Below are 65,076 nucleotides of genomic sequence, written 5' to 3'. Positions count from 1 at the left end.
AGCCTTTTAGAAATAGATGACGTTTCAAGAGCTTCCCTTTTCAAGCTCTTTTAGCCGCTTTTTGAATTTTCAAAAGCAAAAACACAAAATGAACATTCTTGCTTGGAATCCTTAAACGGAAAATGTTTTTTCATAAATGTTCAAAAGTTGAGACGTCTTTTTTTTTGTAACTTTTAGCCAAAATATTTTGTGTGAAATTATTTTGAAAGTCTCAAAGTTTCCACCAAATGATACGAATTAGATGAATACGCTCCATTGTGCAAGGTTTTTTATATGGATCGATTTGTTCTAAAGGAGTTCGGAAGAGAGTTTACCAGGTCATATTTCTGTTGATTTATTTTGTAATCTGTCCAGCACTTTTCCGCAAGAAGATTCCCAAGGTTCACTACAAGCACAAACTAAAGAGTTTCTTGATCGGAAACTGTTTTCATGTTCTGGCCGATGTGACTTTTACCTTTCTACATGTGACTTAAAATCAATAGGATTCTTTTGCTCTGCATGCCCAATCACCCTTTGAAGTTTCAACATTCTTGGTCAAGTGTGGTTCTCAGCATATTAATCGGAAACGATTTTCCCTGTTTTGGCCATTATAGTTTTGATCTTTGATGGAGTGACCAAAAAAACTATAGGGTTCATCTACTCTATAAGCCTTTAAGTTACCACCCTATGCAGTTTGTAGGTTCTAGATCAAATGGTTCTTCAGTCATTAATAAAAAGTCAAGTTTGACGAACGGGCGGACGCTCTTACAAATGGACTTTTACTGGGTATCTGTTTTGTTAAAAGTACCCAACCAGCGACAGTAAATACCCAATTAACAATACGGAATAGAACTGACCGTTTTTTATTTTTTTGCCATCGGTTAACAATGAATGATATTTCATTTGCTCAGACTGACAGGCGGATGGACAGGATGAAAACAATATATCTCCCTCATGGTGATAGACATAATAAACAAAGTATAAGCGTAGGCTTGTCTACATGCAATATTGTTTTTTTTTAAGTGATTACATGTCTCAATATCATAATAAATAACTCACCTGTGTTTGAACCATTTTAACTCTTTGTGCCCTCATTTTCTTCACGCATTCAAATACATTAATGTAGCCTTCACATTGTCCCTCTTCTATCAGTCTGTCAAGTGCTATTAAAGTTCCTGTGCGACCGATACCAGCACTGAAAATAGAAAAAAAAACATTTACTTTCCCAATTTTTCTGTAAGTCTATGCAATGTATGGTCACATATTTATGTACTAAATGGCCAGAGCGGCTAAAGTTCACAGCTTTCTTTGTATAGTTAGTTGATGGTCGCAAAGGAAAATATCAGTGAAATTATTTTGAAATAGGCTAACGTTTTACTGCAGATGTACTTTAATTAACACAAAATTTGTCCTTTGGTGGCATGGTTTTCATAAGCAGGAACAATGTTAACAAACTTGGTACCATATTTTCTGAACAATACGCCGCGGTCATTACGTAAAAAAGAAACATTTTCAGGGATGAGCCCTATACGTCGTGTGGCCTATACGTCATTTCATTTTTTTCTTAATGGATCTCTTATGTGGCCTATACAACAGTTTTAATTTTTCACTTGCATTTTAAAAGCTGTTAAATTCAACTTACGAATTTATAGCTTCCATCTCTTCTGGACATCGTTTTGAGTGTATCATGAAATCTAAACAACCGTAATAGTGGCAATACAAAAATAAGTACAAAACATTGATGAGCTAGCATATGCATTTTTACAAGTGTAACAGTTTTATTTAAGAATGTTTCTTTGTTTTTATTAATTTGTACATGTATTACACTGTTACGATTTTAACATATACGCTTCGCCCATGCACTACAGTAGCGGTTCATTTACGGTCTTAATATTTTGCTTTTTTCAACGGCCTATAAATCTCAAAAGTTATAAGCATCTTGGTAAAATCTCCACGATTTCGGCGTGCATTTGACAACAAACTACAAACTTTGAAATTAGCCCAGTTCTCTATTGTTCTGTAGACAAAGGATGAATAGACACAAACAGACGGTATTGCGTAATGTGTTATCTGATTACCTTGTTTGTAAAACAATTGTTGCACAGAAGTTTTAAATAAACAATTGGTTTTCATTCTTATAATACTTACAATTGAAACTCGTTAAATTTAAACAGTGTTTACCTGTTCATACCTCAAAGTAGCGACCAGCAGACCAAATTCCATTCTTTTCAGCGTATACAACTACTTTCAGCTTAACCGACTATCTGTTTTCCAGTAAATACAACCGACTTCAATGACTATTTTGGCCGAGGCCAAAATACCTGAGCGATCTATGCCTTAAATCTTATTTCTGATATAGTTACAAAATACGGCTGCGGCCAATACGGTGCAGCGGTCTATTGTCCGGAAAAGTCGGTACATGGTCACGGAAGGAACTTTATTTTCACACTGGACCAGCGGTTTTTAGAGAGAAGTATTTTAAGGCTTCTCCTATATGCATATACGGAAAAAGTGACCAAGCTCTTTAGTGACAATATTTTTGACAATTTAAATCAATTTGAACACTCTTCATAGAATGATGAAAATCAAAATATATAAAATTTCTTTCACCGCTCGGTATCAATTCGTTTTTTTTTTGTTTGTTCGTTTTGTTTTTTTATGGGATTTAACGTCGCACCGACACATGATAGGTCATATGGCAACTTTCCAGCTTTAATGGTGGAGGAAGACCCCAGCTGCCCCTCCGTGCATTATTTCATCACTGGCGGGCACCTGGGTAGAACCACCGACCTTCCGTAAGCCAGCTGGATGACTTCCTTACATGAAGAATTCAACGCCCCGTGTGAGGCTCGAACCCACATCGATGAGGGGCTCAATTCGTTTTTACAAAATGGTATAACCTCAAAGTTTGTACTATAGCTATGTAATTAAAACCTACCCGCCACCTGTCGGCCATGTAACATAGCGCAACATTGCCAAACGATACGAAAATTTGCGTTGAAAAACATAATTCAAAGTACTGGAGGATCGATTGTCTCTGAACAACACAGGTTGTATACACTATGTGTAAATGTTAGGGGAACCTTTTCAAGTGTACATATGTACACAAAATTTTACATTTAACCATATATGTGAACTTTACTTTTGACGTAGGAACTGATGTGCTTGCGTTTTGCATTCAGTAATCATATTTAACCATCCTATGAACTATCACAGCAGTACCTTGAATGGTAATCGAGAAGTAGACTTTTATAACACTACAAATACATTAAATCTATGTACAGCTTTTGACTTTCTTATTTTGGGGGGAGGGGGTGGGGATTTCATTATAATTTTTACATTTCCTTTTTAGTAACTTTTTTTCTGCAGAGCAGGTCTGTTTTTGTCCAGTCTACAATATTTTTATACCCAGTAGTAAAAAACTCTCCACTAGGACTTGAACCCAAACCTCTTCCTACATAGTGTAAGAAGCATTCTTACATTGAAATATGAAGAGGATTTAGCAAACTGTTGTAAAACTTGATAATACAATATCAGAAGATTTCAAAACAAATGTATACAGATTATAATGACAGTCAAAATGTTATACCTACATGTATTTTCCTACATCTATTTCATTTCAAGAAACTGAGACTCATTAAATGAATCCAAAATTAAATTCTTCAACCAAATGCAGGTATAAGAAATAACCTATACCATCTGAAAATTCAAAGGTGAACATTCATGCCAAGTTACATCAAAATCCAACCATGCATTAAGAAGAAATGTTCCGGACAAGCTTCAATCTGACATTTGACCCCAACTGTTACCTTGACCTTTGAGAAAGGAACAAGGAGTTGTATGCATGGCACATCTTCTCCCTTAAGTAAACATTCATGCTAAATGAACCGTGCCATGGGAAAACTAACATAGTGGGTTTGCGACCAGCATGTATCCAGACCAACCTGCACATCCGCGCAGTCTGGTCAGGATCCATGCTGTTCGCTAATGGTTTCTATAATTGCAGTGGGCACTGAAAGCGAACAGCATGGATACAGACCATACTGCCTGGATGCGCAGGCTGGTCTGGATCCATGCTGGTTGCAAACACACTATGTTGATTTTCTTGTGGCACGGCTCAAATATGAACAAGATTGGGTTATGCATATCAAGATTGTGGTCCGGACAAAATTTGATGGACGCACAGATGGACAGATGCACACACATACACCGACCTGCCAAAATGATAACTAAGTCGACCTCATCGCAAGCAAGCTCGGCAGAAACTCATTTCTGTTGTTCAGAGGCTAAGTGTTTATATATATGCTTAATCTGGAATTAACAGCCACCAGGATATCTTCGAAAAAACAGAATATTGGCAATCTTCACTACCATTTCTAAGTGACTTAGAAATTTCTGTTTTAGCTTGGACAGTAGTTTAGGGAGCAATGAGCGATAAATGATGTAGTTTTGCATTATTTTTAATTTTATTATGTACAAAAAGGATGATTAAATAAAATGTCAAATTGGACTTTTCCAATTTCCAAACGGATATATGGCGACCGATTGGAATTTTTGGAAATCCAATCGGACATTTTTCAAATATTTTGGACCTCAAATGACAAAGTTTCTAACTTTTCCTGGAGATCAACTAGATAAATATTCTGTGCAAGTTTGTATCAAAGCAAAAATTTTAATCATAAATGAAAGAGCTTTCGCCGCATTCAGGGGCAGTAACACTAGAAGCCATTACCGAAGCTAACTTGATTTTGAAAGAAGATATTGTAAAAGTTTATACCAAATGAAGCGATTAGTGTCTATATGGCTGCAAATGCAAGAAAAGCTAATTTTGGCCATTGACCCAATAATGGGAAATGGTCAGTTTTCGAAAGGAACTGAGATATTGTGCCAATAAAAATTGTGTGCAAGTTTGATTACAATCAATTAAATCAATTGCAAAATGTGGTCTCTATCGTGTTTACAATCTGAAAATAGCATATTTAAGCTTTTAAAAAGGGCAATAATTCTTGAATCAAATGATAGGATCTGGCCAGTTATCGAAAGAAACCGAGATATTTTACCGATAAAATGTGTCTGCAATTTTTATTTAAATCAATTGCAAATTGTGGTCTCTATCGTGTTCACATACCAAAAATAGCAAATTTTGGCCTTTTAAGGAGCCATAACTCAAGAACACATGATAGGAACCAATATTTTATGCCAATGCAAGTTGTGTACAAGTTTCATTCAAATTGATTGCAAAATGTGGTCTCTATTATGTTCACAAGAAATAGTTGGCAGGCAACGACGGACGGCGGACGAAAGAAAATAAAGGCGTCGTCTTGGAACAGTCTGTATAAAAGGAAACCTAGATGTAAAACGCGTTAAGGTTCGATAAAAAATCATTTTTGAAACCGCGGTCACAGACCTCAGAATGTAAAATCTAACTTCATTAATTGAAAACTTTGAATAAAGTGAAATATAACATTAAATGAATCAAACACATTTTTAGTCTATTTTCATATCGTTCTGCGTTTTGCTATACCGAAAAAAAAACCCGTTTCACTCGTTGTTTAATTTACATAAATGGGAACAGATAATAAATTTTACCTGCAGTGTATTACGATGGGACCTTTAGCAGAAGTTGGTGTTGCTCTCAGTCTCTGTCTGAATTCAAGTAAACTTGTAGCATCTTCTGGTACCTTCTTGTCAGGCCATGCAGTGTAGTGAAGATGTGTTAATAGGCGACGTTCTTCGTTCTGAGAAAAACATCAATGGAGCAATAATGTACTGTTAACTTAAGAAATACCCATTCAGATAGATCATTGATTTATAATAATAGAAACAAGTGATGGAAGTATTGTCATGCAATCCAAATTCCCCTACTGGAAGGTACCTAACTGTCTCTACTGCAGTAAGACATAATAAACTTATATCTATGAATGATGTACACTCAACGAACTTTCTAGTTGGTCACCTATATTTTATTGAAATATCTCAACAATAAAAAGAAACAGTTCAACAGAGAAAATATTATTTCCAACAACAATGTATTGGTTAACGTTCACCAACATTTCAGTTCATTCTCACAAATGTTTAAAATTGACACCAGTTTTATCTAACCAACCCTTCATTTCAAAAGTCACAAAAGATCAATATCCTGTATGACCGCCTTGCGCTGTAATCACTGCCCGACATCGGGAACGCATGGAGATAATGCAGCGTTGAATTTTCCTTTGGGGGATCCCATTCCATGACTGTACGATTAAAGCACCAAGATCAAGTAGGTTAAGGGACTCAGGGAGCTTGCTTACTTTACGTTTTAAAAAGGTCCCAAAATTGCTCAACTGGATTAAGATTTGGGCTTTTTGAGGGCCGTGGCAACACACGAATGTTGTTGTTTTGGAGCATCTGCTGCGTTGTCCTTGCTATGCGACAAGTTGCATTGTCCTGCACCAAGCTCATGCCACGGTTGGCTCTTACATGGAGAATAAATACAGGGGCGATAATCTAGTCCTAGTAGCGCCTGGAATTAAGGCTTCCATGCACAATAACCATATCGGTTTCGGTGTGCATCGAAATGCCAGCGCAAACCATAACTGATCCTCCGCCATAACGCTCTGCTTCAAGCATACAATTAGCCGCATTTCTCTCATCCCGACGACGGTAAACACGGGTACAGTCGTCAGTACCACGTAAACACACACGAGTTTCATCAACAAGCAAAACATAAGCCCAGTCGGCCCTAGTAAGTCTTGAATGTTGCCTTGCCCAACGCAAATGGGCCTGGCGGTGTCTTACAGTTAGTGTAACACTCTTTCTGGGTCGTCTGGAACGCAATCCAACTTCGCGTATGCGGTTTCGGATTGTCTGGGGACTAACAGTAACACCCTGTCGTCCGAGTGTTCGTCTGGCTGTCGTTGTTGCGGGGACAAATCGATTACGTAGATGCGACACAATTATATACCTGTCCTGTCGCATCGTAGTTACATGTCGTTTAGGTTGTCGATGAAGGTCAGCTACACTTCCAGTTTGCCCGCCCGCTTAGCTCAGGAGGTAAGAGCGTTGGTCTACGGATCGCGGGGTCGTGAGTTCGATCCTCGGGCGGGGCGTATGTTCTCCATGACTATTTGGTAAACGACACTGTATGTGAAATCATTAGTCCTCCACCTCTGATTCATGTGCGGAAGTTGGCAGTTACTTGCGGAGAACAGGTTTGTACTGGTACAGAATCCAGGAACACTGGTTAATGTTAACTGCCCGCTGTTACATGACTGAAATACTGTTGAAAAACGGCGTTAAACCCAAAACAGAAAAACAAACAAAAACCATTTCCGGTTTGATTAAACGGTTGCCAGAGGCGCTGTATAGTGTATTAAATGCATTTGCGGCCTGAAATAAATGTATAGATGTTATTTAGAAAATAAAACAATGAAGCGAATGGTAAGTTTATAACATTTGAACAGAAATTATTGATCAGATTACATAACCTCCGAGGTTATGTAATCTGATCAATAATTTCTTGTATGACTGCCTTGTGCTGATCAATATCTTGTATGACGGCCTTGTGCTGCAATCACTGCCCGACATCGGGACCGCATGGAGGTAATGTAGCGTTGAATTTTCCTTTGGGGGATTCCTACCTGCCTTACTGAAGTGCTTGCCTCTGGCATTCCAACTGCTCGCTCTTCTATAGTCATTTTTGCCATACTTTTATGCTTTTTGGCTTTCAATATTGCACCACATTACACATATACACCCGTGTATCGCAAAAAGCTCCAGCACGAGTTTTAGTGGGGATGGTTTTATTGGCGACATGCTATGTTAACTATGAGGAATGATAGGTGGTAAAATAAGAAATAACTGTACATAATTTCATAAATGTTATCCTTTCACGTTTTCTAATTGTTAAAACTATTTGGGTCACCAATCAGAAATTTTGTTAAGTGTATAAACAATATGTTATAACAAAACAGTTTAACTCATTAATACCTACAGCCATATCGCCGCTTAATTACTGATATCAATTTTCCGATACATTCCTGAGCCACTTATCAATTTATCTGCTTTGTATGCCTGTCGATTTTCACTGATAATCGATAATCGATAAGATCTAGGCATCCTTTGATCAAAATTAGGGACAAACATCTGTTTATAAAAGATGAATAAAACTGAAATTTTCACAACTTATACTACAATTGATGATCTAATCAATAATGTAAAATTTACTATTATTTTGATTTGCAAAATTGTTTTACAGTCCAACTGAAGTAACATGAATATGGAAAACTGCAATATTCAAGAAAAATTGGATATAGAAAAACAGCCATTATTTGATTATTTTATATTTATTCAAATATCATCTATTGCTAAACTTTAAAGCAAATGACATTATGAAAGAACTAAATTATACTTTATTTAATAAAATTAAAAATACTGAATAAAAAAGAAAGATTCTGCGGTATAATAGAATGAGAAGATAGAACAGGCAATACCTACAAATAACTTTCTAATTCCGATTTTTAATGATGAGTATATTAAAAAAAAGACATGCTAAAATAATAAATATTTTGATTGGCTCGATCGCTTCCGAGTTTTATAAATCTTTAGAGTAAAATATTTTCATTGGTTGACTTTGACAGCAGTCCAGTCGTTGGTACTCTTACAAACGTAAAATCACGTCACGCGGCATACAGTACTATCAGGCGGATAGCGCATTTATGCGACCCTCGGCATACACGCCTGTTATCTTTTGACGGATAAATACGACATGCGATACTCGATAAGAGTTAAAATGAACGCATAAATGCGATCTGCGTCCTTAATGAGTTAATTAAAATTTGCATATATATAAAACCTACAGTTATTTTCACAAGGATTTTTTTACGTCTGATTATAAAAAGCGTTATTGTATAAGCTATCTACAGAAACAACAAAGGAAAATTAATCCTAAGAAAGAAAAATACATATAAAATAAGTCCAGGACACCACCATAAACTCTTTACCAAATAGAGATAGATTACAAAACCCCCAAAAAATTGGATGTAACATGCATATCGTACCACAAACAATTGGTCTCGATTTTTCGCTACGGCTAGTAATAAAACTGTAACGATATAATCCGTTATCGTTACAAAAAAGGTGAGGGTGCTTCATGGTGGTGAACATTTGTACGTCGTTACATCAAAATCCCTCCATGCATGAAGAAGAAAAACTCCAAACAAAGTAATTAATGAACTTGACCGTTGATCTCTATGTGTGACCTTGACCTTTGAGCTAGGGTTCTTGGTGTTTGGCATGACTCATCATGGGTAATATTTATGCAAAGTAATAATGTAATACCTTGATGCATGACATTGTTCTGAACTGGACATGACAAAAAACCCTATTGACCTTTGACCTCCAGTTGTGACCTTGACCTTTGAGCACGACACGCCGTGTCTTTATGGGGAATATGTGTGCCAAGTATATTAAAATCCCTTTATAAATGACAGAGTTTTGGACCGGACAGGAAAAAGCCTTGTTAACCTTTGACCCCAAAATTTGATCTTGACTTTGAATGACTTTGAGTGAGGGGTCCAGGATTTGCTCCTGACACGTCATCTTATCATGGGGAATGTTTGTGCCAAGTGATATTAAAATCTCTTCCTAAATGACAGGTTTATGGACCGGACACGAAACAGATCCTTTTCATGCCATGTTAACATTTGACTGCCAAGTGTGATCTTGACCTTTGCGCTAGGGGTCTAAAATTTGTGCTTGACACATTGTCTGATTATGAGGTACATTTGTGCCAAGTAATATATAAAATCCCTTCATGGAGGGCAGGGTTTTGGACCGGACAGGAAAAAAAGACCTGTTGACTTTTGACCTCCAATTGTGACCTTTACCTCTGAGCTAGTGGTCGGGTTTTGCACATATCACGTCGTCTCATCATAGGAAAAATGTTTGCCGAGTAATACTGAAATCCCTTCATGTTGAAAAGATATAATGTTACTTACATACCATAAGTTACCGATTTTGTTGTAATTTTTGAACCGGAATGAATCCTAAATGCCACGTGAAAATACTTTGAAAACTTCGTGATTTGATGTCGGTATCTATTCTTCAATTTAATAAGGAAACCACGTGAATATATGGAAAAAAGGCCAAACCTCTGGTGATGTATGACAAAATTGAGAACTTTTGAATAAATTAATAGATAGTCACCAGATGATTGTTTGAATGAATCATATTTCATTTTGCCTGCTGTTTCTGGCGAGAAGTCTTATTTAAGGTTTATTACATAAAATTATGGAAACGTAATAGCGCCATATCGCGTTCTTGTTTCTTTTCTTTTTACAAACGGAAATGATTACGCCTTCCAGTGACTATGTTTCTGACAAATTTGAATATTTGAACAAACCTAGGCAAATGTCATACAAGGAACTTTTGAATTGAAATATTTAAAAAGCAGACAAAAGGATAACGAGACGATGCCGTTAGAAACCTTGCTATTTATTGGTCTTGCAGACGTTCTGTGAAACCGATCATAGCGATTTTGAAGAAAACAAACAAAAACAAATCATCGATTTTGGATAGTTTCTTTTGAGATTAAACTACATAAACTATAAAGCCTTACGTTTGATATAGTGAATGTTCTTATATTATACTCTGCAAAGAATTCGGCTCTTTGGAGGGAAACACATACATCCTCATACCATATATTTCCTCCTTTCTCAGGCCAATATTGTTGACATTTCATACCCTGAAAAACAACAAAACACAGGTACTTCTATAATCAATTTATTTAGATGAATATTTTATACAGCAGTAATTCACAAATTGGTTGCACAGTTATCTACTTATTCGAATGCATACTCTCTGATTTACTCATTACAAACATCAGTCAATCTGTTTCAGTTGCAGTTTTCAGAATCAAGATATGGACGAAAAGTTACGGCAGAATGTATGTATATTTGTTTCAAACAAATATCTGTTTTATGTGTCTAAGCATTGTAAACTGGATATTCTTGAGACAATAAAACATATATATGTAATGTATTGGCACCAGTAAAGTTCCTGTATTAATTATAGTGGAATGACATGGTAACTGTGTTCTCAACAGTTGTTCATTCCTTCAGTCGTATCTTTCTTTTCCAAAATTATTTGAGTAAATTTAGAGAGGTAGTACTTGTTTTGTGCCTTTTACGGTCAAATGCATTTCAAACCTTTTTTTATCAATATTTGTCATTTTTACATAAGTTATTAAGATATTTTAGTTGTTTAAAGCAAACACTGTCTTACTGATGGTTCCTCAAGGTTTGTAAGCATAACAATAATATCCGACTTTTCATGCCAAACCATTTGCCAGAATGTTGTGAAGCGATTGGTAGTTTTTTCGGTTGGGCCTGAAACAAAGCAACGCAATTTATCTTAGTAATATTTGTGTTTAGTACATAATAAATTATAAGTCGTTTTTTATCATTTTGAAGCATAATGACAAAGAAGTGTTACTTCCTACCAGCTAGTGTTTAATTATACAGGCAGGTACAGTGTTTGTTTGCGTGTGTGGTGACCGGGTAAGAGGAAAAAACTTTAATATCTTGTTGAGAATAAACATTAATGGAAGATACTAAGATAAAAGAAATGAGAAACAAAAGTCTTTGTTTGCATGGTGAGGATGTTAGGGGTGACTGGTTCGAGGAGCGAGGGGGAGAATACAATTAATGTTGCATATTGATAAAGACTCACGGAAGAAATAAGAATTAATAATAGAAAGAAAGACAAGAGGACCATCATGGTCCTGAATCGCTCACCTGTCCACACGTAACCCAGTTCATTGTGGCTTAGTTTCATTGAAAACCACCAAGTAGTTTCAGAGCAGATGCCATAACAAAAATTGTTAACAGACTGAAGGACAGACCATGGACAAAAGGCAATTTGACTAGTTCACCATCTATAGATGGCTGGCTAATAAAGAGTAACCTCTCGTGTAATTTTGTTGAACTTAAATTCACACTACTAACGGCTAGGCCTTTTTTCAACCGGCCATTGTAATTTCAACAATATCTGTACAAGGTTCATGTAAATATGACAGTGTCAGTATTACTTTTGCTTTGTCAATTGCCAATATCAGTCCTAGGAAAAAACAAGAAGAGAAATTGTTACAGTTCATAAATATATTTGTATTTAACTAGCATCAAATTGCTGACATAAATCTTGTGAATAATGATATCCACAGAAATTATACATTATAACATACTATAATATTCGTAATACAAGCTGGCATTTTTTACACTTGGCTGTGTTAAAACAATAGATACTCTGCCCACAGTATGTGATATTAAACATGCTAGATTGTTTGATAGACATTACAATATAAGCCTTGTGTATCAAATGCAAATTACAATTTTTCATGTAGACAGCATATGATATGTTTCTGATTTAAAAAGTAACTGATATCTTTTTAGTTGTAGAGAGCTGTTAGTACTGGGTATTTTGCATTGTGATCTTAGTATTTGGTCAAATAGAAGGATCACAGGCATATCTCCACATCCCTGAAAGATCCATACTATAGACAGAGAAATTCCCACTGATACGCCCGCATGTTTTAGATCTCGCTTCATAGAAGCGTTTGTTTATATAAATAAATTCAACTTTATACGGCATATAGTGCCCTCAGTACAGTAATAACTAAACAGCCATATACAAAACTATCTCACAACATCCAACTTACATTCAAAACAGTTCCTCTTCAAAAACAATTATATCATATGCTGTCATTTTCTTCAAAAGCTAATTCTTGACAATAATACATGTACTGATAACAATCGAACATGTTTCATATTTGCAGATACAGGGTTTTGAAAGCTAGGTCAAAGATGAAGATTTTTATTTCTATCCATGTTATATTGTCCATAATTATTCAACACAATAAAAATGTTGTTGCAGTTTGAACGTACGTTATCGCATCGTCGATATTTTTAATCACATGTAGCCAAAATTAAAGTGAGGTAAAACGAGGTAATTTAGCATTATTTAACTTTTGACTGGCAAAAACATTGTGTTGTAAATGTTAAATGCCAAATACAAGGACAATATGTTGATAAAACACAAAATTGAAAACAGTATCAAACAGAAACAGATATAACCACAAGCAAAACTTTAACATGAAAAAGCTGCAATGTGATTTGTGTAGATAGTAACAACATTGCCAAGCACATACATATACATTAATTACATAGTATAATTCTTTTAACAATCCTATTAAATTCAAATCATTTACTTACGTATAAGTTTGGAGACACTAGGTCGATTGTTTTTCATTCTATAAGCAATGTAATATTTGTCTTATTTACATGTATTGGTGACCTTAACCATTGACTGAGAGACAACAGTAACTGTAAAAAGTTTTTGTAAGACACAAATAGCAATTGTTTCTCATACAATAAAATGAAAATACCTTTACAATACACACTGCATGTTGCGTACAATTATTCAAAAATGACTGGTCTATTTGATTATAGCAATTGTTAAGACCTTTGAAACATAGAAAGTGTAACAACTAAATATTTGTTGCATACCGCAATTGACCAAGTTGATAAATGTAAAACATAATGATACATCAAGCTTGTTCATGCAATAAATAACTTAAACTATAAAAAGTGAATTGACCAATAAAAACTTTGCACATCTGTTAAAAAAAATTGATTTGTAAAATGGCAATTTTCCACTGACTGCTTAAACTGAGAAAAAATAAAAGAAAAGTCAATGATGAATATGTGTATATAGGAGATCAAAGAGGGATTTGGTGCCCACTATCGAATGATTTTTTTGAAAAGGTTTTCATGTAATATTTCTATCTACATGCACACATCTGGAGGTCAGGTCAGGTCAGGAATTTTGTTCTAATCCCTATGACATTTACCTTATGACCCCAAAGGTAATGCACATTATCTTCAAAAAGATCACTGAATCTCTACAGTCTCATGTACTCTATGAAAAGAGACTTCAGTTACAGAGAGGATACCAATTCCAATATTTGGCTCCTATGAACTTGACCCCAAGCCCATATACCTTTGACATAAAAAGATCAATAAACCTACAATAAAACCACAGACACATAACATCAAATATGGGCTAAAAGTGCAACTGTGTGTGTTGAAGAAAGAAACCTAAAGAAAAAAAATATATTATGAAAAAATCTGTAGTTAGTGACAAGTGAAATAAAGAATATTTGAATTATCGATGTGAAGATGACTGTGACCTTGACCTTTGACATAATGACCTCATTCTCACTTAGAACCGACTCAAGCGTATTTAGGATCATTGTGGAAATGTTACATTGAAATCTGCCAAGTAGTTTCTGACTAGAGGCAATAACAGGAATTGTTAACAGACAGATTGATGGACCAAATAGGAAATGCAATTTGACAAACCCTCCATTCGAAAAGATGGTGAGCTAATAAGCCACTTCAAATGTTGGCTACAGTCCCTTGTTATATTTTTATGGTGCCCAACCACACTCAGCAAAAGCACCATACAGTACCAACTTCATATTTTTATGAAGCTGGCTCTGTAAGACAATCAAACGGGTGATATGTTCAAGAAACACACTAAGGAAGCAACTCAAATCAATACTAATTTACACTGTTAACTATTTCTTATACAAATAAATTATCTTATGGTCAGACCAATAGGTTTCCACTGTTCCAACTGTAGCATCGAGGTTTGAAAAAATCAGATCTAAAGTTGTCAGATAATCAGTTGTTGGTTCATTTACTAGTTGTTCTCACGCCAGCCTTTCTGATAAGTACTGTAGAACAGATCTAGATTTTACTGTTACATCAATATTAAAATCACCTCAAATAACAATAGGGGTTGACAGACTTACTCTTTGTAACAGTTCATCTCTCAAGAATGTGCGAAAGTTACTGTCAGGCATATTTGGAGATTTATATAACACAACAATCTACACTTCCTGATTACGCTTTACAATCTTCACAATTGTGAATTCAAAATTTTCTGAATTAAACGAGCAATATGAAGATATATTCAGTTCATTTCTGACATATACAGCTATTCCATGTGAAGGTCTTTGAGTTGGTGACTGTGATGACTGATCATTTCGTATCAGGTGAAAGCCATCTATATCATACTCAGCATCATTATCAGAAAAGCACAACCATGTTTCAGCAAGACCAAACATAATTATGTGATGACATTAGACTGTGATCATATTTGACATCCTTAAAATGTTTATGTAGAGACCTGCAATTATTGAAAGCTACTTTTAATACTAAATCCACCGATTCTAAAGGAACATAGCACAACTCCAGTCTAGCACTATTTTGTAACCTGTCCATTTCTGTCTTTACTTTTTGATCAACTTGTAAAGCTTGTTCATTGAAATTCAGAATTTGTAGCTTATCTAACGATTTAACTCTACTGAATGCAACATAATGTAGGTGTGGAACTTTCCGTGTTTTCCGTTGAGACAGGTAATTACAGCACTTTCTAAAGTAGTACCTTGTGCTCTATGAACAGAACGCCCAGCAGACGGTTGCAAAGGAAACTGAATCCTTTCAAATGTCTTTTTATTATATGTTAAAGACCTTTCGATGTCAAATATCAGTGTCCAATTATGATTTATTTCTGTATGACAAAATCCTCGGTTTTTATATTTTATCCTCGTTTCATTTCCAACATTTGCCTCATCAAACTGCACCCATATTACACTTGGTCGATTTGTCTCTACTTGCTTGTATTCTAGATGTTTTACATTACAAGAAGCTCCATTAGCTAATCCATCTTCAGTGTCTACATTAACTGTTAGATCATAAATCATTCCAACTACAACAAGTAATTGACAATGTAAATTTGCTGTTTTGTTTGGATCTGTTGGCAATCTCTGTATGGCTTCTTTCTGTTTTTCGTTAGATAGTTTTGGAAAAACAACAGAATCATGACATGGTATTAAAACTTTGTCTGTGTTTAAACTATCAATAATTTTTTTCATTGAATATATGCATGTAATAATTTTCTGCAAACAAATGTGGTGAGTCCTTCTGGTAATTTTGTGCATCTGTGTTTATTTCACACTGTTTTAGAACAGTTTTGTCACCATCTGTCAAACAATTGCTTCTTAGTCTGTTTAAAAGTTCTGCAAATTTCAAATCATCCTTTTGTCTCATAATTTCTGTCAATTCATACAATTAAAAGTATTCTTTCCACAGGTTTATTGAGAAAACTGCTGCATCGTGAGTTAAATCATTAAATATCCAATCTCCATTCACAGGTTTTAACTGGAACAAGTCTCCAACAACAATTATACTTACACCACCAAATGGTGTTCTTGTTCCTTTCAATTCTTGCAGTCTCTGATTAATGAAGTTCAGCATTCCATTGCTTACCATTGATATTTCATCAATTATCACAACTGACAGGCTCTAATACTTTGATCTAAAAGTATTCAAAGCATCACATGTTAATGTTTGATTGATATTTCATCAATTATCACAACTGACAGGCTCTAATACTTTGATCTAAAAGTATTCAAAGCATCACATGTTAATGTTTGAAGGCTGATGAAATGGTTGAACCATTGATGTTAAATGCAGCTTTTCCAGTGTATGCACATAAAAGAACTCTTACGTCTTCAGGATTTTCACCTTCTTTAAGATTAAGTATCCTATATAAGGTCTGATATAATGCTTTAATAACTACACTTTTGCCAACACCTGCACCACCTGAGAGGAATGTATATAAAGGTGCATCTTTGGTTTTCACCCAATGGATCACATGATTGTAAAATTGTTTCTGCTTTATGTTTACTGATTGCAATAAAGATCTATAGTCTTCGTCAGAAAGAACATTTTCATTTGTAACTTTCTGTGGAGCACTGACAGAACATCCAATTTCAATGCCAATATCATATTCCCTGTGCTCAACTGCTCTATCAGGATTGAAATATATAAATGTTTCTGACTCCACGGTTTCTTCTTCAGCAGTTTCGGCTTCTACTTGCTGAGTTCCAGGAGCAATTTCATCAAATGCATCATACTCTGCTTCTGCCAAATCTCTAGCAATTTCTAATTATTCTGCATGGTGTTCATAATAAGAGCATTTCTGGTCAACTGTTTCTTTCAATGACTCATAGTGTTCTTTGTATGTATTGAAATTTACTGGCAGCAAATCAGTTATTTCATTTCTCCACGGATGAAATAACAGAAGTTTTTCTCTGTAATCGTTTTCTTCATCTGTTTTGCGATTGAATCTTACATATCTAATTACTTTTGAGTTTTGACGACGTCTGATTTTGATTCCACTTTTTAAAGTTATAACTGTTTCAGTTTCCTCTAATTCCTCATCATCTGTTATTTCCATATTATCTTCCTCATCATTTCTTTCATCAGAGTTTCCATTTCCATCTGGATAAATCACTTCAAACTGTGACACATAATCCGCTAAACAATAATGCTGCAATACTTTTGGCCTTTTTGAGTATCTTTTAATAACATTGTCTGACATTATATCTGTTGATTCAGCTGGCAAATTGTCAAGTAGGGACACAGGTTTCAATAACTGCACCCTTTCATTTGGAGTAGATGTATTAATAAACACGACATCTCTTGTACTTTTGGTTAAGGGCATTTGAAGGACCAAATAAACTGCTTCTTGAGCACTAACTTCAACGCTATTTGAAAACACATTTCCAATATATCTCACTTGTCTTTTGATATCCAAGTTCCCATTCCTTGCTTCTTTGGCAGCTGCATGTAACAAATTACTCATACCTCTTTGAGACTTACTAATATATGACACTATATATATTGCACAGGCATAAGGATCTAGCACAAACTGTATGTCTACATTTGCCCTCCAACCTTTCAACACATGTTCATTATATAAATTCACACGTATTTCACTTGGATTACGTTTCAAAAATACCTTCGGTGAATTCAATGAACTTCTGATACATTTGATGTAATCTTCCTCACTCATTTGTACAACAATTGTCAAAAAGTTGTCATATGACATACTGTATCCATTTTTCTCATCATTCATTTTTTTTCTGTAACTGTTGATATAATTTATGGTACTTGTCTCTGTCAGATTCAAGAGGGTTCAAAATCATAGTCCTGGGAAGAGATGGTAGTGGATAACCAAAGCAACAAATTCTATCTACTCTTTTTCTACAAGTTGTAGAATGTTTGTGAGTTTGAACTTCTACGAGAGAACAATCAGCTGGACTATTGATAGAACATGTCAAAAACTGACCCACATATGCGATAAAATAATTAATGGAATCCACATTGTATTTTGGTGCATTCTTTACCCATACAATCATGTGAATGTGTGGAGACCCACGCTGCTGAATATCAACTCTGTAAAAATAATCAGCAATTTCTCCAAGTGGTTTGTGCTCACGCTTAAGAACTGTATTTATAAACTCTTGTACTCTGTGGTCAAAATATCTAGAACAAGTGACTGGATCTGACTGAATAAGTTTAATCTTTTGTTCCTATGAAATTCTTTCAATTTCCTCATCAGAATAGTTGACCTTATCATTTAAAGTAGCTAACATTTTCAAAAGATCAATCCATCTAGTGTCAGCAGAAGACAATGACATGAACCATGTTGGCATACCTAACTGTCTTAGCATTGCATATACATCTTTCTTTCGAGATTCCAAATAAGCAGGTGAGTTTCTAAGTTGTTTAAATAGATAGTAACCTTCATCATTTCTGACAATATTATCAATGTACTCAGAGTTTACTACTTGAGCTGCTGTCATTTTACTTGTACCAGTTCTGCATCTTCTAACAGCAAGATTGGCTTTATCATTCAGCTGTTTCATTTGTATCTTTTTTAGTTTAAAGAATATATTTGGCACACAATTAGCAGCCCTTCTGTCTTGGCTTCTTAATTCCCATTTTGCAATGTCACTATAATTTACTGGCACAATTCTTTCTTCGTTTTCAAGACGCCTTTTACCACAAAATATGCTTGGGAAACAGAGATATTCTGAATCTGTGTCTTGAAATATGCTAAGTGGTTGTTGACCTTCCCCTGGTGCAAATGTAAATGTCATGTTTCGATTTTCCAGGTTGGCATCGTCTAGTAAAGTGTCAATATTTCCAACATTTTCCTGTGTGACTTCTTCTGCATCTGAATCATACAGCTCTTCACTATTACCTGTACTGTCTGAAGTTTGATATTTTGATTTTTCTTCACATATATAATAGTCAAGAATTTCACCAGAAACATTTTCAAAGTCCTCGACGTCAAAATTTGACGCATGATTTATTAATGTTTGAAAACAGGATCGCAATAAAGTGTTGTAATTTTGGTCATTTTTATACTCCTCCAGAAGGTTAGCCTGACAAGAGTCAAAGTCTTCATAACTGGTATTCTTTAAACTTTTCACTTGAGACTCCAAGAATTCATTCAATATTTCATTAGTGTTTGTTGTTACGCTTTCAATCAAATGCTCATTAATTTCAACATTAGCATTTTTATAAAGATCACTGTTTTTCATTAACCAATGTAAAGCAACAAGTACTTTGTGCGGTCTAACATTTTCAGAGAAAGCACATGACTTAAAAGACATTTTTTTCTTCAATTTTACTGGTACAGTAACATTTTCATCAAAAGGTCTTGGTAACGCATTTACAACAGGTTGAATATCAACAGGTACATTTACAACATTTCCTTTAATTGACAACTGGCGACCTCTTGGGAGTTCTCTTAATTGCATAAATGGTATACGTAAAGCAATTAAACGTTCTTCTAATGAGAAAAGTTCCAACTCCTTTGGCTTAATTGGCCACTTCATCCCATTTAAAACAGACAATTTCGGTACTTTACCACTGTTTATGCTAGATTTACATGTTCTACAAACACATTCCTTGTTATCGACTGATATCACCCCTGTTATATATTTTTCTTTCTCCTTGCAATTTAAATATTTTACTTCTTTTACACTGTGTTTGAACCATGTTTGATGACAGCAACTGCATATATATACAGGCCCAAGTGAGATTCTTTCTTGAAAACGATCAATACAAGTGTCAATATCTTGTCCGCACCGTCTTCTCTTTTTTGCAAGCATTCAGCTTCAGAGAATGAAGGATCTTTCCTCTTTAAAGCTTTCCTCTTACTATCCATAACCTTTTCAGCATCTTTACACCTTGCATCTAATCTCCATTGCTGTTTTGCAATTCTTTCTCTTTCCAAATTATATGGATTTGATCTTGATTTTCTCTTTGACTTATTTTGTATTTCAAGTTCTCTTTGTTTAATGTCATCACTTGTTCGTTTCTCTCTTCTTTGTTTTGCTTCCCAAAGCTTAAATTCTTTTACTAATCTCGCTCTTCTTTTCGACATCTTCTCATTTTCTTTCTCTTTCTCTCTGAATTCTTCAGACTGTCTGGCAGTATGCATTGATATAAGTGTGAATTCTTTATCTTTCATTTTATTTTCTCCAGACTGGCATTGCGCTTTGATTGAAGCGAGTGTTGCCTGTCTTTCTTCTGATATTCTTCAGACTGTCTGCTTTTGTGCTTTGATTGAAGCGAGTGCTGTCTATCTTTCTTCTGATATTCTTCAGACTGCCTACTATTGTGCATTGATTTAAGCGTGCGCTGTCTATCTTTCTTCTGATATTCTTCAGACTGTCTGCTTTTGTGCTTTGATTGAAGCGAGCGCTGTCTATCTTTCTTCTGATATTCTTCAGACTGTCTGCTATTGCGCATTGATTTAAGCGTGTGCTGTCTATCTTTTTTCTGATATTCTTCAGACTGTCTGGCATTGCGCTTTGATTGAAGAGTGTACTCTTTATCCTTATTTTTAAATTCATCATTTTGTCTTTTCTCCTGCATGTAAGTTCTCATGTAAATTTTTCTCGAATACATCTTTTGCTTTTTTGTTTGCGTTAATTTGCTTCTTTGAAGTACTTGCCTATGAGTGTTACATGAGGATCACAGTTTGAATGTTGTGGCGATGTTTCTTTTTCACAAGCAGTACTATCATGACTAGGAGACTTCTTTTTCATCTTATTTGTCACAGTTTCCCATTCATTTAAGCCAGGAGTGCCAGTAACAACATTGACTGATTCAACATTCTGTTCATTTAAACACATTGTTGGTTCACAATAAACACTGGCAAAACGTACAGGCAATAAGTCAAATTGCTCTGTTATGTCGATCAACATACTGTCATACAAGGCATACATGTATGTAACAAGATCTTGTAACTGATGAAACGAAATAAGTATTGATGTTCCATTTTGTGAGGACAACCCAGTTAGACCACGTGAATGTGAATCAAAAAAGAAATATTGGTCTTCCTTCTTAAACACAGCTGAACAAATTGATCCTATCATAAGTAGCAAGTAAGAGGACTTGGTAAATGCAGTATCCAATGACTGATAAAGAGAAGGCAAACTCATTGTAGCAAACTGCTGTGTGCAAACACCAGAGATGACCTCTAACTTGGTAATAGAAATTTGTTTATTCATGATAATAATATTGACTGGAAGTTCATCAAAATTTAACAGAAAATTCCTAAATCTGTTTGTTCTTTGGAGCTCTTGGACAGTTTTCTTATATAATGAATCCCCATCTAAAAGAACATTATCCAAGTCTTTGCTGCAATTCAACCTTGAATAATTAGCATGAATCAAGGAACACATAGCATTTAATGTGCACTGCCTGCCACGTGACTCTACACTGAAAATATTTTCACCTTGATGAAATGAGCCCAGGATAAATACATCAGAACCTACTGGTCTTGAGAGTGTATTAAAAACTGGTGCAGCAACATATGAAGGTTCACAAACAGACAAAACAGATGATTCTATTTCAGATGTAAACATAGTACAATCAAACTGGTGAGTTTTATTAGTTTCCTTTCTGGTTTCACAATGCAAGTCACTTGGGATGCCACTAGAAACATTTTGCATACAGCTTGTTAAATCATCAAGCATATCAGTTGGCAAATAACAAGGCAAATCATTCAGTAAATCATCTAGCAAGTCATCAAGCAAATCATCAATCAAATCATCAAGTTCATAATCAGTATCAATCAATCTACGATTCAGCGCAGATGGCCCAGAGGGCTCAGAGAGGCAGGCATTGACCCCCATCTGCTTTCCAGTGCCCTGCTCAAAATCAATATCAATCAATGCAAGTTCCAGCGCAGATGGCCCAGAGGGCTCAGAGAGGCGGGTATCGACCCCCATCTGCTTCCCAGTGCCCTGCACAGATAAACCAAAGAGCCTATCTGTACCCATACCAGATGGCCCAGACGCAGACGCGATATTAGGCACAGGCCACAGTGGACCTGTAGGGTCATCCCGACCCTCATCTGGTGTAGCTGCATCAGGATTGACATCACTCTTCTCAAAACCATTCAACTCAACCATAGATCTGAAAATGTAAAACAAAAAGATGCATTTTGAGAGACTTCTCTTTCTGACTCAAAAATGCTTTACAATGAAAAGCATAAAGAACAAGACACAGCCTTCAATGAAATAACTCAAGCCCTTTCCCTATAGCTGTTTGTTCAAGATGTTTTTGCAAAGATATAATTACCTTTTCAAATGGTGACAGGGGACAGCAATCATAAATTAACATTAACATTCTGGCATTCCAAAAAACCTTACAGAACACTTCTATATTCCAACAAAATTACACAACACTTATACTCTCAAATTGAGTAATAAAGTTTAGACTAAATTGTTGAAGTAATTCTGTCATACGTGAAATAAAGCTAACATACAACTGTAAGGACTCAATAGTTTTTAAAACATGTTGGTGTTCATTTACCTAACACCCGTGTCAATCCCTCTATCTGCTTCTCTTTTCTCTCTCATGCGAGCAGTTTTAGCCTTCCTGGCTTGGCTATAGGACTTCTTTCTTAATTTTGGCATCCTAAGTACAAATGTAATAGTAAATATAGTAGAGACATTTTTTCAATTATACAAGTATTTATGAAAGTTTATGTAAGCTGGCAGAGAAATGTTTTAAACTTTATACAATAATTATTTATAGGCTTGGACTCCAGTGGCCTCACACAAGAAAGGTTGAAACATGTATGACAAATAAGCCAAGTACCGAACCTTAACAGGAAAAGATGAAATATCATCTAGTCTATAAAAACTTGGTGTTCAGTAACAGTGACCTTGATCTTACCAATAGTTGAGGTCCCGGACTGTGTGTCTAAAGCAGATACCAACTATCATCAGACTAAATACAAGCTATTACATGTTAAAATGACCAACATACCAACTTAACTTTACCGTCCATTTTCTTCTGAGCACAGACCCTGTTATTTAACATATATCAGAGAATTAACATATATCAGAGAATTGGGAGTCATGGAATAGAAAACAAGAGCTGTCTCCATAGGATGACACATGCCCCCGATGGCACTTTGAATGAATAGGTATGGCCGATGTTAGAGTTTAGGACCTTTGACCTACGGACCTGGGTCTTGCGCGCGACACGTCGTCTTACTGTGGTACACATTCATGCCCAATAATTTTAAAATTCATGCATGAATGACAAAGATATGAACCGGACGCGCCCATCAATGCACTATCATGAAATATGACCTTTAACGTCTAAGTGTGACCTTGACCTTTGAGCTACGGACCTGGGTCTTGCGCGCGACAAGTCGTCTTACTGTGGTACACATTCGTGCCAAGTTATTTGAAAATCCATCCATGGATGACAAAGATATGGACCGGACACGAATGCACTATCATGAAAAATGACCTTTAACGTCTAAGTGTGACCTTGACCTTGAGCTACGGACCTGGGTCTTGCGCGCGACACGTCGTCTTACTGTGGTACACATTCATGCCAAGTAATTTGAAAATCCATCCATGGATGACAAAGACATGGACCGGTCACGAATGCACTATCATGAAAAATGACCTTTAACGCCTAAGTGTGACCTTGACCGTTGAGCTACGGACCTGGATCTTGCGTGCGACACGTCGTCTTACTGTTGTACACATGCATGCCAAGTTATTTGAAAATCCATCCATCGATGACAAAGATATTGACTGGACACGAAAATTGCGGACAGACTGACAGACCGACAGACGGACAGACGGTTCAAAAACAATATGCCTCCCTTCGGGGGCATAAAAATATTTTGTTTGCATTCAAATGATATTACCTCACTCCTGAAACTCCCCTATCTTATGCTCTCTCAATCAAACTCGTCCTCAAATAGGTCACCTCCTCCAACACTGGAACTACTCTTACCACTTTTCTGTCACTATCAGTTTGTTCAATCACTATTCACTATTTTCACTATAATCTGTCACTATCTGTTTTTTCAGTCACAATATATAACACAATAAATATAATGTACAAAAGTAAATTGTCACAAGGAATGTCTTCAGAATGTTTTCAGAAGGCTCAAGTTGATACTAGAAGAAAAAGAAAAGTTTGTTAGTCAATATAAGATTGATAACATGTTCATACATCAGCAAAAGAAGATAGAATTTTCAAAATGTTAATAAAGACAATATTTCATTCCAAAATAATAAGGGGGAGAGCTCAATGACTGAGAAGTCTGTGACTTCAAATTACTTGTATCTCTCAGCTCAGGGTTTAAGTCTCACTCAGGCATTTAGGGCATTGAATTCTGGTCTATTGTTGGAAAAGTGAATACTGCTTAAACATAAGTACACACAATGTTGCACATCTTCATGTAAAAAGACAACCATAATGGTCCCGAATCACTCAGCTGTCCACACATGATCAAGTTTTGAACTTAGCTCACAGATCAAGACAAACATTTTGAGCAACTTTCATGAAGATGCATTCAAGAATATGGCCTCTAGAGGGGTCACAAAGTCCATTTACAAGCTATGATTATACTGGAACTTACTATGACAATCACAGGAAAATATTTTTTAATCTATAATATGTCTCACTTAAAGTATATCAGTAGACTACTTTCAAAGAAATTTACCGATATGTAAGAAATAAAGCAAAACATAAAGTGATAACCATGTTCAACAAGGAAGTGTTCTCCCTGAAAGTGGCCCTTTTCAGCATTGGTAATTTTTAACAAAAATGTGTTTATTGTGAAAGGATCATGATCCGATTTTTTTCTTTTTATTTGAAAATTGTTAATAGAAGATGACTACTGATAGCAACAAAATTATTCAATCCACAGATTTTAGCAAATCTTTTTTTACCAATGGCACTTACCCGGTACGGCTGAAGCCTGCGATAGCAATAATAAAGTATTGTATTATTAATAACTGCAAGTCAATAATTTGAGAAATGGGTACAGTTCTGTTTTTGCAGAATTTTAGCGCATTTCAAACATGATTTCTCTGCCATCAATGCAGAAATTCTAATAAATATCTTTTTTTCTTCCTCTGACAGAGATCGGGTAAGATCCACTCCAATTCAAGAATTCTGAAAAGATAAAAACATCATAAAAGTGAACATTCTGACCAAATTACACGAAGAACCATTGAAAAATATGGTGCCTAGAAAAGTCAAAAGGTTTTTCTATGTTTAGACCTACTGACCTAGTTTTGGACCGCACTCGACCCAGTTTCAAACTTGACCTATATATCATCAAGATGAACATTCTGACTAAATTTCATGAAGATGCATTCAAGAATATGGCCTCTAGAGTGGTCATAAGCAAAAGTTTATGCACGGACACACGGACAACATAGACCTACTGACCTAGTTTTTGACAACAGTTGACCCAGTTTCGAACTTGACTTAGATATCATCAAGATGAATATTCAGAACATCTTTCATACAGATCCCATGAAAAATATCGCCTCTAGAGAGATTACAAGGTTTCTCTATTTTTAGACCTACTGACCTAGTTTTTGATCACGATGACCGAGTTTCGAAACTGACCTAGATATCATCAAGATGAACATTGAGATCAACTGTCATACAGATCCCATGAAAAAAATAAGGCCTCAAGAGAGGTCATAATGTTTTATATTATTTGACCTACTGACCTAGTTTTTGACGGCACGTGACCCAATTTAGAAACTGACCTAGATATCATCAAGGTAAACATTCTGACCAATGTTCATGCAGATCCATTGGAAAGTATCGCTTCTAGAGAGGTCACAAAGTTTTTTTATTATTTGACCTACTGACCTAGCTTTTGACGGCACGTAACCCATTTTCGAACTTAACCTAGATATGATCAAGGTGAACATTCTAACAAATTTTCATTAAGATCCATTGAAAAATACTACCTCTAGAGAGGTCACAAAGTTTTTCTATTTTTAGACCTGCTGACCTAGTTTTTCACCGCAGTTGGCCCAGTTTCGAACTTGACCTAGATATCATCAAGATGAACATTCAGACCAACTTTCATATAGATCCCATGAAAAAAGGCCTCTAGAGAGGTCACAAGGTTTTTTTATTATTTGACCTACTGACCTAGTTTTTAAAGGCACGTGACCTAGTTTCAAACTTGACCTAGATATCATCAATATAAACATTCTGACCATTTTTCATGAAGATCCATTGAAAAGTATGGCTTCTAGAGTGGTCACAACGTTTTTTATATTATCTGACCTACTGACCTAGTTTTTAATTGGCAGGTGACCCAGTTTCAAACTTGACCTAGATATCATCAAGGTGAACATTCTGGCTAACTTATATGATGATACATTAAAAAATATTGCCTCTAGCGAGGTCACAAGGTTTTTCTATTTTTAGACCTACTGACCTAGTTTTGGACCGCACTTGACCTAGTTTCGAACTTGACCTAGTTATCATCAAGATGAACATTCTGACCAACTTTAATAAAGATCCCATGAAAAAGGTGACCTCTAGAGTGGTCACAAACAAAAGTTTACGCACGCACGGACGCACGGACGGACGCAGACGACGGACGCCGCGCGATCACAAAAGCTCACCTTGTCACTTTGTGACAGGTGAGCTAAAAAAATGTGAAGGGAAAATATTTCTGAGAGGAGGTGGAGTCTAGGGAGGTGGAGTCCAGGTCGGTGGAGGTGGCCGGATGTTGGTTCACAGATTCACATGTTGATAATCAATAATACTATATAGGTCAATGTAATGGACCCACATCGGGCCTTACATATATTGAATCCAGGGTCATGATTAAAACAATCCTGGTAGAGAAATACAAAAACATGCAAAATGTTAAATGTTAAAGCTCTAGGTCTTATGGGTTGAGACAATTTGAGCAATTTTGGCAAAGGACAACTACATGTACACAATGCTGCATTCCAAATAAAAAAGATCTAGACCAAGTGGTTTTGTATAAGAAGATTTTCCATATGTTAGGCTGTATAAACATGTTAACCTTATAGGGCGGGTCTAAATTAAACATAGAGGGAGATAATTTGAACAATCTTGGTAGAGAACTACTAGATGGTGCTTCAAAGCCCTAGGTCAAGTGGTTTTAGACAAAAAGATTGTCAAATGTTTTTTCCCTATACATAGAGATGGTACTTTAAAAATCAAACTGCATCTGCTATTGTATTCTTTTGAAAACTAATACATGTACTGGAGTATCTGTACATAATGGTTTAACTTTCATACTTTATTTTCTCATTCTGAAAGGCGTATTTAATCCGAAAAATAGTGTCTTATTTAGAAAAGCGGAGCCATTGAGTGCAGCTATTCACCTCTTTTAGGACTATTTTCTTATCTGAACAAAGTAAGCTTTGCCGAAAGATTTTGTTTTCACTTTTTATGACATGCAACTTGTGTTTACAAATGTACCTTCTTTGCATATTGCCTGAGGCGTACGGAATCCATTTTACTTTGCAGAATCTACAGATACAATTTTTTTGTTGATATAGTTTTGACGTTCTTTAATATATTAAATTAAACGGATGCGTCAGTTAAAAAGAAATGACAATCACATTTCTTTAGCGAATCATATATAATCCACCAACACAACGAAGACGATGTCCCCTTATTTAGTGCAAGGTGCTATGTTAAGATATTGCTTGTGTGAGATAAACGATATGCACTGTAGTTTTGAACTTGATTTGTTGTTGTCTTTGAATACGTAGCCTTAGGTACCATCTCTACTACACAAGTCTATATAAACCACCTGATCCCCATGGCGCGGCCATATTACACCCTTTGGGAATAATTTCAACAATCTTGGTAGAGGGCCACTAGACAATGCTACAAACCAAATATAAAAGCCCAAGAACCTGTGGTTTTGAACAAGAAGATTTTATAAAAATCCTTCTAGTTGCCATGGCAACAAGTGTTCTGTATGGAACAGTTGTTTGTAAAGTTTTTAAAGAAGATCATCTAAGGAACATTCCTGTAAAGATTTATCACACTTCACTTCGTAGTTAAGGAGGAGATGTTGTTTAAAGGAAAGTGTAGCCGGGCAACGGACAGATGGACAATGGACGGTGAACGATAACATTAGCTCACCCTGAGCACTATGTGTCCAGGTGAGCTAAATATCCAAAATTTATGCACCATAATGCTGGTCACAGCCACTACGGCAACAGTTTTGAAGAGTTAACATTTAATGCGGCAAATTCTAGGAATAGAATGTGCTTTTGTCATTTGAGATATTTATCGAAAAATATTTACGAATTATTCTGCAATGGAGTGACTTTGGGCGACATAACCGGCGTAGTATTAATTCATGTACAGATTTTCAATGAAAAGGTAATCATCATTTGTTGCGTAATCATTTGTACATAAATAATATCTTTATGTTCGTTCGGTTAAGTAAATTTGATGGTACAATTTGACGCTACAGCATCTATAAGTAAGATCAATATATCCATATTTGCCGGACTGTATGTTTAGGTTGACGGGTACTTCTTCCCCTTTCTTTTTTTTCTTTAAGCGTTATATCAGCACCAGTAACTTATAATAAACTGGGCATAACAGAAACAACATCGAAGAGCAACTCCATCTTGTATATGTTATTGTAAGCTTTGCAGTTGGATGGATTTTATTGTGCTTCCCAACATAACGAGATATAACACACACCACACGCAAACGGAACATCTACTGTCGCCAAAGAGTTTTTATACAAGTTTCTGTTGCAGGATAGATAAGAACATATTATATCTGGTCTTTAGGTAAACTGAAACATATTCTTTCAAAATACGGTTGATATAGCATGCACATTTACATGAAACATTAACTGTTTTAGATACATTCCTGTAATAATTCTATCATTTTTAATTGCTTGATTATATTTTACAGATTTTGTGCTTCAGAAATTTCATAAACTATACCATCCGTATTTTACATGATAGCTTTTAATTAATTTATTATATATTAATCCAACAATCAAGGGCTTAGTAATAGCTAAGTGGGTGGCGTAAATCTACACACACTTATATAAGATTATAGCGTAAAACGTTGAAATTCATGTTAAGTAAAGGTGCAGTTATTCTAAGGTGCAAACTGTTTCTTTTTGACAGACGAAATACGTGAAAAATTATAATTATACGATTAAAATTGGTATATACCGATATTAGTGAAACTAAAATAGTGGGTGGTAATATGCAAATGGTGAAAATATATTATTTTCATAGGATGACAAGGTTCGTAATAAACATATGTTTCATAACTCTGTCAATAAAGTAATTAAAACAGACTGGAAGGTATATTCGAAAATTAAAACCGCACTTAACAGAAAAGTTTGTAGCAATTACATAAGCCATTGATTGAACACTTATTAAATGCTTACTCAGGTCATTTTCTTGTAAAAAGAGAATGTAGAAATGATTCAAATACAACGTAGTTACACACAATCATGCATAATATGTATTTGCAATTAAAGTATACTTGTAAAACATAAGTTCACGGGTGGTAAACGTGCAATCCAATTCCCACTGGGAATACGCATAAAATGAGTTGCGCGACGTCCGGTGCAGGTGTTGCGCATCAATATATACAAAATCGAGGTAGGTGGTGTTTTTTGTCAATTATATGGTCAATTATATGTACTGCTCTGCAGTAACTTTTATTTATATTAACAAGTTGCATTATGAACAGAACACGGCAGCTCGCGCCATCACTAAGACGCCTGTCAGAACCATATAACAGTTCCCTTCGTTGCCAGTGAAATACAGGGTGCAGTACAAGATTCTAACCCACATATTTATCGCTTTACAAAATCAGTCCCCTGCCTGTATAAGGGATATGATAGAAGTGTATAAATGGTCAGAAACCTACGCTGTCACACTTTATACCAAAAAAAAAAAAAAAAATAAATAAACCATGACGTATGTCAATCGCACCTTTTCGTTCACTGCTTCAGATCTTTGGAACTCTAATCCCGTCAAGATCAGGGAAGCTTACACGCTAGCTGCTTTCAGAAGCCTGCTAAAACATACTTCTTTGTACAACATTTCGTTATCTGACCGATACATTATTTCTTTTATTAATAAAACAGCGTAGAACAGTCGTTTATCTTGGTAAAGCACTACTACAACATTTCGTTAACTGACCGATACATTATTTGTCTATTCATAAAACAGCATAGAACAGTAGTTTATCTTGGTAAAGGACTACTACACGATGTTACATAACAAATATAAAAGTCCAAGGCCCTCTGGATTTTTACATGAAGATTTAAATAGTATTCTCTATATAAGTATTATGAACATTGTGACCCCCATGGGCATATTTCATCCTAGTGATATGATTGAACAATATTGGAAGATGCCCACTAGATGATGCAACATACCAAATATCAAACCCTGTGGTTTTGGACAATACGATTTTCAAAGGTTTTGCTCTATATACGACTATATAAACCATGTGACCCCAAGGACGGGCCATATTTGATCCTATAGATATAATTTGAAACACTAAATAATGCTACATACCTAATATCAAAGCCCCAGGCCATGTGATTTAGTACCAAAATATTTTCAAACTTTTCCCTAAACAAGTCTACACAATCCATCTGAGACCAATCTAGATAGAGGACCACTAGATAAAGCTACATACCAAACATCAAAGCATTAGGACCTGTGATTTCGGACGAGAAGAGTTTTAAAGTTTTTCTATTCGGTTGCCATTGAAACAAGACTTCTGTATTGAATTCAATTCGGTAAACAATCTTAAAGAATACTATCCAATTCACATCCCTTTGAGTTGTCATCAAAATTGGCCCGGTGGTTTAGGAGGAAATGTTGTTTCTAGGAAAGTGTGGACGGACGGACGCCGGACAGTGAGCAATCACAATAGCTCAACCTGCAGTTTTTGCTTAGATATGCTCAAAAGATAGCATGCTACTGTGAAAAATCAACTTTTCATTAAATATGTATATAAGTAATTACATTTACAACGTATATCTGGTATGCATGTATACACGTATATGCTGTTCCGTTTTTTATAAATGTCAAAGAAATATTACAACCTACTCTGTAAATCCCAATGCATTTGAATAATCAAAATATGTACGACTGGTATAAAGTAAAGAAATCAACAAGCTGAAGCATAGTCTTCGAAGAAGTTGTTGCCGGTCTAAATGTATAGTTCTTACATAATATACAGTAGGATGTATACAATATAAAAGATGATTACTAAATTGTTTCTGATTTCACCTATCATTAGATAAGCTTTATATTGAATTACCCCAACCACATACATGTAATATAGTACAATTAGCATAATGTAAGGTACAACAGTAAATGGATGCACGGGTACAAAGTATATTGATCGTATGTTAAAGAAAATAGTATTCATCACCTTTTAGTCCATATAAAATTGGAATGAAATGTGTTAAAAGTTCTATTTTATATCGATTTATGCACATAATTTTGCAGACTTATAACATTTTTTAATAATTCCAGATAAATTTACAATATTTAAATGCTTTTATTTTGCAGTTCTATACATAGGCTGTCATTTTCATGTATCAGCGGCCATTTTGGTCGCCATTTTGAATTTTGAGGACTTTGCTCAGTGACTAGAAACTTGAATCAGGCAGTTCTGAAAGCTACAGATTTTGAAGGACATTTTGGCATGCAGAAGTCGGTGTGCTCATTCATAAACCACCTACTACCAGTTTTAAGCTACTTATCTGGCCATATTTGCAGCATGAATAATAAAATATGTCTTAAATAAGAAACCATAAGACTGATATTTACCTAGAGAGGCTATATATTGTTTACTTCTTTTATATCCCTGAAACAAAAGAACAACTTTTAAACTTTGATAGTGCACTATAAGAAAAAGTTGTTTGTTGTAGACGTCTGAAAGGAAAACTTCATGCAAGATTTGTTTTAAATGAAATTATTTATCTTGATAAGCTCAACTTATTATGAAGATTTAAAGAAAAAATACTCACATCAATGTAGTTTGCATTTATGAAGAAGTCTGGACGACCATGTAGTTGTACCCTTGATTGATCATCTGCACATTTAAAAGAGAAATTTGAAAGAATATATTTAAGCAATAAATGTTCACATTAAGTGTCTTTGAATGAAAACTGGATACATTTGAATGAAAATCAGATTATCTAAGTTATTGAACGTCACATTTAAATTCTCATTTTTATTAGAAAAGCTTTATTCTATACCTATTTTATCTATCCAATCGCGAACGTTCATTTGCAACACGTGACCGTACAATATATTACGGTATTTGGATGCACGTACAAAAATCCTGTATTTTCTGTATTTGGACGCACGCGCGTACAAAAAAATCCTGTATTTTCTGTATTTGGACGATTCAACAGTCCCATGTTAAACATACGATAAAGCCCGAAACGCGTAAAAATGTTCCGAATGTAAATCGGATGAAGTAGGCGCTCTGTGTACAGAGTTTGATTATGCGTCTTGAAATCTGGATTTAATTCGAGTTTTTTTGGTTTTTTTTGTTGTTTACAGCAGACAAAAACGATTCAAGGGATAACAATGCTATCTGATTTAGATATTAAAACGTTCGTTAATAATCAAAAACTTAGAAATACAGTAAAAAGGATCATCAGATGTTGAAATATTTGAAAAGTCGCTAAAAGAAGCCGTTCCAAACGAAACCTAAAAATTGGTATCAGCCCTGACTATCTGAATAGCTACCTCAGCATTTTTGTTTTACGGTTAAGAAATAAAATGGAGAAGATTATGAACGGGAGCGGACGGGCGGTCAGCATCCAAAACATGTCTACTCTATAATTCAGTTTTCGTCGGCTCTTCACCAAACTTGCTGAGAATATTTGTGGGCATTACATCTCGGCCAATTTCGATAACCAGCCAAATTGTACCAGGCACTCTTTGATTATAGTCCTTGAATTACTCGAAAAACGGGGAATTTAGCCTTGTCCGCTCTTTTAAGTCGAACAGTTTTCATCCGATCTTCATCAAACTTGCTGACAATGTTTGCGGGCATAATATCTCAGCCAAGTATTATTACCACCCAAATCGCCAAATGGCTGTTGTAGGGAGGTTGCACCATATACTTTTGTTAATGATGATACTCATATGAAGTGAAATAAATATAGAATAAAAAGGTTATTTAAGGTCTAACATTGTTCTGTATAATATATATTTGCACTCATACCAAGCTGGAAAAAAACTAGAAAAGGCAGGAATACAGTATTCAGTGAAACATTTTTAATTTAAACTATTATTATAGTAATATAAAATAGATATAGAATAAAAAGATTATTTACCATTGTACTGTACAATACGAGATATATTTGGACTCGTACCCAGCTGAGAAAACCATATTGAACTCGCCTAGCGGCTCGTCCAATATGGTTTTCTCAGCTGGATACTCGTCCAAATATATCATCGTATTGTAGAGAACAATGTTAAATAACCTAATAATATAGGTTTACTAATACAACACAATGTCAACTCACATGGATAAATCCCATTGTATCTGTTCAAAGGTAGGTTTTCAGGTTTTCTGGCAAATATGCATGGCTTCTGTAGGTCCGATGGTAATTTCTTAACCAAAAATATAATATGAATTTTAATAATTCTGTAGCCCTACTACGTCTAGAATTTTGGTGTGAACATTAATTTTCATAGTAGATTTTCAATGACGTTCTAGATAATACAAAGTTCTAAACGTTTCAAATCTCACGTAGAATGATCTTAAATGGATAAAATATCACACTCTGTCAATAATATAAAAAAAACTGTCATTATTGAAGACACCAAGGACGTCCTAAGTATATATACCTTTACATCAACCACTTTTCATTTTTTCAAATCTTTACCTAAAATAGCGGCAAATTTGCTCTTCTTTAGTTGGTGTCATGCATCTTATTTTCTATTCTTTTCATATTGACAATGGCTGAATAACAAAATTCTACATGCGATACCAAGTCATTGTAATGATATTTAGTCAATGTAAATGCGATTATATTATATACCCTTCTTAAATGCGCTCATTTGATTGATCGAGAGAGATGCATGCGCAGTTCTGCAAAAAGCGTTATTCACCCGCAAAAGTAATATAGTCTCTTTTGTTATCACTTTTCCTTTAATGTTTGGCATATGGGCCAGTCAAATAAGTAGCTTTGAGAATGGCATATAATATAACAATTATAGACTTATCTTTCAATATGTCTTTTCACGGACCTGATAGAATGATTTTGTCCTCGGACTGCGTCTTCCGTCAATGTAGCTTTTACAGATCCGAAAAAGACACATTGACCTCAACGTAAGTCAATAACTTTATAATATTGCCCTTAAACGCTTTTGAATGTGCGAATATTTTTCACCCATGGAAAATTTGACAATTTTAGCAGTAGAACGACCTATTTACCATGATGGGATAGCATACAGTGTGTGTGCGTGTGTGTGCGTGTGCGTTACGTATGCGTGTGCGAGTGTTACTTATCAGCAGTTATCGGTAAATATCAATTTCATAACGACGCAACCACACAAGGAAAAATATTAGTCAAAGTCAACACTTTTAACTGTACAATATTTACTCAAATTATGAAGCATAACCTAAAATATTTAGAAGTGAAAATTGAATTAAAAAAAAGAAGAAAAAGATCGTATCTCAATGGAAAAATTGTTTCAGTTATGCATTATATAAGAACACAGTTAAAAGCTACCGGTAAAAGAAATATGAGAAAATGGCTGGTTAGTAAGATGTGAGTTCCTAAGATATTAATTTTATATGTGTTTACCTTAAAGTCTGCTGCGAACGAATCCTCACTTTTTCCTAAAACATATGATAGAAGTTCCGATACTTCAACTCTTTCTATTTTTTCTATTATATCAAGGGAATTAGTGTATACAGCTGATTCGTTGGTTTCTTTTGGAACATCATCGACCTCCTGGAGAGCTTCAAAACGCGTTTCGTTAATGTCTAAAGACTGAGTGCTCTCTTTTCTCTGGCGGCCGTTACCTGAGATGTACAGTTAGAAAAGAAGAGTGGATGGCTGTAATCACCAATAAATGAATATGAAAATACGGACTGAATTAATTATAAAATCGTCGACCCTTTCTAACAAAGGAATTGTACTTCAGATTTTTATTAAAGTATAGAATATGGTGATTTTAGGTAAATTGGACAAGTTATATGAAAACAATTGTGTCTACACTAAACCCAGCTGAGCAAATATAACTCATCGACAAATATGAAAAACAATAAGTCCAGTACGGGATTCAAGCGTTTTCATTGGTTCTAAACAGAGGACTAAAACGTAGAAGTTACATCCGTGTGATTTGTAAAAGTTCTTTACATAAGAATGATAAAGTTACAACAATTAAAACAGTCTTGGCAAAAATGTAATCTAATAGATTACTAATTTAAAAACAAAAAAGTGCAACTCTGGGCGGACTTGCGATATCGATGTATGTCTTTTTAGATGATGACGATACTTGCAGTTTCTTCAATTATTTAGTTTGTAAACAGGATCCTGTCAAGAATTTTGACATTTTCTTGTAAAAATATCGACTTTACTCAGATTAATAAAAATATAGAAATTAAATTTGAACAGATACTTAAAAACTCTTATCATCCTTGCAAATACAATAGCGAGTAACGTTCCAAGAAAAGAATACATAAGTAGTATTAAAGTTGAAGTAGTGAATAACTGCAAGCAATTGAGATGAGATGAAAAAAAAATGAGGCATTGAGTTAACAATGTGTGCATGGTCGGTTGTATAATTTTTATCAAAAGATACACTTCCATTGCACAAATATATCGTTTTTCCTTTCATAAACAGCGATTCTTACGAAAAGCAGGCCACTCATTGTTAAAACAATTTGACCTGATTGTGCAAAAGTACCATAAAGTAACTTAATACGATAATCCTCGGACAAATAATGAGGACAATATGAAACCACTTGATTAATAACATCATCATATCTTAATTCATTGTTTTAAGTATACCTATAAAAGACAACAAAGTTTAAATATGAGTTTTCTTCTACACACTACACAAGCTTGAATAAAGGTAATGAAAAAAACTTACTTCCGAAAGGTACATTTTGGTAAGTCGAAGTGCCAGGTTCGGTTTTATGTCTGCAAAAGAATAATTTAGTGTTTTAACATTCAAATTAGTTAAACAGTACAAAGAGTTAGTAATGTGATATAAAATATTCACATCGTATGAAATCTCTATTCGTTACTTGCTAAGTGCTAACTGAACATTTCTACGAATTTAACAAAATATGGTTAGGGTTGATTAACCCTCATGTTTATGCAATCACCGCCACCAAACGGTCAGATCAGAATTAAGTTTGTCATCACAGAGTAAGGAAAAAAACTGTAAAATAATCACCTTTTTTTATAAAGATATATACTACCAGCTATCACAACAATAATTACTACAACACCAGAAGCACACGCCGCAACAACTCCGACATATTTTGAAGTTTCTATATCAGTAGGGCTTGTCACCAGTGCTTAAAATATATATAGAAATATTAAGTGAAATAAAACTAATAACATTTTTGTAAAATATCTTATAATAAAACTTTCTTTAACAGATTGAATTGATTAAAGAAAAATCGAAGCGATATAATCTACACAAAAGAACAATAGTAACAAAAAAGCTAGTCACTGATAATAAACAAGCAAGGTTTAAAACGGGAATACAAAATTATTACACATTTCTTTTGTTCAACTGCCCTCTTTGATGGAAATAGTAATGATAAAAAAGATCAACCAGTGCGTTACATGCATACTTAGTCATAGTACTGTAACAAAATGTAACAGCTTGTCCTACAAAAAAAGCGGATAAATAAAAGTTTGCCATAAGCAGCACATATAATGGTTTAAGTTATTAGATTTAATATCTGCTTACTAAAATGAAATTAAACATTTATCAATATATACACATAAATTCACTACAATACATCTTTTTTTAAGAAAATAAGGATTTTTGTTTAAAACAAACAACAGTGGTGCAATAATATCATGACTTAAGACTCACTCCGCGAGATCGAACGTGTGGTTTAACGACGTTCACAAAATCTGAAACAAAGTGGCGTTTTCAATTTCTTTTTTTTCTTTCTTTTATAAATAAGTAAAATGTTTGGCAATGAAATTTAAAAAAGAGTTTCAGTTGTAGCTAAAATTTCATTTTTTCGTGGTATGCGCTTAAGCAATACTAGCATCATTTAATAACAATTAACAAATCACAAACAAGCTTTAAGAAATCTTGTAATTTTGCACCAACACTTTGCACATTTGACTCTCATCATTTTCTTGACTTTTACTCTAGCATTACAATTCCATTATGTCATTTTATTTTCTGTGAAAAGCTTGTATGTTGTTTTGTCATATTAGCCGCGCCATGAGAAAACGAACATAGTGGCTTTGCGACCAACATGCATTCTGACCAGCCTGCGCATCCGCGCAGTCTGGTCAGGATCCATGCTGTTCATTTTTGATAGCCTAGTGTGTTAGAGAAACCGTTAGCGAATGCGGGTGTGCAGGCTGGTCTGGATCTATGCTGGTCGCAAAAACACTATGTTGGTTTGCTCATGGTGCGGCTCAATTATATAGCTCTGATCATTAGCGGAAGTTGTTTGTTTGTTTGTTTGTTTTGGGTTTAACGCCGTTTTTCAACAGTATTTCAGTCATGTAACGGCGGGCAGTTAACCTAACCGGTGTTCCTGGATTCTGTACCAGTACAAACCTGTTCTCTGCAAGTAACTGCCAACTTCCCCACATGAAACAGAGGTGGAGGATTAATGATTTCAGACACAATGTCGTTTATCAAATAGTCACGGAGAACATACGCCCCGCCCGAGGATTGAACTCGCGACCCCGCGATCCGTAGACCAACGCTCTTACCTACTGAGCTAAGCGGGCGGGCTATTAGCGGAAGTAGCGGAAGTAGAGTTTTGAAAGTATTGAAAGGTTATTCCGACGGATCCTCGTTTTGCTGTCATTCCTATATCCGCTGATGTGTTAATAGCGGCACCTCATTTAGGGTTGCCGATACATTGACACCGAATGTATGCGGGAATTTAACACCCTAAGAGGATTTAATCGCCCCCTATAACGTTTCCACAGTTTCTGTGACTTTTTAAACCACATGCCTGTCGTAAAGCTAAAAGAATGTGTCAGAAACAGTTCACCTTCACGATTGTCGTATTATTGGATCTATTTCTCAAGCGCCGTGCGCTCATAGAATAATTAGATTAACCTTACAGTATTAAATGAAAACTTGTATCGCACTAAGCGTAATTTCATTTGGCATCGCTGTAAATTACTCCATCTTTCTGTCACTCGATTTGGCTTTGTTTGAAACAATTTCGCACTTCAACATTTCTTAAACTGGCACTGACCCGCTTATTCAACTTTCAGTGGATGTAGCTGGACTACTTCTTAGGTGTCTACAGAAACGCTACCCTAATATTATATGTTTCTCTACTCAACCGTCTTTTTTTTGGAAATTATGCTCGGATGTACAAGTCTAGTAATTGCCATAAAACATATTTGTTATAGAAAAATCTATTTTTAGGCTCTGACACTATTGCACCAAAATTCTGACCTCTCATTCCGTGTAGTTATTAATTTCAGATTGTCAGGTGACACTAAAAATATATTTCTGACAATTTTAATGTTATCTTTTCGATAGTTTTCCAAGTCTTTCCTTTTGTAGGGCGTAAGTGCATTAAGCAGGAATGTTAGTATATATGACATGTAACTCTCGACTTGCTCCTGAAATATCTCTGTCTGTGATACACGATATATTCAAAGTATGAAATATATAGGCACCAGGTTTATATTGAGTACCGGTATACGGTTTAAGTACTGAAGTATTACTCGAGTACTGGACATTTTGGTATTTACTCGTGTGAGTATTGTCTCTGCTATATCAATTGAGTATCTATTGTGTATCACTTCAAGTACTCATGAATATCTTAATAATGCCAGTTTATTAGTGATTTTTATACCAGAAAAATGTTCTCACTCGTACCCTTTCTCGAATTCATTCCAACTCATATCATCCTTAAGCGATAATAACTGTTCCATCCTTTCTCATAATATGTACGCCAGTACAATTTGACAAAATCTATACTCTGTTGCAAAAGGAAGTGTGCACTTTTTAAATTTGAATATCTCTAGCTCTAAAAGACGTATCGATCTCAAATTTTCATCATATTATGCTCAAAGCATGTGCTATCTATATCTTGAAAATTTACGATAAAAAATGGGTGAATTTAAGGACGTATGCTAGAATTTGGTGCGAAAATTTTCCCAATAACAGAATTTCTTCAAACTTTGGATATTGAAGGACAATCATCTAAGAAACAAAAAAAAAAATGCAATAAAAATCATAGGTCACCGGTATCGAAAAAGAGTTATCTGCCCTTGAAAACGGCATTTCCCCCAAAAATGACGTTTTCAGGGGCAGATAACTCTTTTTTGAATTCTGTTATTGGGAAAATTTTCGCCCATCTCATATACAGGGAATTCTAGCGTACGCCTTTACGGTTACAAGCGATAGCGTACTTTTGCACGATTTGCATGTGCTGCCCAGGGGAAATGTACATGTCTATAAAAAACATGTTTGGTCACTTTCCTCTTGCCTTTGGTGAAAGGAAAAGCACATTAGATTACAAATATGTGCTGAAATAAAATGCTACTATTAAGTCAAACTCAGCGAATTGAATCATTAGCAATGCTATTTGGTGTGTTTGTTTGCTTGTTTTGGGTTTAACGCCGTTTTTCAACAGTATTTCAGTCATGTAACGGCGGGCAGTTAACCTAACTAGTGTTCCTGGATTCTATACCAGTACAAACCTGTTCTCCGTAAGTAACTGCCAACTTCCCCACATAAATCAGAGGTGGAGGACTAATGATATCAGACACAATGTCGTTTATCAAATAGTCACGGAGAACATACGCCCCGCCCGAGGATCGAACTCGCGACCACGATATCCATAGACCAACGCTCTTACATATTGAGCTAAGCGGGCGGGCTATTCGGTGTGACACCGTCACTTACATCAGCAGCACATTCGGTTGCCACAGGAACGTCATTATTCATCTGCGCCAACGATTTCAGCAAACTGGTCAAGATGCGGTATGAAAAATCTGAACGATCTTCAAAACGCTCTTACTCAAGAATGAAATAACATTCCTTGTGACGTCGCTCAACGTTACGTTAGGTCCATGCGCGACCGCATTAATACTTGCATCAATAGTAGAGGTGGTCACACAGGATATAGAAACAAAATTGCATTTGAGAAATGAAAACAAATTCAAAACACAGGCAGTAATTCTTTTGATAATCTGAAAAGAGAGAGATTTGCAACTTTTGTTTTTGATCCTTGTTGTCTTTGAATAGCCAAGAGTCCCTTTAAAGTAAAAATTTTGAAACAATAAATGCACATCAAATTTGTCATAAACTGTCCTAAATTTGGTACCAAAACATGAAGCACTTTCGGAAGAAATGATATTCTTAAATTAACGAAAACCAAAGTGTACACTTTCTTTAGCAACAGAGTATACAATTCAATTATATAAAAGAAATCACTTCAGCCATTTAGCATTTAACAATTAATGCCTTTAGAAATGCCTTCCAGTTCTTAATAATATTTATTCATTTATTTACTTACTGTTATTTTAATTACCCTTAGCCTTTGATTAAGTGTGATTGTTATTTGGCAGGTGTTCAGACTCATGAATATGATACAACACTAAATATTAAAATGTTTGATGTTGTTTAATTGAAGGAAAACAGAGATTATGACTCTGATTCTTAGAATCTAAAACAAAAACGAAATATTACACAGACCAAAACGTACCATACAACGTATGTCAAGTGTATGCATTTTTTTTTGTACTTTTCAAAACTATAACAATATTCATAAGTAAAAAAACTCATGAATACTGTGAGTTTAATAAAAGTACGTATATATGAATATGAGTGTCAACAGTTTTTCTAGAGTACTAAGTACTGACGAGGTTTGGGGAAATTGTACTTGTCATCATAATACTTGAGTACATAGTACTAAACAGAACATCTATAAATTATTTTTACATTTTCCAGAGTCAAATCTCAGTCTTCAAAGTAAACAAAATAGTACGAACAAATTCAGTTTGAAATATCATATTCTTTATATGGCATTTAGTCTTCTTTAATATATATTAACTCCAGTATCACCTTTTGTTTTCATAAAAGTACCATAAATATCATTTTTCTTTGTCATATATACAATATGTACACAGTGTAAAACTGATTGCTGATTGAAGTCATAATCGAACTGTTTATACATTGTTTGGAGATAACGTTGATTGCTTATATATGTAATTTAAGACCGAATATAATACTTTAGTTTTGAGCTGATCAAGTTCAAGCCATTCTCGCATACCAGAGGTCTACCGTGGTTCCCCGGATGAACCTCTGGCACATTTCGCCGATATTTGTGGTTTGGTTACACTACAGGTACAACGTTTCAGCCAATCAGCGTCGTTTCGCGACAAAATGTAGCGAACCAATCAAAATTGTCCGTGAAAAGCGTGACAGCGTCCTTTCGTATCGATGCCGACTTACGATGAATATTATCATTTCTTGAGGTAAATTTCTTAACAGAAATAAATCTTTATTAATCGAAATCATGGAATATCGCCTTTATCGGTTATTAGCAAGTACCTTGCTTACATATTGTTTGAAGTTTCAATTCGGAGTGCCAAATAGTGGCGAACATTGATTGGCTGAAACTAATCCCGGTAGTTATTACGAGTACGCATGTTCACTAAATAAACGATAGAAATAAATCAGAGGTCCGTCTCGGGATTTTGACGAACCTCTGACGGATGAGAATGGTTCAAGCATGTTACTGATGATTTTCTGAAACTTCTTATTTAATTTCCATGTACCCGCTCTTGTAGATAGTTCTACCTGTGTAGCTATTGATAGATTTTTAATCCCCAATTATAACTTGATTATTGCAGAAACAAAACTTATGTAAATGCAAAATAATTGTCAAATACATGCATATTGTATGATATCAGAAAATGTTTTAAGACTGATAAAATAAATTCAGATCCACTCTATTTAAGTTGAAATTTAGATATAATGTTATTTAGAACATATCACACATCATATATAAAAACAAGAAACAAGAGCTGTCTCCATAGGATGACACATGCCCCCGATGGCACTTTGAATGAATAGTTATGGCCGATGTTACAGTTTAGGACCTTTGACCTACGGACCTGGGTCTTGCGCGCGACACGTCGTCTTACTGTGCCACACATTCATGCGTAGTTATTTTAAAATCCATGCATGAATGACAAAGATATGGACCGGACATGCCCATCATTGCACTATCATGAAATATGACATTTAACGTCTAAATGTGACCTTGACTTTTGAGCTACGGACCTGGGTCTTGCGCGCGACACGTCGTCTTACTGTGCCACACATTCATACCCAATAATTTTAAAATCCATGCATGAATGACAAAGATATGGACCGGACACGCCCATCAATGCACTATCATGAAATATGACTTTTAACGTCTAAGTGTGACCTTGACCTTTGAGCTACAGACCTGGATCTTGCGCGCGACACGTCGACTTACTGTGCCACACATTTAGGCGTAGTTACTTGAAAATCCATCCATGGATGACAAAGATATGGACCGGACACGCCCATCAATGCACTATCATCAAAAATGACCTTTAACGTCTAAGTGTGACCTTGACCTTTGAGCTACGGACCTGGATCTTGCGCGCGACACGTCGTCTTACTGTGGTACACATTCATGCCAAGTTATTTGAAAATCCATTCATGGATGACAAAGATATTGACCGGACACGAAAATTGCGGACAGACCGACATACCGACAGACGGTTCAAAAACTATATGCCTCCCTTCGGGGGCATACAAACTCTTCAGTATTTACCATGAAAATGGACATTTAAATGAAGTATCACTAAGTTTTTAACCAAACATTTACTACATTCTGCCTTTTAATTTTCGTCAAAAATTCAAGGTAGGATGATTATTTGGGTAATTGAATGATCTCTAGTACTATGTCTATATTGGTTTTTAAAAATTACATGATTTATATGAGAATAGCATAATTACTTCCATTTTATGGTCTAATCTTAAGCTAATTAAGGTCATCCTATTGTGTGTCTTCTCCTCCTGTCAGCTTAAGCCTTCTTCAAAATAGTTACATATACACTTCCTAGCATTCTTCAGAAAAGTAAGGGGCCTCCGTGGCCGAGTGGTTAAGGTCGCTGACTTCAAATCACTTGCTCCTCGTCGATATGGGTTCGAGCCTCACTCCGGGCGTTGAATTCATCGTGCGAGGAAGCCATTCAGCTGACTTACGGAAGGTCGGTGGTTCTACCCAGGTTCCCGCTCGTGATGAAATACTGCACGGAGAGGCACCTGTGGTCTTCCTCCATCATGAAAGCTGGAGAGTCGCCATATGACCTATAACTGTGTCAATGCGACGTTAAACTCAACAAATGAAAGACTCATAAAAGGAATGTCTTTTGCCTGTAACCTATACTCTACGATTTGCAGAACGACATTTTCTTAAAATAATGTTTAGTTCTATACTTTCAGTTTACCTTTTTCACCTTGCAGGTAGAATGTAAAACTGTTAAATCCTACTGAGTTATTGTACTCGATCCGATACTCTCCAAAGTCAGATTCTGAAACACTGTTGATAGTTAAATTTGACTCAATGCTTGACGACCATACATGAATTCGTCCGCTGTGTTCTATGTAGTTATCTACCGGTGTATCCTGTTTAAACCAATTAAAGGTCGTTACACCAGAATCTAGGTAAGGCAAGACTCTGAATCGCAATGTTTTCGAACTGTGTAAAGCTGCTGAAATATTTTGCACAAGTCCCATGTCAGTGGATGGCTGTGGTTGACCTGCCATATCGAGAACAATACAACATGATAATAAATGAATATTAGATGTATACCTGTTTTATATTTTCTACATTGACATCTTTCCATTCTCAGTGACTGTTTTAAAAGGCACTGTCATTATGACCTACTACGAGTGTAATTATAAGCGTTAAACCTTCTGATTTCAATATTAGTCAGTAAACCTTAAAAGGTTCCTTAGATAAAGGTCAAATATATTCAAACCTCTGTGAGGCAGAAGACAGCTGGTGCCCCACGGAGTAGCTAACATAATATGGCCATCTCTAACCGATGTGGGTTCGAGTCCCACTTGGGGCTTAGACGGCTCATGTGAGGTAGCAATCCCGAAGGCTATTTAGCTTGCTTACGAATTCCCGTAATTGCACCACAAAATAAAACAACTAATGACTCAAGTTCACGTTTCACATGCAAAAATACAGAAAAGAATGTTTTTCAAAAAATGTTTACTAAGATAACAAGAGTGGTATAAAGTCACTATATACACCGGTCATAACAAATCTTAAAACAAATTCTAACTCCACATAAAAATACCTATCAGGAAGGGATAGGTCAAAAAATGTATCATGCATATTGTACCACAGGAAAGACTTAGTGGTATCTTTTTTTCGCCTACGGCCTGTAATAAAAAGGTTACAATATAAGCTTTTTATATATGGAAGGAAGTAATTCTAAGACTAGGGAACTAATTCTTACGAATGGCACTCCGTCTCATGGTGATAAAAATTTGTGCCAGGTTACATCAAAATTCATTTATGCATGAAAAGGCCTGAACAAAGTCATTCTTGTATCTGACTTTTGGCCTCTAATTGTGACCTTGACCGTTGATCTAGTGACCAGGTTCTAGCACATGACACTTAATCTTATGACGGTGTAAATTAGTACCAAAATCCCTCCATGCATGAAGAAGATATGATTCGTACAATATTTGTGGACAAACTGCCGGGGGCGTTCCCATACGACGGGCGTATACAGACCATTCACTGCCTCTCGAAATGTACATGGAGCAATCAAACTTGTACGGAAAGAGGGCAGGGACAATAGTCAGGAAGAGCCAAAGGAAAGATTTCTTTATTTTCTTTTTTTTATCACAGATAAAGAACGTTTAGGATTTATTTAACTTTCAATGTAACCTTCAACAATTATAAAATGAGTTTGTAATGAAAGATACGTTTTGAAAGTAAAACACGTATACTATATATAGATGGTTAGCTTTCGTGGTGAATTCATGATGATAACAATATTACCATGTATATTAACTCAACTACAGTTGCATTTCAAGGAGGTATTCATTCCTACATAAAACATGAACATTATGTAATTTTAACTTAAACACACACTGCTGAACTAAAACAAAACATCTTATAGACAATGCTATGTATCCTAATTATAAAATAGCTTTTTGGAGATACTTGAAAGATAATATTGAATTGCAGAACAAGAAACTATAAATAATATGCCTTGGATTGCCACAAAGAGAGAGATGAAAATATTAATATTACGATTACAATTAACATCAAAACATTAAAATTACAGACTGCAGAATCACAAAAGATATTGAAACAAATATGCAGTGTTCAAGGACTCAAAAAATCTAGGTTAGCAAAAATGGACTGTGAATCAAGTAAGAATCTGGATATAAAAATGCCTGAAAGAAAAGATATAAATCTACATGTCTTTAACAGGTGGGTACGTTTCGCTAGAGACTTTAATAAAATACAATTGTAAAGTGATCTATGAGAAACTAGAGCTATCACTAAAGGTGATGAATGTACCCTCCGCATGCACTGACACAGTACATTGCAATTTGACGCACACAAGATTGCATAATTATGTGGACTTTATGTATATAGACTGTATGTATACAGTATGGTTACAAAAAACAAAGTCCCATAACTATGCAGAATATTTATCTAAAAGAACGTAACATGCACCATGCACAACAAGGGTTGGTACTGATCAGTTGTGTGAAGTTTCATTAAGTTGTCTGCAAGGGTTTGGAAGATTAGGCGCGCACAAGATTGCATATGCAGACTGTATGTACATAGTATGTTAACAAGAAACAAAGTCCCAAAACTATGCATTTTTTGTTGTTGAAAGAACCTAACATGCCCCATGCACAACTACTGTTGTTACTGATCACTTGTGTGAAGTTTCATTAAATTGTGTCAAGGGGATGAGGAGAGATGGTGTGCACAAAATTGTGTCTATGTATATAGTATAGTAACAAAAAAACAAAGTCCCGTAACTCTGCAAAAAAAAAAATTCTGAAAGAACCAAACATGCCCCATGCACAACTACTATTGTTACTGATTTCATTAAATTGTGTCAAGGGGATCAGGAGAGATGGTGCGCGCAAGATTGTGTCTATGTATATAGTATAGTAACAAAAAACAAAGTCCCGTAACTCTGCATTTGTTTTTCTGAAAGAACCTAACATGCACCATGGACAAAACTACTATTGTTACTGATCACCTGTGTGAAGTTTCATTAAACTGTGTCAAGGGGATGAGGAGAGATGTTGCGCACAAGATTGTGTCTATGTATATAGTATATTAAAAAAAAACAAAGTCCCGTAACTCTGCAAAAAAAAATTCTGAAAGAACCAAACATGCCCCATGCACAACTACTATTGTTACTGATCACTTGTGTGAAGTTTCATTAAATTGTATCAAAGGGATCAGGAGAGGTGGTGTGCACAAAATTGTATCTATGTATATAGTATAGTAACAAAAAACAAAGTCCCATAACTCTGCAATTTTTTTTTCTGAAAGAACCTAACATGCCCCATGCACAACTACTGTTGTTACTGATCACTTGTGTTAAGTTTCATTAAACTGTGTCAAGGGGATGAGGAGAGATGGTGCTCACAAAATTGTGTCTACGGACAGACGGACAGACAGACAGACAGACAGACAACCTGAAACCAGTATACACCCCCTTACAACTTTGTTGTCGGGGTGTACAAATATGAAACGTCTGAAATACTAGAATGTGTCTGTAGGACACAGGATGTGTCCCCCACTCTGGTATATTTGTCACAAAAAAAAAGGGGAATGTTTCAAATGTTTGCAGTCTTAATGGGGTATGGCCTCTACAAATATTTTATGAAAAGGATTCATTATTCTACGCCATATACTTTTTGAGCTATGAACATCACAATCAAAAACTACTATTTGGCTATTTCAAGGGCCATAAGCACTACATGTAAGATTCTCAAGAACAATGCCAAGTGTGCAAGGACAAATCATGATAAAGACTCAAGCTCACTCCATGTACCCGGAAAGGACGTGTTGTGTTATGCAGGTTGCTGACGTGTTAAATTGCGGAGAAAATGACGAATGACGAGAGGTACATCATTCTGAGTCTGTCTTATTCATTTCGTAGCTAAACGAGTAAAACGATGACCAGGTATGTATGCAGCGGTCCTTTCTACACGGAGATGTAATTTTTTCCTACAGTAAAAGTTGGATCAGGTTTAAAACTTAAAAAAAATCGTGTCCAAAAATCAACAGTTCAATCAGTTAAAAATAAATAAAAATAATTACAGACCCTTGCGATAACTCAGATTTCGTGAATATGTTGTGGAACAATATTAGAATAATTACTAGCAAAGATGTATGCACTGGCCTTAGTACTTTTCTCTAAAATGACAGGGTTTTTTTTGCACTTGGTGGCACAAAATGGATCCACGAGTAATATGGTGAAATTGCCTGGATACTGCACGAGACGAACGTGGTTACTGCCCGTGTTGCCTTGTTATGTCTCCCACCACCACCACACAGTGGTGTGGGAGTCATATTGATTTACTCCAGTCTGTGTGCCTGTGTGTCTGTGTGTCTGTCAGAAAGCTTTTCCGCACTAAAGTCGAACATTTCTCATCTGATCTTTACCAAACTTCAACAAAATGTGTCTGCCAATAAGTGCTTGGCCAAGTTCGATAACTAGCCAAATCGGCCTAGGCGCTTCGGAATTATGGCCCTACGAAATGAATAAAACAGACTCAAAATAACGTATCTCTCGTCATTTGACATTTTCGCCGCAACTTCACACGTTACAACCAGCATAACACGTCTTTTCCGAAGCTAGGTTTCATAAATTTACATCGATTACCTTTTGTGCTTGGCACATATTTAGGTGAAAATGATCATTTTTTTCTATTTAAGGGGCCATAACTTAAAAAATAGGGGCTGGAGCTAGCCAAAATATAATGGGTGCGCAAGTTGATATCATGATAAAGCCTCATGCAAGTTTTCATCTATTTATATCATACACGTTTAGAGCTATGTGCATCACAAGTTAAAAATGTACATTGTTGACTCTTTCAGGGGCCATATCTCTGAAGATTGGGGGTGAAAGCAGACAAAAAAATAGGAGGTGCGCAAATTCATATCATGATAAAAACTTATGTAAGGTTTAATTAATTTATATGTAATACTATTTGAATAAGGCTCGCCCCAATGTGAAAATATGCATTTTTGACTGTTTCAGGGGCCATAACTTAAAACATAGGGTGTGGAGCTAGCCAAAATATAATGGGTGCGCAAGTTGATATCATGATAAAGCCTCATGCAAGTTTTCAGCTATTTATATCATACACGTTTAGAGCTATGTGCATCACAAGTTGAAAATGTACATTTTTGACCCTTTCAGGGGCCATATCTCTGAAGATAGGGGGTGAAAGCAGACAAAAAAATAGGAGGTTCGCAAATTCATAACATGATAAAAGCTTATGTAAGGTTTTATTAATTTATATGTAATACTATTTGAGTTAGGCTCGTCCCAAGGTGAAAATGTGCATTTTTGGCTGTTTCAGGGGCCATAACTCAGGAAATAGGGAGCGGACCCAAGTAAAGAATAGGTGGTGCGCAAGTTCATATCATGATAAAGACTCGTGCAAGGTTTCATAAATCTATATTGAATACTTTTTGAGCTAGGTGCGTCACAAGGTGAAAATGTGCATTTTTGATCAGGGGCCGTTACTGTGAAATCGTTAATTTCGTGGGCATGAAATTTCGTGGTTTTATGTCAAAACGGCAATTTCGTGGGGACATGAAATCGTGGAATTCAATCTTTGAACATAAAATGAGTGGAAATTTTACTTGTTCGTTGAGATTAAATTTCGTGGATTGGCAAAACCACGAAATCCACGAATATTAGTCCCCCACGAATATAAATGATTTCACAGTACTCTGGAAACAGTGGCGGATCCAGATGAAAAATAGGAATTGCACAAGTTAATATCATGATTAAGACTCATGCAAGGTTTCATGAATATATATCAAATACTTTTTAGCTAGGCGTGTCACAATGTGAAAATGTCACGAACTTCGGACAAGACCAAATCTATATGCCCTACCACTCATGGTAGGGGGAGGGGGGGCACAAAATCAAAAATAAGCACGTAAAGGCCTAATTTATCAAAGAAAAGACACAAGTTACATGAAGGTAACTTCACTTAGGATAAAATAAATAAATAAATAAATAAATAAAAATGTACATAACCATTGTGAAAAAAAAGTTGATTTCTGAATGTAACAAGACTGAGATTTGAATCAACATGAGCCCATTACATAAAGATATATAAAAATAGACCCCTGGCTGCTTCAACATACCTCATACAAGATGGTATTAAAGTAAATGTTAGTTGTGAAAATGCTGAAAGACAATAATCTAAAAAGAAGGCAAAACATGTGTTGTGATTGCAAAATTCAAAAAATACAGTGATAAGATAAAAGTTATGTGTAAAAAGAGGGATCTAGTGAAAAATAAGAAGTACGAAAATATCTATACTAATCATGACCAAACAAAAGCTGAGAGGAAAATGGCGAAAATTTTTAGAACAATTCTAGTCGTAATGAAAAACAGTGGTGTTAAAATGGTCGGTTCTCGTGTAGTGCCGTTTTCAAAAAGAAGGCTTGATCTATATCTGTGGAGATTTTAATAGCAGAGTAGGTGACTTGGAAGATTTTATACCAGGTGTTGAATTTATCACTGAGCGTCCAGGTTATTGATTTTAAACGAAACTCATATGGTGATATTTTATGGAGTTTTTAATTAATACAAATTTACGTATTTTAAACGGGAGGAATAATCTCAGAAATGATTATACTTCAGTATCGACAAATGGTTAAGTAAGTCAAGATAATCTACATCATTTTCAAGACCGAAACAACCTAAATAATAAGTGATATAGGTATAAATGTTGTAGCTGCTGCTAGTATACCTGACCATTCTATGTTACTTTTAATTCGAGTATATTATCTGAAAGCAATTCTGAAGTGTATTTGTATTCTGATGATGCTGATTCTTATAAACAATGTTCCTTTGATAAATTTGATGTAAGCAATGTACCACCAGGTTTTTTTTAATGATTCAGTTTTGTTAAAAAAAAGTCACTGATTTGATAAATACATTGGAATCTAACGTTTCTTATCAGGAAAATGTTGACACTGTGTATCAGAATTGGTGTGAACTGATTAGAATGGTTATGTATGATAAGATTCCGTTTAAAACTGGCGCTTTTGGCGTCAAAAATAAGAGGCGTAGACCCGGTAAGCCCCGGTGGTCTCAACAAACATTGACTGATTTATGGTCGGATGTTTGTGTAAAAGAAGAAATATGGCTCAGTTCTGCTCAACCCGGGGCTAGAAGGCGTGGACGGTAGCATGCATTTCCACTATCGTCCATGAATAGGCTCAATCAAACCGAGCCTGCAACATTTTCGTTTTTGTCGTGTTGAGTGACCTGTGAAGTTTCCACTTTTCTCTATTGAGATGTAAAAATATTGCTAGTAAAGAGAAATACAAATCTGATTACAACTTCGCAAGATTTTTGATAGAGAAGTGCAGAAATCTAAACTTTTTTAATGGTATTATATGCAAAATGAACTTCTGTTAGAATGTAATATTGGTAATAACAAAATTTCGGAGTCCATTGGTAAAATTGGTGTTTGTTTTTCTAAGTCTGATAAGATTCCATTGGAAGTTGTTCTTGGAGACGGTTCTATTTCCACTAATGTACAGGATGTTTTATTTAAGTGGGAAAATGATTTTAAATTATTGTATAACAATCCTGATACTGATGATGCTGTCCAATTTGACAACGAGCACAGTCATAATAATGTACATGTTAATGCTTTCAATGATAGTATTTCTATTCTAGAAGTTAAAAAGGTGGTTGATGAAGCAAAACGTGGTAAAGCAATTGGTATAGATGGTATACCAAGTGAAACTTTGAAAAAATTACACTGCTATTTTATTTCTACATGCATTTTTAATACTTGTTTTAATAATGGTACTGTACCAACGGTTCAGGGTAAAAATATTGTAACCACAATTCCAAAATTTTCAGCTTCTCATCCTAGGAATCCTATGTCTTATAGAGGAATAGCACTTGCGACAGTAATGCATAAGTTATAGTGTTATGTTTTAAATGAAAGGTTAAATAAGTGGGTAGAACGTAATTGAATTTTGGTGGATGAACAAAATAGATTTAAGAAAACGCGTAGTACAACAGACCAAGCTTTATATAATGTAATAGATACCAGGAAAAATTAAAGCAATCAACGTTTGCAGCCTTTATAGATTTTCCTAAGGCCTACGATTTCATAAATAGATGTAAATTATGGAATAGATTATGTAATACTGGTATAAATAGAAAAAAATGTTAAATGCTATAAAATTTCTGTACTCCGCAGTTTCTGCTTCAGTCAGAATATTTTGCTTTTCTACTGTATGGTTTGATGTTAAATCAGGCTTAAAACAAGGATGTATTTTATCACCTTTGTTATTCAATTTGTTCATTAATGATCTCGCTGTTTTTCTTAAATCTTTAAACATAGATTGGTGATGAACTTTTATGCATTTTATTATATACAGATAGAGCAAAAGGATTAAAAATCACGAAGACAACACATTCTTGACTAGTTTCGACTTTTATGTCTTCGTCAGAAATAACAATGTACAAAACAAAAGACGTCACGTCCGTTTGGACGCGAACGTTAACGTGACAAAAAGCGCAAATATAAGTTGTATTTGTATAAATGTACATATAGTTACGGATCATAATGATACGGCGGGTATTTATTGAAAAACATATTTATTCAATATGACGTAGAGAATAAATGAAACCCAACATATCTACATGACAAAGTTTGAAGTATACGTGTGAAGCATATAAAAGCGAGAATACTTATGATTATGGTAGTAAATTAACATTAATTTACAAGTTTATCACACATATATATTTACAGAAACAATTGAAAAAATAAAACTTTAAAAAAGAAATACAATTTAAATTAAAAACATGCAGTCAAGTGGTGGAAAGATTATATGCAGATGACAATGTATTACTAGAAGAAAATGCTGCTGATCTGCAAAAGCTGTTGAATGCGTTACGTGACCGGTGCAATTTAATGATATTAACATTAATATCTCTAAATGCAAGATCATACATTTTAGACCACCAAGTTGTTTAAATACAGATCAGGTTTTTACATGTGGTAATGAAACACTTTTAATAGAAGACAGAGTTAATAAACGGATTGTAGTCTGGGCTAGTTCTAAAGAATTGGTTTTATTATGTGAAACAGAAATTTCAGGAGTGTAATATTACTTTCAATATACAGAGTTATAAGTCAAACGTTGTTGGTAACATTGAGAAATGCATTATGGAAAAATATGATAAAGAGTGCTTTAACGGTATCTATAGAATAAGTAGTAATAGTGGTTTAGGCAACAATAAATTAAGGACATACTGTACATTTAAATCTGAATTTATTGTTGAGGATTATTGTAAAATTATTCTGCCAAGAAAACATATGTCTGCCTTATGTAAATTTCGATGCGGTGTTGCACCAGTACGTATAGAAAGTGGTAGATATGAAAATTTGCAAGTTGAAAATAGAGTTTGCCCATTCTGTCCAAATATTGTGGAAGATGAAAAACATTTTATTTTGAAATGTTCCATGTATAATGATTTAAGGGAGTCTCTTTTAAGTTAGTAATTAAGGACAATGAAAATTTCAAGAATTTGTCAGAACAAGAACAACTGCAATATCCATTTACTAAGTCAATGTTAATAAGATCTGTTGCCAAAACCTGTTGCGAACTTTTATTTAATATGTAAATAATCCTACATAGAATTTTAGACCTTTTTTACTACATTTGATTAGTTTTATTCACTATCTGAATTGCTATGATGGTACATTTCTATAGGAAGTGAGTATTAACCATGTTGGTCTAGATTTTATCTGATTAGTAGAATCCTCTTTTTAAAAAAATCAAATTTGAAGTATTATCCATTATCTTAAATATATTTTAATGCACTTGTTTGCTATTCTTTTATTTTTATTTTTCATAGTTTATGTAAACTTTCTTAGTAAATCTTTTTTAGACATGAACCAGTCAGGATTAATGCCAACTTCAAAAATCTACCTTGTGTCTATTAGTATGGTTTTTGGTACATGTCTGGTAAACTACTGAGCTACCTCTTTAAGAGGTATACGGTAAAGTGCTCTGTCGCAACTTTCGAGGTAGTGCACGTCGCGATAAAAGAACATCAATAAAGGGGAGTGTCATCATATTTTTTTGCATTTTTACAAGCAGTGTATCGAATATCAAATATCGGGGAATGGTAGGCGCTGTAAATATGATTTAACTTTACAGAGAACTTTTTTCTAAGTTTGCTAATTCATTCTTAATTTGTGGTCGTGGTGATGTTTACCAACAAGCTGATTTAGCAGTAAATTTGGCCATTTCGTCACGAAAGCATTTTCATTGTCAAATATTTACATTTTAACTAATATTAAGAAGCAAACCGAGTAGGCGTGAGATAGCTGTAAAATATACAATGCATTTGGAAATAAAATATGTACCGAAAATGGTTCGGGAGTAAAATTATTCACATTTTATTTTGAGAGATAGCTCTGTCGTGAAGGAGATAGTCATGTCGCTAAGGAGATAGCTCTGTGTTGCATGAACAGAGCTATGTGTTCATAATTTAAACGTTTGAATATTTACTTTGGGTGTCCTCACATGAAATGATATAAAATTACTGTTCCATATGATATACATATGTATAAATATTTAGTGTATTGTTTTTATAAAGGTTTTTCATGAGGTTATAATTGTAAATTTTGAATAGTTGTACATTTTGTTAACTCTTTTGCTCAGGTGAGTTATTGTGATCGCTCGAAGTCCGTCGTCAATCGTCTGTCTGTCTGTCTGTCTGTCTCTCTGTCAATATTTATCTTGTGTATGCAATAGAGGCTGTATTTTTCAGTTGATCTTCATGAAGTTTAGTCAAAATGGTTGTTTTGTTTAAATCTAGTTCAGATAAGAAAATGTATTACGTGGGGTCAAAAACTAGATCAAATTAAAGAAATACATTTTCTATGCAATAGGAACTGCATTTTACTCTCTATCTTTATGAAATTTGATAAGGATGTTTGTCTGGATACAATCTAGAATAAATTTGAATATGGGTTTACTGGAATAAAAACTAGGTCACCTGGATAAATCAAAGGAAAGCTTTGAATATGTGATAGAGGTGGAAGTTTTTCAATTGATTTTCATGAAATGGTCAGAATGATTGCCTTGATAAAATCTATGTCAACTTTAAATCTGGTTTATCTTGGACCAAAAACTAGGCCACTAAGAAAAGAAAAGAAAAAAATGTGTTTGCAATTGAAACTGTATTTTATACCAGATCTTTATGAATTTTGATCAGAATGTTTGTCTGGACGAAATCTAGGTAAAATTGAAATATGGGTCATCTTAGATAAAAAACTATGTCACCTGGTCATTTGAAAGAAAATCCTTGTGTACGCAATAGGGGCTGCATGTTACACTGAATATTCATAAAATTTAGATGATGGCCTCGATAAAATCTAGGTCAAGTCTGAATATTGGTGATCTTGGGTCATAAACTAGATCGCTAGGTCAAATCGAAGGACTGCATTTTACAATGGACGATATATGAAATTCAATCACAATGTTTGTCTGGATGAAATCTAGGTCAAGTTCGAATATGGTTAATCTAGAGAGAAAAACAAGGTTGTCTGGTAAAATCTTAATAAAAATCTTTTATGCAATAGGGGCTAAATTTTATACTGGATATTTATGGAATTTGATCAGAATGCTTTTCTTGATGAAGAGGAGTATTAATAGGGGTCATCTGAGGTTCAAAACTGGGTTACCCAGTTAAATCAAAGAAACATTCCTGAATGCAGTAGGGGTTACATTTTAGGCAGGATGTTCATGAAATTTGATCATCAAAGTGTTTGCTTTGATGAAATCTACGTCAAGTTAAAATATTTATTATGCAGATTCAAAAACTAGGTCACCTGGTCAAATCAAATAATAACTTTGTGTATATAATGGCGGCTGCATTTTCAGTGAATCTTCATGGAATTTGATCAGAATGTTTGTTTTTATGAAATCTAGACCATGATTAAATAGGGGTCATCTTGGTCAAGAGCTAGGTCATCCAGTAAAATCAAAGAAAAACTCTGTGGATTCAATAGGGGCTGCATTATCCAAGATGACCCATACTGACGACGGACATCGAGCGGTCGCAATAACTCACCTGAGCAAAAAGGTTAACAGAATGTACACCTATTCAAAATTTACAATTATAACCTCATGAAAAACCTTTATAAAAACAATACACTAAATTATGAACACAGAGCTCTGTTCATGCAACACAGAGCTATCTACTTAGCGACATGACTATCTCCTTCACGACAGAGCTATCTCTCACAATAAAAAATGAATAATTTAACTCCCGAACCATTTTCGGCACATATTTTATTTCCAAATACATTGTATATTTTACAGCTGCTGTGGATTTGCTATCAATGATAAAATATAGTTGGCAAATTAACACCACAAAGAGTTATAATGTATTTAGGAAAGAACATATAAGGAAATATTCAATATCAAAAGAAAGAAATTAAGCCTCTAGCCTCAGCGGACATTCCTTCGTTTATTCCACGGAAGGTTGCACCAGGTTATATGATGTGCTGTACAAACAACATGGCGTTAAATATATACTTGGAAACGAACGAACAGTTATTGAAACTGAAAGCAACTATTTGACTTCCTTATTTATTTACAAACTACATTCTTCGGTAAATCGAAAACAGGATCGATCACTCTCTTCTGTGCTTTTCAGGACAACACTGTTCTTACGTGATAACAGACCTGAACCTTAAGCCACTGAACTCGAATATGTTACCTAGAAGTAAAGTAACAGGGTACTTATACATCCTTACAATATTCAGTAAAAAGTGACATAGTATGTTGACTTCAAGTGTGAGATCCAGTCAAGACTTGAGTATTCTTAAGTATGTTGCAATTGTACAAAGTAAGAGTATGTGTGAAGTAATGAAATACTTTCGTTCAATCGTTCAAAGTAAGAAGGTTGAACAATTATCGCGCATTTAGGTAAATTGACTCAATAACATTTTAATGTTTAAAACTGGTCTCTGTCCTATGATTCTGATTAAGAGTGATTCACCCTTAGATTCAGAATGATTGATTTTGATTTATGATTTTTTTTCGTTATATTCAGTTGCAGACGAATCATTCATGCATGTCTTGGAAAAATAGTATACTCTGTATGTAAAGGTCATTTCAGTTTTGAAGGTAACACATAGTTTCACAGGTTATTAAAAAGAATTAAATAACCTTCAGCTAGAGATGACATCTCCTGAAACATGCTACGTTCAGATGTGCCTTGTAATAATAATGAACGTCTCTGTTTTGAAATCGATTCAGTTTAGGAGACGGCCGTGAAGTGTTGAAACTTACGCTACCCTAATACCTCTACCATACTCTTTGCGGCCGGAAAAAATACATATACAAATGGTAGTTATCGTTTAGAATTTAAGTTTAGAATTTCTCTTGAGGCTTAGATAGGCTATACAATACTTTTCTTTCTAAGTATAAGAGGACAGTATGTTAAGTTGTGACCCTTCTTTATACTTATAAATATGTATGCGACGGTAGATATTACCATTTTGCATAAGAGTATATAAAATGACTTTTAAGATCGGATGTTAGATCAGTAGTTATGACAAATACAACACATGTTTGATACTACTGCTCTCCTGTGGTACATCTGACGCGCGAGAACAAGCTTTTAAAATGCATCTTTGACAATTTGGCTTTTGTTGCAAATATATCGTATTGTCAACAAGAACAAACCTTTATCGGCCATGAATTTAATTCATAAATATAGCAAATAGTAACTGACAAAATTGAAATAAAATAATACTTACATTTAACATACACAGTGAATTCCCGTGTTGCATTTGAGCCATAATTGTACTCGTTTGCTCCGGAACAAACATAAATTCCAGCATTGGAACAATTTGCCTCAGACAACTGGAAAAACAGGCTGTCACTTCCTGTTGTATCATTTAGTATTTCCCCATTAAATGAAATTGAAATGTTCGACTTTGGATTGCTTTCAACGTTGCATAATAAGTTAACACTATCAGCAACATTAATAGTCATATTCCTGTGGTATTGATGGTCTGTGGTTGCAAAACTCTTTATTGTAGTTTTATCTGAAGTCAATAATCATAAATATTTTGATTTTATACGTCGTTTTAAATAATTCATATCAACTAAACTGCAACGCAATTGATGGTCCTGAACTTAATGCAAGCCAATTAATTATTGTTTATAGATTTCAACGCATTACATACCAGCTGGATGTAATCAGTTATCGGCACCTGTCTGAATGTATTTTTTTAAAATAATTATAGTGTTTATGAAAAAATCCTTCCAAAGGCACATATTGTGCAGGATGATTTCAGTTGTGAAAATTTATGCGCAGCATTTTATAGAAAATTTTAGGACAGTTTCATATATAGTTTTGCGAACATTCTGAAGAAATAGTTTTATTCAATTGAAGTCTTAATGCAAGATATATTTTGCTATAATTCATACTAAATAGCATTACAATATAATAGAGAAGAATCTTAAACGATAGAAAAATACTTTCATCCTTAAAAGGTACGGAAAATATAACACAATCACGTAAAATGACCGAAGGACCGTTAAAGGTGTCGCCATTTTCCATCAATATGTTGCCATTTCTGCACCTGCGATAAAACTTTATCACACATCTGAAGATATATTATTAAACGGCAAATATGTCAGTTTCAATACGGATTCATAACCTTGATATCAAAGTTACAAATTTTGTTACTCTCTTACAGCATATTCTGAAAACGTATGTCAGAATGATTAAAAGTATACAAAAATCTTTATGTTCGAATCGTAATTGCCAAAAAGTTGATTATAAGGATAAATTCTGCCACTTTCCTTATGCGTTGTTCAGAAATATAATTAGTTACTAAGTTATGGAGATTTTGCGCCTATAAATAAGTTACCTATTTTTGTGATTTCACATAGTTACATGCATTGCATGTATAAGATTAGTTCAAGGTTTAACGGGGATTATGTTCGATATAGTAATTGTGAGCTTTTAACTTGTGAAATGATGTAGTACAACAGATCTTCCCACTAACACGTTTATCTATATTTTTTCCATGACAAAACCAATTAATATTTACTTGATGAATATTTTTTTTTTGTAGAAGTGTTTTTAACAAGGGAACTTAACTTTTTACACTTTATTTTCCCTAAATTAAAAAAATAGCAGTTAAAAACGAACAAAGTACAGATACTAAGTTGACTAAACAGCAACCTCTTTGAAATGGCCACAATTTTGATGGCCTCATACCTAACTCTTTATCTAACCCTTTCGCGGATCTTGAGAAAGGTATGGGAGTTTGCGACAAAAGATATCATTCCACAATGTCGTATAGGTGGCGATGTGGACCATTCTGCCTTTTCGACATACTTATACATTATGATTAATGTAATATTTATTTAGACTTTAACTGTTTTTCTACGTATTTTGAAACAACTATAAAATAATATCCAGGATGTATACCCTCAGACTGATGTCAAATTATACAAAAATGCATAAAGAAATCGTTTGTTACTGTCAATGTAAATAGAAATGTAAACGACAAAAGAGAACTTAAAAGGCGGGACTCTCTTACAGACACATGGATTGAATTTGAAAACCAAAATGGACTGGAAATTTTAACAGCTCTGAGGAAAAATATGGAAAGATTGATTATGTTCCCGACACGAAACTGAGCAAATGATAGTTATTAGAAGAAGAATACGCGACTAAACTATGTAATAGTGGACTCAGATTCATTGCATTGCATTTAGTGAATTATGTTAAACCGATATATTAATAACTATGAAATATGAGTATATTTATAAAAATATCTATACTGTTATTGAAAACAGTAATAATGCCATCATTCAGTTTAAAAAATTTAACCTTTTTTCAGGAATTCTTGATCGACCTGAACGATATATACTTGTTCCTCCTACCCTTTCCTCCCACTGAACTGTGTGAAATTCACTCTGATAATAGTCTAACGGTACAGTACAGCTATATCACGATAATGCAACATAAATTTAAGAAGCTATTTAGACATTCTAGCTTAAAACTGCAGTTCTTGTCATTTTTCGGGGCTGTTATAGCAAAGGAGAGAACGTGTATTAACAGAGAGATTCTCGCGCTCACGTGCTGTTATAACACCTTTCATATATGCGCGTTCCATGGCAAAGTGTAAACTTATTACGTCCTCAAAACGGATAATAAATGACGTCAACGTGAAAAATAGCTCAGATTTTCCCGCGCAGTTTACTGAAATATTTGTTAGTATTTTTCGCGCTTTATGCTAGAAAAGCGTTAGCGCATGCTCATTGCACGTTATAACATCTTCAGAATCCTTATGGATACGTTGGTACCCGAGCCCGTAGGGCGAGGGCACCAATATATATCCATTGGAATTTTGAAGACATTATAACACGAAAATACATATGATATCCCTATATTAAATACATTGTCTTGGCCGATATATGTCGCTGTTAATTTGTAACTACAAACTTGTATTTGCCTTTTTTCAATGTCATGCAATTGAATTTTCATTTGCTGTCAGTGAAATACAAAATAATACAGTTACTCTGCGGCGCGTCTTTGATACTTTTAGATACAGTTTTAGAGAAGAAGGTTGTACATTCGCTGCTTATTTATTACAGGTCGGAAATCTTAAGGTAAAACAATAATATGAAGCAAATCTAAAGCTGACTAATAATTGGTTTTATTGAACTGCAAATTGAATATAGTCGGACGAAAGAAAATGATACGAGGCACTTACAGTACTACACAAAGTATATATTAATAACAAAATAACATGAGAAATAAAAATATTGAAACACAACTTTTGGCTATGCATATACTATACTTACACACTATATTAAAATAAAGGCTCTGGTTGCTTTTGCTGTCTTCCATCTCTCCAAAACTGCGATTCATGGTGTTATATGCAAAACATATGTAAGGTCCTTTTTTCTTTCTACTAATATTATACACCCTGAGATGCTGACCTGACTTGCTTGAATTTGACTCTGGACTAAACCAATAATACGAAGACACTGGATTACTGTTTGCTGTGCAAGTCAAGTTGAAATTACTGTTTTCTTTTATAGACGTATTGTTTATTGCATTTAGACCGGATGCCGACGTGTTGCTGAATGTTATTACTATTGATGGCTGAACTGAAATTAAATTACATGTACAATTTATAGACAATTCATGTGCTCATATATAATTTTTTTAAATATGTACTTAGGTCATCTGGTTTCAAAACAAATATTGAACAAAAAATTGCAATCTTTGTATTAAAATGGATATTTATGATATAAAACTTAGCGTTATGTTGTTTGTATGTCGCTTCTTTAGTTGGAATATATACCTTAAATGAAGCTTTTAGCGTTTCGTTCCGTCGATATCTTTTCATAAACAAAATTAAGTATATTCCTCATTTAATGCGCAATTTACATTTCTGATATTTCTGTTTTTGTTAATGGGGGCATGGGGAGGCAAGGGTTGAGGGAAAACCTTTTAATATGTATATTAATATCCCATTTTTTTAGTGAACCGCGGTTTCATGTTTCATTCATATCCTTTGGTCAACAGGTAACTATGTGCTTATTACTCATCAGTTTTTTTTTTTTCGTTTTTTTTTTTACATAAATTCTTTAAAATGGTGAGAAATTTGTAGAAATATTTTTTACATTAGAGTCGAAAGTCACGTCAGAAAGACAAATATGACGTTGATGATGGATAAAAGGTTTCTTGTATTTACATGTTAAAACCAGATAATTTGATAAAAAACTAAAATGTTGATGAAAAATTTGTATGGACATGACATGTTAACGAATTACTTCACTCATAATACTATATACAAAGTTACCCCTACGCCAAAATTGCAATGGTCTGAATTCATTCTTTAACTTGATAAACCTCTATTCAAGTTCAGCATTTTACATTTTCATTCATCAGATTCGTAATAGACCCGAAACGAATCATGGTACGTGAAAGTGAGATTTTAAAATGGTCTTTACGACAGTATAACTAGTGACATTATAGCTCGAATGTTTTCATTGCAGAACGTAAAAGATACGTCATTGCGGCAATGACGCTTACTAATTATTTGAGTTGCTTTGAATGTAGTTTTCTATAAAAAGAAAGACCATACGAATTAAGAAAGAAAAATCTCTGATTCTGCATCTAAGAACGACGAATGTAGTACAAGGGGTCAAACGTGTTTTGGTTCGATACATTTTTAAACGAGAGGAAAATGTTCACGAAACGTAAAATGACGGAAATAGCGAAGGCAAGTATATATATATTATCTTATTTATCTGTAATTTGCTAATTTTAGCATAAAGTTGTCCGTACATCGAGTAGAGACAACATTCATGTTTGTTAAAACGTTATTGAACGCAAAAGGTGTAAATAACGCGTTGACATCCCGACTAAAATCAGTGCCACAAGAAGCATTTTGAATTGGTCGAGAAATACTGCAAAGAAGCAATATTGCAAACTAAATTATAAATAAAATGTTAGGCGGAGCTGTTTTGTTTAACTCGTTCGATAAATTCTATATGAAAGCCGTCTATATGTATTGTTGACATCAATAGATTTAATTGAGAATACAGAAAATGAACTGTCTTTAAAAGATATTTGTTTGGACACAAGCGTTTGATTGCTTTAAATGGAGATATTTTTTCGAAAATAATTGTATTTTAGTTTCCGTTGACCTTAAGTTTAGGTTCTTTTTGTAACGTGTCATCTTTTAATTAAAAAAAAGTAAATGCCAAAAGGAAAATAAATAAATAAAATAAACTTGGAAATAAAATGAAAAAGGATCTAGAATGTGTCTGTAGGACAAATGGTCTGCCCCACTGGTATATTTGCCACAAATTCGGGACAATTATTTAAATGTCTGCAGTCTTAAGGGGATAAGGCCTCAAGAAACATTTTATATGAAAATTAAAAAAAAAATATCTATAATAAGCCAACATAATTTCACAAAAATATCGCACTCGCCTTTTTCAGTAGTCAGCCCGTTACAATTCCAAATCCCAACTTTCACATCACCCTCGTGTACCTAGTACGCGATTTTTTCAAACTCACGTCTGTGTAAAACTTTCCGCCAACATTATATAATTTGTTATATTTCAAGTATCTTTACGTGCAATTGTAGGTTAAAACAATATTGGAATTAGCTTCCACCTCTGATTTACCACTTATTGTGGGTATTGATTGTGCATACATTTTACTGTGACTTTGGAATCACGGTGCCAAATGTTCGCGGTTTTTGAAGAGTTTTGAATTCACGGTGTCTTAATTTCGCGGAAACCACTTCGACTGCGATAATTATTAACCTTTGCTGTAAACAAAAGAAAGGTTGGACACTCTTCGTAGACATGCAATTAATAATAATTAGGCAAGTCTTGAGGTAGATTGAAAACGAAAGTAGGATTTATATCGTACTCGGTCTCACTGAACCATCGAGTTTCATTTTCTTGAAAATGTATTCGTAACTAATAAAATATTGTTCTATTTGATGTTACCTTTTTAAAATTTAAATATTCTTATAAATGGAAAGAGATCAATTTTCAATATTTCCGAATGACATTTTTCACAATGACATCAAATTATCAGTTCAAACTGATAACAAATGGTGTGACGTCCTTTGTTAGGTCTGTTAAACATTTTCGTCCTTTGTTAGGTCTGTTAATTTTTTTTCGTCCTTTGTTAGGTCTGTTAAATTTTTTCGTCCTTTGTTAGGTCTGTATAACATTAAAGATGAAATAGCCATTAATTATCGGCAATGTGTCAGTTTTGATGTTCACAATTTTATATTGGTTAAAGATTATAGTCAATCTTTTATTAGTATTATATTTCTTTCTTCAAAATAGGTCTTTTTTATATAAAACTAGAGCTATCACTGAAGGTGGTGAATGTACCCCCAGCACGCACTGACACAGTACATTGCAATTTGACGCACACAATTTAACGTTAAAAAAGCAAAGTCAATAATGCTGATGAGCAAAGATTGTAATAGAGTTGTTTTCCTTGTGTGAAATTTGTATATTCGCGTTACCAAAAAAATTTAGATTTCGCGCTATCAATGTTGACCGGGAATATAGCGAAAATTAAACCTCCGCGAATATAACCCGCTTTATAGTAGTTTTAAACGACTTCAAAAACTCCTTGGTATCATGATCTTTGAATTCAAATAGAATATGTTAAGGCCTTTCATCAACTCTACCATTTTTTTTAACTTATTAGCTCATCTGAGCACGGAGGGAAAACTTTAAAAATCTTCTTGTCCAAAACCAAAGTAGCTAGGGCTTTGATATTTGGTATGTGGCATTATCTATTGGTTTCTACCAAGCTTGTTCAAATTCTCTCATTAGGATAAAATATGGCCGAGCCCTAGGGGGTGTCACATGGTTAACATAGATTTATATAGGGAAAAAAATTGAAAATCTTCTTCTCAAAAACCACTAGGCCTAGGTCTTGGATATTTGATATATACAATTATCTAGTGTTCTGCTACAAAGAATGTTCATATTGACTTATACTAAAAAAATTAAAATCTTCTTGTCAAAAACCACAGTGCATAGGGCTTTGATATTTGGTATGTGACATTATCTAGTAATCCTCTACCAAGATTAAGCCTTTGGGGGTGAAAATAGGTCCCGCCCAAGGAGTCTCAAGTTTTACATAGACATGTAGAGTAAAATAAAATAAACATTTTCTTGTCTGAAACCACAAGACATAGGCCTTTGATATTTGGTATGTAGCATTGGCTTGTGGTCCTCTACTAAGTTTGTACAAATTATGTCTCACGGCCTCATCCCCGGGGGTACCAAGTTTACATAGACTTACATAGGAAAATTATGCCCATGAGGTGAAGAAGCCCCACGCTTGGGGTACCAAGTATTACATATAGGGAAAAAAATCTTCTTGCCTGAAATTGCAAGGCCTAGGCTGGGATCTTCCTACACCATCAAAGCTGGAAAGTTACCATATGACCTATAATTGTATCGGTGTGACGGAACACCCCCCCCCCCCACCCCCCCCCCCCCCCCTACCCCCATCCCCACCCCCCCCCCCCCCAAAAAAAATGACTATTTCTATTTTACCGACTGAACGATTTTATTACATTGCACATGTTTATTTATTATGATAAGGAACTGCACTGAGAAAACAGAAGTCACGTTAAACTTTTCTCGAATAACGGCATTCTTTGTGAATCGTGAAGCTATTGAAACACTATAAATTCAAAAGAATGATACAATATTTGAATGAAATAAAAAAAACATAGTATAGATC

At 34.7% G+C, this 65,076-nt stretch overlaps 4 protein-coding genes across 4 annotated transcripts; all 4 read right to left on the bottom strand.

Annotated features, from left to right (window-relative positions):
• Nucleotides 1-1,038: 1,038 nt before the first annotated feature.
• Nucleotides 1,039-11,484, bottom strand: LOC128551816 (receptor-type tyrosine-protein phosphatase epsilon-like; the record flags this gene model as incomplete). Its single annotated transcript, XM_053532733.1, has 4 exons — nt 11,245-11,484; nt 10,580-10,705; nt 5,569-5,717; nt 1,039-1,174 (listed from the first exon to the last, which is right to left on the bottom strand). Coding segments are annotated over exons 1-4 (471 nt in total), but the record flags the coding sequence as incomplete, so codon positions are not given.
• A 3,886-nt stretch (nt 11,485-15,370) lies between these two features.
• On the bottom strand, nt 15,371-15,958 carry LOC128551815 (uncharacterized). The gene has a single exon (XM_053532732.1). It carries the CDS (start codon nt 15,956-15,958, stop codon nt 15,371-15,373), a length of 588 nt encoding a protein of 195 aa, XP_053388707.1.
• A 4,453-nt stretch (nt 15,959-20,411) lies between these two features.
• LOC128551814 (uncharacterized) lies at nt 20,412-20,855 on the bottom strand. The gene has a single exon (XM_053532731.1). It carries the CDS (start codon nt 20,853-20,855, stop codon nt 20,412-20,414), a length of 444 nt encoding a protein of 147 aa, XP_053388706.1.
• A 12,860-nt stretch (nt 20,856-33,715) lies between these two features.
• Nucleotides 33,716-60,968, bottom strand: LOC128551813 (uncharacterized). Its single transcript, XM_053532730.1, has 7 exons — nt 60,633-60,968; nt 57,563-57,853; nt 43,951-44,262; nt 36,680-36,803; nt 36,371-36,420; nt 35,077-35,297; nt 33,716-33,877 (listed from the first exon to the last, which is right to left on the bottom strand). Exons 1-7 carry the CDS (start codon nt 60,697-60,699, stop codon nt 33,716-33,718), a joined length of 1,227 nt encoding a protein of 408 aa, XP_053388705.1. The 5' UTR covers nt 60,700-60,968.
• Nucleotides 60,969-65,076: the final 4,108 nt, after the last annotated feature.

Source organism: Mercenaria mercenaria, unplaced genomic scaffold, assembly GCF_021730395.1.
Source record: "Mercenaria mercenaria strain notata unplaced genomic scaffold, MADL_Memer_1 contig_1730, whole genome shotgun sequence".
Classification (NCBI taxonomy): domain Eukaryota; kingdom Metazoa; phylum Mollusca; class Bivalvia; order Venerida; family Veneridae; genus Mercenaria; species Mercenaria mercenaria.
Note: the sequence above shows the minus strand (reverse complement) of the source record. Positions and strands in the feature narration are given on the sequence as shown.

Excerpts from the sequence above, each read along its gene's own strand:
- LOC128551815 (XM_053532732.1), bottom strand. The coding sequence starts at position 15,958 with ATGAAAAAAATTATTGATAGTTTAAACACAGACAAAGTTTTAATACCA.
- LOC128551814 (XM_053532731.1), bottom strand. The coding sequence starts at position 20,855 with ATGTATTCGAGAAAAATTTACATGAGAACTTACATGCAGGAGAAAAGA.
- LOC128551813 (XM_053532730.1), bottom strand. The coding sequence starts at position 60,699 with ATGAATCGCAGTTTTGGAGAGATGGAAGACAGCAAAAGCAACCAGAGC. Across the intron at positions 44,263-57,562 it reads ATTCACTGTGTATGTTAAAT|GTCAACCACAGCCATCCACT; the intron begins GTAAGTATTATT and ends TCGATATGGCAG. Across the intron at positions 35,298-36,370 it reads CCAAAATGTACCTTTCGGAA|GTAACGGCCGCCAGAGAAAA; the intron begins GTAAGTTTTTTT and ends TGTACATCTCAG.